Raw genomic sequence first — 72,089 nt, forward strand, 5'->3', positions numbered from 1 at the left:
CACTTCTACTGTTTTAGGCCAACATACACATAATACACATAATATGCCCAGGATTGTCTCATTATTCCAAGTCAAATGTCCAGTGAATTTTCAAGGAGAAAATGCACACAGAAAATATGGCTTTGGTGCTTACCTATCCGCATTGGGACATATTCTTTCACTGATTAACCATGTAGTCTGGGCCAAGTCACTTAACTTCTCTGTGACTCAGTTTTCCCAGATATGAGAAATGAAGATAAGCAAACAATACTTCTTATCTCACAGGATCACGGAGATAAGTGAAAGAAGTGACTATGGATGTATTTTGTAAACAAATGTGCACACTCAAGTATTACAGCACAACGATTCCTTTCCCATTATCCACCCAGCAATCCCCATGACAGAACTTCTCCCGAAGATTCTGAGTTCAGCACTCTTCCCACCACACCCTGCAGGCCCCCGGCAACCTGTACAGTATTATTACACAATTAACTCTCTTCCAAGGAATTAAGAGAGTTCTTTTTTCTTCAAAGACGTAGGCACATCAGCATCACAGCCTCAGAACATCACTGAATCATTAAAACAGGTAACTCAACAATCCATAGCTGTGTGCCTGTCTTGCTCCCAAATGTTTTATGTATTAGGTCTTGCCATCTCTCCTCCCCATAAGCCATGTGACCTTGGATAAATCCTGTAACATATCTGATCCTTAATTTCCTCTTTACAAAGTTGGCTAATAATACTTTCCCTTCCTTATCATATTGGCCAGCAGGGTATGGATCTACAAAGCAGCATGTCAATACATCTCAAAAACACTGAAGACCATAGTCATTGCTGTAGCATATACTGTCTCCCCCTATTAAAGTCTAAGCACAGGGAGGACAGGGGTATTGGCTGCTTTATTCACTGCTGTATCTTCAGAATCTAGAATAGTGCCTGGCACATAATATGCATTCAGTAAGTATTTGTCAGTGAGTAACATAAATGCAAGAACTCTCCATCATCACCCATATTACTCTTTCAAGTGTTTATGTAAAATTTAAGGTCTAAAACTCAAAGCATCCTTTTTCTGTACATATTTATGTGTAACTTAACCCTTCAATGTCAATATTACAGAAGCAATTTTCTTCTTGAACACACAAAAGAAAGAACATATGAAAGTATGCCCCAGGCTGTATAGTACGAGGGCATCTGCAGAGAGAGGACTCCCTGACAATTGAGATCTAGACATTCTTAAAACTAATTAACTAGGGGCGCCTGGGTGGGCTCAGTTAAGCGTCTGCCTTTGGCTCGGGTCATGATCCCAGGGTCCTGGGATCGAGCCCCATGTTGGGTTCCCTGCTCAGTAGGGAGTCTGCTTCTCTCTCTCTCCCCCTCTACCCTTCCACCCCTGCTAGTTCTCTTTCTCTCAAATAAATAAAATCTAAAAAAAAAACTAATTAACTAATAGTAGTATCTAAAACTAATATCGAACATCCCCAATAATAAGGGGAATAGCAAGGCAAAAGAAATTAGAAGCCACTAAGGCCTAGCTAAGCAGAAACTGAGATGTTGGTTCTTTGGAGAATGGTTGTAATGATAGCTCCTGATGCCAATGCTCCTTCATCTGACTGCAGAAGCCACTCTCTCCCCTCCCAGGTATGTAGGGCCTCAGAGCCCTGCACCTTTCTGTTACACAGAGTCAATTTTAAATACTTAGAAATGATCACCATTGACACCCTTCTCAAAGCATAATTTAGCACTACCTATCAAAAACAAGTAAGCTTTAAAATTGTGGATACCTTTTGACCCACTAATCACAATAAAAATATAAACCACTTAAATGTCCAACAAGAAGATGCTAATTTTTATAATTAATCATGTTTAAATGGTGACTAGTAGGAAAAAAAATCACATCCAAAAAACTACTTGGTCTCCACGGATGCAATCTCTCATGTATACACAGCACTTGATAATTCCAAACCACAAATACCTCATCCCTGAGACTCTACCTGATCAGGGATAAACAAGACTGAATATACCCATTTTGTAAATGATTATATAAGATATATCCGTTTTGCAAATTAGGAAATATTTTCCATATGTATAGGAGCCTGCCTGTGGACAAAAGTTGATAGGTAGTTGTGGCAAGCAAAAATTCTAAGATGCACCCCCACACACACACCTGGGGTTCCTACTACCTGGTGTATACATCCTATATAATCCCCTCCCCTTGAGTGTGAGTGAGCTCATGAAGAGGATAGGTTATCATGGCATGATTATTTTTTCTTATGTGGCAGAAGAGATCTTTTTTCAGATGGAATTAAGATACCTAATCAGTTGACTTTGAGCCGATCAGAAAGGTTATTCTGGGTGGGCCTGACCTAACCAGGTGAGATCTATAAAGAAATTCCAAGTCAGAGAGAAATTCTGCTTCTGCTCATGAAGAGGCAAACTGCTGCATGATAAGGGGAGGGCCATGTGGCAAGATATGACTGGTGGCCTCTAGGTGCTAAGATCAGCCCCCACTTGGCAGCCATCAAGAAAGCTGATGGGAACTCATTCCTTAGCACAAGAAAATTAACAGTCAAGAACCTAAGGGAGTCTGGAAGCAGGTCTTTTTCTAGCGGATTCCCCAAGCGAGGACACAGCTGATCAAGACCTAGATTTTCAGCCCTGGGAGACCCTGAGCAGATGGCCAGTTAACCCATGCCTGAACTCCTGACCCAAAGACACTTTGAGGTAATAAATGTGGACTGTTTTAAATCACCAAGTGTGTGGTTACTGTTATACAGCAATAAAAAACCAGTACAGTATGGAAACAGGTTCTCGAATGAAGTCACTCCGTGACTAATGGCTGATTTTCGAGTCCTGTTGTGCTTTATGCCCTCCCCAGTTCCCAGGTCTAAGATCTGAGTGAGTCTCAGCAAGAACAGCAAGTGCTGACTCACATTTTACCCTCTGTCTTCAAGCATAGCAGAAGCAAATAGCCAGCAACAAAGAAGATAAACTGCATGCCAACAGGATCAAGAAAAGCAGCTCCAACCATCTCTAATGAGTCTACAGGACTGCCCCATTTGACAAGGGTATCAGACAGGCTCTGAGGTGGCAAGCTTTGCATCAACATACTCCAACACTGTGCTGTTTGCTATTCTGATTTTCTAGGGGACAAAGAACAAGTTCACAAGTGCACTCAATCGCTGTCAAATCAGCCGCCCTACTTGTATCTCTCTGGAGCAGATGCTGCTGGTTCTGGGTCTCATTAGAGTAAATGGGCACTGTTTCCCCTGCTTGTCACTTCTACAGGCAAATGGGGGGAGGGGGTATCTTGGAAAGTGATGCAACTGCTTCTAGAATTATTTTTTGAGATGCTTCCTGATATCCAGCAAACACTGCCCCAAGTATGTAAGGGCACCTTCCCAGCATCCCCATAGCAGAGGATAGGATCCCCTTCCTTCTCCCCCTGAGAGATCAGAGATGCCTCCCTTTCCCCCAGCAATTGCTGGAAATACTGCCTAGCATGATATAAACCACCGGACCTCCCACCTCATGCAACCAAATATATTATGCACATTAAGGTAAGAATAAGATCCAAGGAAATGGTTTGCCTTCCTTCTTCCCACATTCTGGTAAACTTTTGGGGAAGATAAATTGTCTGCAAGACTACAATAGCCTCCAAGCTGGTCTTCTTGCCTCCAGCCTTACTTCCTCCAATCCCTCTTTTGCAATCTGCTGAGAGCTAACTTTCTAAAATACAAATGTAATAGAGTTAGTCACATACTCTGGCCTCCATATGCAAAGAAAACATCGCTTAAAAGTCTTCTAGGCATTACAGGTAAAACACAGATTCTCTTGCATGATTTACAAGGCTCTTTAGGACACCACCACCCCAACCACCATCCTTCCAAACTCTTCCAAACTCAATGCTCCCCAATTTTAAATTAACTTGCAATTCTCAAGACCCACTATAACTGCCTCACCTCAATGCTATAGAACATATTGTTTCTTCCACTCAAAATATTCTTCCTCTACCCCTCACCTGATTAACTCTGATTCAATCCCTCAAATCTTAGCTTAGAATCATTTCCCCTGAAAAGCCCGCTCTTTTCTCCCAATGGTGGACAAGGTCACCTTGCGAGGGGCTTTCCCTTCCTCCCTGGCTAACGGGCCACTCAGCACTCCCTAATGAAATTGCTTATCCATGGTTCTCTCTCACACTGGACTGGAAACTCATTGGCTTTATCCAGTTCACTGTTTTTTCTCCATAGCAGTATCTGGCAGAGTAGGCAGTAAGTAAATGGTGATGAAGGAAGGAAGGGACAAGGGAATGAAATCATTTTTTAAAGATGTTTCTGCACAAATTTTATTTGCATATTCAAAGCACTCTAGGATATAACCTCAACCCAATTCCTCAACCTCTTCTACCACATCCCTCCACACTCTAGAGCATCCAGTCAGACTGAACCATTTATGTCCCATCCACCCCCTCCCCCTAATTCTACCTCAGAGCTTCTGTTCACACTGCCCCCTCAGTAAAAATACCACATACCACAGTCCACTGTCAAGACATTTCCTCCCTGAACACTTACTTGGTTCCCCTAATGCAGAATTAATCTGTCTCCTCCTTGTCCTGATGTCATGATGCTTATGCCTTCTGATGAGCACTTTGGAGTTTTTGCCTTATTTATGTGTCTATTTTCTCAATTGAAATACAAATTCCTTAAGGACAGCAACAGTGTTTTAGTCATCATCACAGAGCCTAAGATGGTCCTCAATAAATATTTATAATGTTATGTAATATTTAGTCCACTTATGCAAGATAATTTTGTGCTCTAATGTAGTTTTAGGATTAAAAGGAATAGTAATAATTAAAAAAATAATAATAGAAACCTATTAGATACTAACCTGTATACAGCTCTAAATGAATTTTTATTAGAGAGAGAGAGAACACGCAAGCTGGGGGAGGGGCTGAGGGAGAGAGAGAGAGAATCTCAAGCAGGCTCCACACCCAGCACGGAGCCTGACACGGGGCTAGATCTCACAACCCTGAGATCATGACCTGAGCACAAATCAAGAGCCAGCCAGGCGCCCCTGAATGAATGTTTTATATTCATTCCTTATGATCTACCAAAATTGCATGGTGGTTATTAGTATCCCCATTATGTAGACAGTTAATTTATACAAGCTGACAAAGATCACACAGTGAGTACTGGGCAGATCCAAGATTGAACTCAGGCTTGTCTGGCACCCGCAGCTGACTTTTTTCCACCTACACTGTATTTGCTCATTCTGAGTGTGCAATATGACTCCAGAAGTTTGCAGTATTTCAACAGTGTAACCCTCCAAATAAAGCCTGGTTTTACTTTTTCCAGTCTCATCGTACTTAAGATGAACCTATAGCCTACAGTCGTACAAAACTTCTCTTGGAGTCAGGGACATGCCTACTGTGGCTCACAGACCACAGGCCATCAGTGGTCTGCAAGGAAGAAATGTGCTCCCCCAGGGCACCTGTCCATCAGTGATGCCCATTAACTGGACAACACTAATCTCTACCTGGTCAAGAATCCAGTATCTGGCTTATGTAATCCCAATCCACATAACTAGGACAAAATAAATGCCTCTTCACAAGTGGCAACAGAGCCCTGAGTGTTGACTCTTTGCAAGGGAATTTCAAGGAGGGCCACAGAAGGCAACATGATAGCAGCCAAGGGTTGGGGCTTGGTATTTTATCACATCCTTCAAGTTACTTTCTAAGTAGCTTGCACGGTGCTCAACACTTTATAGTCATTATCTTGTTAATCCATAAACCCGGGTGTGTTATTATTACCCCCAATATAGAAATGAAAAAAGCGACACAGAGTAGTGAAATAATATGGCCTAGGTTGCCCAGCTAAAAGTAGAAAAGCAATTGAACACAGGTCTGCCTCATCTCATAGCCCCACTCATGACCATTTTGATACAGTGTTTCTACTATTTATCTCTGTCCGTATCTTACAGTGCATCACCCAAGCTTCCACCTGAAGAGCATGCTCAGAATTGCTCTGTTTCTGCCTAAGTGATCCAAACAAAACAAAGAAAGCTCCTGGGCACACCAACCCAAATAACCTCTCACTCCAGGGGCATTCAAATCCCAAAGCTAGTTTCCCAAGCATCTGGGCATTTGTCCCAACTCCTGACCTATTTCCAACTTGTGTAATTACATTGTCTTTCTAATTGCCCTTGGGTGTTCCGCTGGGTGAAACCAAAGCCCAGCCTGTCCTCGGGCACTGAGCAATGTTGCTAGGCACCAATTAAATGGCTGTTTCTACACACCAGAAGATGGAGATACATATCTGAAGTGAGTAGAAATCTTCTTCCAGAGTTTCACAAGTTAAAGCAACTCAAAATTGCCTGGGTGTTCTTTTAGGGGCAGAGATTTCATACTTTAAAGGTATACACTCTTAAAGGATTAAGCTAGTGATCAAACAGTGGCCTTTGGAGAAGTATTACTAAACTACTACATTTTTAAAAATTCAAGTGATTCCTTTGGAGGTGAGAGGATTGTTCTTTTTCCCTTTCCAGGCTATTTCCGCTATTTTCAAATTTTATCTCCTCATCAAAACTATGCCATTAATGGGAGAAGGAAGCAAACTGCTGAAGGCATGAAGACAATCAAAGAGAGAATAAAACTCCATCTCATTTATAGGGTGTGAATCAAGGCCGCTAAGCCTCAGACAAGAGGCTAGATGCAAGACCCTTCCAAGTACAATTATTGCACATACACTTCTTTGATCTAAAGATCGAAAACTGATCTTTAGAAGATAATCAGTCCTTAAGATATACTAAAATAATGATCATAGTAACTAACTTTTAGGGGGTACCACATAAACAGACATTTTACATGCATTATTTCATATACACATAAGAATCCACTGAGGTGGAAACTACCATTGCCTCCACTTTACAGGTGAGTGAATGGAACCTGAAAAAAGATCAAGGTATTTGTCCAGTGCCACACATCTGGCAAATGGTGGAACCAAGACTCAAACCCAGGTCTCTCAGACTCTAGAACCTAACCTCCTCTTAACCTACAAAATCCTACATTGTGTCTGTATATTTTCAATACTGGGATAGTTGTTTTGTTTTTGTTTTTTTTCCCCTTGGAATAGTCCCAAAGGACTTGCCCAGAATTGGGACTCCTCTCTGCCAAAGAAAGCCATTCTCTGAACTGAATCATACATTTCCCAGTTAGAAGAAAATTTATGGAGATGAAATGAATAATGAAAAACCAACTGGAAGAGAAACCCAGCATAAGAAAGAGATGGAACATAAGAAACTAGAGGATTTGACACTCTTCCTTTTTGAAAAGAGAGTAGAAGGAACCACAGAGGTCATCGGCTCCAACTGCCTTGATCAGATGAGACAAGGAGAAGTGACTTTTTCAGTCTCAGGACCACTGCAATGGCACAAATATGAAAGCACTCCAAATCTACTTCACAACTGTCAGTATTACCATTGCTAGTATTGTTGTGACTAATAATATTGCCACTACTATCATAACAACTATTGTGGTAGAAATCCTGTTCCACACGGTGACCCCCATGAAATGGGCTCCAGGAAGTATGGTGGTACTTGTGATTTATGGATGAGATGATGGGGCACACTACAGGGATCTTCAAACCAGGTCTGTTACCCTAAGACATCACAGTCCTCACCTGAGTGTCACCTAAACACACACACACACACACACACACAGCCTCCAGCCCATTCTTTCATTGACCAGTCTTCCAAGTACTTACAAATATCTAAAAAGATCTTATTTAATTGGATGTTTACTCTCAGTCCCTTCCCCTTGCTATGTAATTTAAGCTCTTGGAGAACATGAATTCTATCTTTCCAGGATGTCACTATCCCCAGAGCCATGAATAAATTATTTATTCAATTAAGGAAGATACCACTGACATGAGTCGCTGCAATGCATAAATGTTCCCTTTTATCCAGATCTGTTTGGAGCAAGATGGATTCTATCAACAACAACAACAAAACAACAACAACAAGATGAGGGGAACCCATAACATTTCCTTAGTTTTGTATCTTATGATGAGGTGATCCCTAGCATCATATGCTTACCAGGTAATCTTGTCAATAGCATACATCCTTGTTAGCACTTAGGAATCAGAGAAAAGTTCTAATCTATTGTCCTCCCTTGTTTGTTTCTGTAATGAAAGTAAGTGTAGCCATTGGTCAATACTTGGCAATTCCTGGCACAGGAGTGCATACCAGGTTGCACTAAAGCCAATTCAAGCCTGGCTAAGATAGTATGTGAGATCTTAGATGATGGTCTCGACCTGGATTAGGTGGTGCTTTAGACTTAAGAGTCTATTCTTCAAGACAATCTGTAATCACATAAACATCAAAATGAGCAAGAAATAGATTGGTCTTTTCAAAAACACATAACTCTGACTTTAAAAGACTAGTTATGAAGGTCCCTATGTAGTTATAAAATTGCACTTCAGATAAAGGTAACTATTATATCCTACATAAAACTCTAAGAAGACAACATGGGGTCATGTTACACTGTTAAGATGTGAGCTCATAAATACAAAGATTGTAGACTCAGTGTGCTGAAGAGTTGGATAAGAATGAGTTAATTCCCATAACAACAGAACACAGCTTGAAAAAACAGAAAGAAGAGGACAAAATGGGAGTGGGGATGTAGAGGCATGAGCATAGGTAGAATGCATTGGAGGCCTTTTGTTAAAATGTTCCATGCCAAACTCCCTGAAAACTGTAGCAGGTATCCGGAGCTAAAAGATCTGACACAGGAATAATTGCTTTGGAGTCATGGGACTATACTCTGGATCCACTGGTAAGGTCATAAACACGGCTGCTCAGTGTCTCATCATGGCTCCAAGATTCCTCACCTCAAATCTTAGTCTTCTATTCTTTTTCCTGCTCAATGTGATATAAAAATTTTCTAAGTATGATGTCAGGAAGTTACCAAGGGTTGGCCCTCAGAGATCTTTTCTTTGGTCCATCCAATGTTTCATAAAAAATTCAATCAACATTCATAAATTGAAAATTCCATATTAAAAACAATCAGCTTTCCAGATTCTCTTGAATTTCATTTTCTCTCTGGCACAGAGTCTATATTCCCAGAAGGCAAAAATCAGCTGAAGCTGAAGATAATCTGCCACCTTTGGATAGAGCATGTGCTCTATGGTTTTGCATGGTATCCACCACCCTCTATTGTCTCCCAGCCTCAAGGTCTGTGTTGGCATTTATCAGTACACTCACATTAGGGTTTTTTGTTTCGTTGATTCGTAGGCTGGTTTTACTAGTACACAATTGTTTTTTGGAATTGGTGTCGCTATCAAAAATCAGAAATCACAAGATAAAGAGAGATACATTTTTCAAAAAGAATCAAAATTCACTTGGAAAGGATAAGGCCAGAGTGCTCAAAACAACTTTCAAGTACAAACTGGAGGATTCACCCTCCAAACAACTTAACTATAGTAATTAAGGCAGTGAGATACTGGCACATGAAAAATAATCAGTAGAATAGAATGGATTCAAGAAACAGATGAAAAAAATAGATATATGGCAACATGACGTATGGCATTACTAATCAAGAAAGATAGACTGTTCAAAAGATGGATATCAATATTACAAAATAAAATAAATTATAATATTTTATGCCAGTTCCTGGTGTGTTAAAGCCCTAAATGTAGAGACTGGAAAAAGATGGCAGAGGAGAACAGGACCCTATTCCAACTGGTCCCTGGAATTGAGCTGGATATCTACCAGACCACTCTGAACACCCATGAAATCAGCCTGAGATGTAAGCAGATAAATCTGGATCTCTACAAACAGAAGATTGCAGGCAGCTGGTTTCTAGATACGAAGCAGGGAACCATGATTCCATGGGCAGATATCGGAGGATAAATGGCAGCAGGACGGAGCCTGGCCATGGGGATCCTACACCGCTGGTGAGCGACAGCCTCGCGTGCTTGGAATGGGGCACAGACTCTCAGACCAGTAGCAACAGGGAAAGGAATTTAGGGCAGCCCCCCAGACAGAAACCCGGAGCTGCAGGGCTGCGTGTGTGAACTGGGGGTGTCTGGCGGTTTTAGAAGCACAAAGAGCAGAGATGTGCCCCAACCTGGAGGCAGGACTGGGAGTGCTGTAGAGGGGCACACAACCCAGGACACTGCAGTTTATAGCAGCACAGACAGAAACGGAGAGTGTGGCCTGGAGAGCTCACTGAAGAACAGACTGTGATCTTTCTGTTCTGAGGCAGAGGGCTGGAACCAGTCTCTTCTGCTCTCTCAGAAGAGACACAGAAAGCTGCCAGGGAAAACCACCAGAGAACAAAAGTCCCAAAAAAACGGTTTTCACTGAGCATATCCCCCGCCATAGGGGGCAGAACAACTCTGCCCAAACAGGGTTGCCTGAGTAACAGCATTGCAGGCCCCTCCCCCAGAAGACAGGCTGGGAAAACAAGAGGCCAGCAACCCTAAGGTCCCTAGAAAACAGGTGCATCTTGCTTGGGTTGTGGTCAACAATTTGGACTCTATACATTCCCTCAAACACCCATCAAAAGAATGATTAGGAGGAGGAACCCCCAAAATAGGAAAGACTCAGATTATGACTTATGCTGCAGATTTACAAATGGATGCAGATATAACCAAGATGTCAGAGATGGAATTCAGGCCAGCAATTGTGAAGACAATGGCTAGAATGGAGGAATTAATTAATGGCAACATAGAGTCTCTAAGGGCAGAAATGAAAGGTGAATTGGCAGAACTTAAAAATGCTATCAATGAGATCCAATCCAATCTAGATAATCTAACAGCTAGGGTAAGTGAGGCAGAAGAACGAATCAGTGACCTGGAAGACAATTTAATAGATAAAAGGGGAAAAGAGGAGGCCAGGGAAAAACAACTCAGAATCCATGAAAATAGAATCAGAGAAATAAGTGACACCATGAAACATTCCAATGTCACAACTAGTGGAATCCCAGAGGGGGTGGACAAAGAAAGAGAACTAGAAGATATATTTGAGCAAATCATAGCTGAGAACTTCCCTAATCTGGGGGATGAAACAAACATTCGTGTCCTAGAGGCAGAAAGGATCCCTCCCAAGATCAAGGAAAACAGGCCAACACCCCAACATGTAATAGTAAAACTCGCAAATCTTAGAACCAAGGAAACCATCCTAAGAGCAGTTAGGGGGAAAACATTCCTTACGTACAGAGGGAGGAACATCAGAATAATGTCAGACATATCCACAGAGACCTGACAAGCCAGAAAGGCATGGCAAGGCAATTTCAGGGTACTAAACAAGAAGAACATGCAGCCAAGAATACTTTATCTGGCAAGGCTGTATTTAGAATGGATGGAGAGATGCAGAGCTTCCAAGACTGGCAGAAACTGAAATATGTGACCCCTAAGCCGGCCCTGAAAGAAATATTAAGGGGGGGGTTCTATAAAAGAAGAAAGACCCCAAAAGTGATATACAACAGAAATTTACAGGGACAATCTATAAAAATAAGGTCTTCACAGGCAACATAATGACAATTAATTCATATCTTTCAATAATCACTCTCAACGTGAACGGCCTAAATGTACCCATAAAATGGCACAGGGTTGCAGAATGGATAAAAAGACAGGACCCATCCATAGGCTGTCTACAGGAGACCCATTTTGAACCTAAAGATACATCCAGACTGAAAATGAAGGAATGGAGATCCATCTTCCATGCCAACGGACCTCAAAAGAAAGCTGGGGTAGCAATTCTTACATCAGAAAAATTAGATTTTAAACTAAAGACTGTAGTTAGAGACAGAGAAGGACACTATATCATTCTTAAAGGGTCTATCCAACAAGAAGATCTAACAATTGTAAATATCTACACCCCCAACATGGGAGCAGCCATCTACATAAGTCAAATGTTAACAAAAATAGCCATATTGATAACAATATGTTAATTGTAGGAGACCTCAATACTCAACTCTCAGCAATAGACAGATCATCTAAGCAGAAAATCAACAAAGAAACAAGAGGTTTGAATGGCACACTGGATCAGATGGACCTCATAGATATATACAGAACATTCAACCCTAAAACAACAGAATACTCATTCTTCTTGAGCGCACATGGAACTTTGTCCAGAATAGACCACATACTGGGTCACAAATCAGGTCTCAACTGATACCAAAAGACTGAGATTATTCCCTGCATATTCTCAGACCACAATGCTTTAAAACTGGAACTCAATCACAAGAAAAAATTTGGCAGAAATCCAAACACTTGGAAGCTAAAGACCGCTCTGCTCAAGAACGTTTGGGTCAACCAGGAAATCATAGAAGAACTTAAACAATTCATGAGAACGAAAACACGTCGGTTCAAAAACGATGGGATACTGCAAAGGCGGTCCTAAGGGGGAAATACATAGCCATCCAAGCCTCATTCAAAAAAATAGAAAAATCCCGAATTCACCAACTAACTCTGCACCTGAAAGAACTAGAGAAAAAGCAACAAATGATGCCTAAGCCATGCATTAGAGCAGAGATCAATGAATTAGAAACCAGAAACACAGTAGATTAGATCAATGAAACTAGAAGCTGGTTCTTTGAAAGAATTAATAAGACTGATAAACCCCTGGTCAGACTTATCAAAAAGAGAAAGGACCCAAATAAATAAAATCATGAATGAAAGAGGAGAGATCACAACCACCACCAAAGAAATACAAACAATTATAAGAACATATTATAAGCAACTATATCCCAGCAAATCAGATAATGTGGAAGAAATGGATGTATTCCTAGAGATGTATCAACTACCAAAACTGAACCAGGAAGAAATACAAAACCTGAACAGACCTATAACCACTAAGGAAATTGAAGAAGTCATCAAAAATCTCCCAACAAACAAAAGCCCAGGGCCAGATGGCTGCCCAGGGGAATTCTACCAAACATTTCAAGAAGAATTAATACCTATTCTTCTGAAACTGTTCCAAAAAATAGAAATGGAAGGAAAACTTCCAAACTCGTTTTATGAGGCCCACCATTACCTTGATCCCCAAACCAGACAAAGACCCCATCAAAAAGGAGAAATACAGACCAATATCCTTGATGAACATGGATGCAAAAATTCTCACCAAAAGACTAGCCAATAGGATCCAACAGTACATTAAAAGGATTATTCACCACGACCAAGTGGGATTTATCCCTGGGCTGCAAGCTTGGTTCAACATCCACAAATCAATCAATGTGATACAATACATTAACAAAAGAAAGAACAAGAACCATACGATCCTCTCAGTACATGCAGAAAAAGCATTTGACAAAGTACAGCATCCTTTCTTGATCAAAACTCTTCAGAGTATAGGAATAGAGGGTACATACCTCAATATCATAAAAGCCGTCTATGAAAAAACCCACAGCGAATATCATTCTCAGTGGGGAAAAACAGAGCTTTCCCCCTAAGGTCAGGAACACGGCAGGGATGTCCACTACCATCACTGCTATTCAACATAGTATTAGAAGTCCTAGCCACAGCAATCAGACAACAAAAAGAAATAAAAGACATCCAAATTGGCAAAGAAGAAGTCAAACTCACTCTTTGCAGATGATAGGATACTTTATGTGAAAACCCAAAAGACTCCACCCCAAAACTGCTAGAAGTCATATAGGAATTCAGTAAAGTGGCAGGATATAAAATCAATGCACAGAAATCAGTGGCATTCCTATACACAAACAACAAGAGAGAAGGAAGAGAAATTAAGGAGTCAACCCCATTTACAATCGCACCCAAAACCATAAGATGCCTAGGAGTAAATCTAACCAAAGAGGCAAAGAATCTGTACTCAGAAAACTATAAAATACTCATGAAAGAAATTGAGGAAGACACAAAGAAATGGAAAAACGTTCCATGCTCATGGATTGGAAGAACAAATATGGTGAAGATGTCAATGCTACCTAGAGCAATCTACACATTCAATGCAATCCCTATCAAAATACCATCCACTTTTTTCAAAGAAATGGAACAAATAATTCTAAAATTTGTACGGAACCAGACCCCGAATAGCCAGAGGAATGTTGAAAAAGAAAAGCAAAGCCGGTGGCATCACAATTCCAGACTTCCAGCTCTATTACAAAGCTGTCATCATCAAGACAGTATGGTTCTGGCACAAAAACAGACACATACATCAATGGAACAGAATAGAGAGCCCAGAAATGGACCCTCAACTCTATGGTCAACTCATCTTCGACAAAGCAGGAAAGAATGTCCAATGGAAAAAAGACAGTCTCTTCAACAAATGGTGTTGGGAAAATTGGACAGCCACATGCAGAAGAATGAAACTGGACCATTTCCTTATACCACACACAAAAATAGACTCCAAATGGTTGAAAGACCTCAATGTGAGACAGGAATCCATCAACATCCTAAAGGAGAACACAGGCAGCAGCCTCTTAGACCTCAGCAACAGCAACTTCTTCCTAGAAACATCGCCAAAGGCAAGGGAAGAAAGGGCAAAAATGAACTCTTGGGACTTCATCAAGATAAAAAGCTTTTGCACAGCAAAGGAAACAGTCAACAAAACCAAAAGACAACCGACAAAATGGGAGAAGATATTTGCAAATGACATATTAGATAAAGGGCTAGTATCAAAATCTATAAAGAACTCACCAAACTCAACACCCAAAGAACAAATGATCCAGTCACGAAATGGGGAGAAGACATGAACAGACATTTTTCCAAAGAAGACATCCAAATGGCCAACAGACACATGAAAATGTGCTCAACATCGCTCGGCATCAGGGAAATCCAAATCAAAACCTCAATGAGATACCACCTCACACCAGTCAGATGGCTAAAATTAACAAGTCAGGAAACAACAGATGTTGGTGGGGATGCGGAGAAAGGGGAACCCTCCTACACTGTTGGTGGGAATGCAAGCTGGTGCAGCCACTCTGGAAAACAGTATGGAGGTTCTTCAAAAAGTTGAAAATAGAGCTACCCTATGACCCAGCAATTGCACTACTGGGTATTTACCCCAAAGATACAAATGTAGTGATCCAAAGGGGTATGTGCACCCTGATGTTTATAGCAGCAATGTCCACAATAGTCAAACTATGGAAAGAGCCAAGATGTCCATTAGACAGATGAATGTGTAAAGAAGATGTGGAGCATATATACATGGAATATTACGCAGCCATCAAAAGGAATGAAATCTTGCCATTTGCAATGACGTGGATGGAACTGGAGGGTATTATGCCGAGTGAAATAAGTCAATCAGAGCAAGACATGTACCATATGATCTCACTGATATGAGGAATTCTTAATCTCAGGAAACAAACTGAGGGTTGCTGGATTGGTGGGGGGTGGGAGGGATGGGGTGGCTGGGTGATAGACATTGGGGAGAGTATGTGCTATGGTGAGTGCTGTGAATTGTGTAAGACTATTGAATCACAGATCTGTACCTCTGAAACAAATAATACATTATACGTTAAAAAAAAAAAGAAGAAGAAGAAGATAGTAGGAAGGGAAAAATGAAGGGAGGGGAATCGGAGGGGGAGACGAACCATGAGACACTATGGACTCTGAGAAACAAACTGAGGGTTCTAGAGGGGAGGGGGTGGGAGGATGGGTTAGCCTGGTGATGGGTACTAAAGAGGGCACATAATGAATGGAGCACTGAGTGTTATACACAAACAATGAATCATGGAACACTACAACAAAAACTAATGATGTAATGTATTATAATTAACATAACATAACAGACAAAAAAAAAGAATAAGATCGATAAACCACTGGCCTGATTTATCCAAAAGAAAAGAGAAAGGACCCAAATTAATAAAATTATGAATGAAAGGGGAGAGATCACAACTAACACCAAAGAAATAGAAACAATTATTAGAAATTATTATCAACAACTATATGCCAATAAACTGAGCAATCTGGATGAAATGGAGGCCTTCCTGGAAACCTATAAGCTGCCAAGACTGAAACAAGAAGAAATTGACAATCTGAATAGCCCAAGAACGAGTAACGAGATTGAAACAGTGATCAAAAATCTCCCAAAAAACAAGAGTCCAGGGCCTGATGGATTCCCTGGGGAATTCTACCAAACATTCAAAGAAGAAATAATACCTATTCTCCTGAAGCTGTTTAAAAAAATAGAAACAGAAGGAAAACTTCCAAACTCATTCTATGAGGCCAGCATTACCTTAATCCCCAAACCAGGCAAAGACCCCATCAAAAAGGAGACTTTCAGACCAATATCCCTGATGAATATGGATTCCAAAATCCTCAACAAAATCCTAGCTAATAGGATCCAACAATACATTAAAAGGATCATCCACCATGACCAAGTGGGACTTGTCCCCAGGATGCAAGGGTGGTTCAACATTTGCAAATCAATCAATGTGATAGAACTCATTAATAAGAGGAAGGAGAAGAACCATATGGTCCTCTCAATTGATGCAGAAAAAACATTTGACAAAATACAACATCCTTTCCTGATTAAAACTCTTCAGAGTATAGGGGTAGAGGGAACATTCCTCAAGTTCATAAAATCCATCTATGAAAAACCCACAGCAAATATCATCCTTTCCCCTAAGGTCAGGAACACAGCAGGGATGTCCTCTACCACCACTGTTACTCAACACAGTACTAGAAGTCCTAGCCACAGCAATCAGACAACAAAAAGAAATAAAAGGTATTCAAATTGGCAAAGAAGAAGTCAAACTCTCTCTTTACACAGACGACATGATACTTTATATGGAAAACCCAAACGACTCCACCCCCAAATTACTAGAACTCATACAGCAATTCAGTAATGTGGCAGGATACAAAATCAATGCACAGAAATCAGTTGCTTTTTTATACACTAACAACACAACTGTAGCAGGAGAAATTAAAGAAACAATTCCATTTACAATAGCACCAAAAACCATAAGATACCTCGGAATAAACCTAATCAAAGAGGTAAAGGATCTATACTCCAGGAACTACAAAACACTCATGAAAGAAATTGAAGAAGACACAACAAGATGGAAAAATATTCCATGCTCATGGATCGGAAGAATAAACATTGTTAAAATGTCTATGCTATCCAGAGCAATCTCTACCTTCAATGCCATCCCGATCAAAATTCCAAAGACATTTTTCAGAGTGCTGGAACAAACAATCCTAAAATTTGTATGGAATCAAAAAAGACCCCAAATCGCCAAGGAAATGTTGAAAAAGGAAAACAAAGTTGGGGGCATCATGTTGCCCGATTTCAAGCTATATTACAAAGCAGTGATCACCAAGACGGCATGGTACTGGCACAAAAACAGACATACAGACCAATGGAACAGAATAGAGAGCCCAGATATAGACCCTCAACTCTATGGTCAAATAATCAACAAAGCAGGAATAAATATGCAATGGAAAAAAGACAGTCTCTTCAATAAATGGTGCTGAGAAAATTGTACAGCCACATGCAGAAGAATGAAACTCGACCATTTTCTAACACCATACACAAAGATAAAGTCCAAGTGGATGAAAGATCTCAATGTGAGACAGGAATCCATCAAAATTCTAGAGGAGAACATAGGCAATAACCTCTTTGACATCGGCCACAGCAACTTCTTTCAAGGTACATCTCCAAAAGCTAGTGAAACAAAAGCAAAAATGAACTTTTGGGACTTCATCAAGATAAAAAGCTTCTGCACAGCAAAGGAAACAGTCAACAAAACAAAGAGGCAACCCACAGAATGGGAGAAGATATTTGCAAATGACACTACAGATAAAGGGCTGGTATCCAAGATCTATAAAGAACTTCTCAAACTCAACACCCAAAAAACAAATAATCAAGTCAAAAAATGGGCAGAAGACATGAACAGACACTTCTCCAAAGAAGACATACAAATGGCTAACAGACACATGAAGAAATGTTCATCATCATTAGCCATCAGGGAAATCCAAATCAAAACCACACTGAGATACCACCTTACACCAGTTAGAATGGCAAAAATGGACAGGGCAAGAAACAACAAATGTTGGAGAGGTTGTGGAGAAAGGGGAACCCTCTTACACTGTTGGTGGGAATGCAAGTTGGTACAGCCACTACAGTGCCTGGCCCATAGTAGGTATTCAATAAATACTAGTTCAATCATTGTTTGTAGAAATAAGAGATTATTTTTTCTCTTGCTCTTCAGAAGTTTACTGCTGGATTTACCCAAATTAAAGAGTTCTAATAGTAATAATAGCTGACTCAAGAGAATCCCTAGCATGCGGGCAAGGATTCAGTGTTAGCTTTGGGATCCTGATGCATAAAAATGCTCTTCTTTCCCTTAAAACGGACCCAATGTAAATTTTGTTAAAATAGGAAAAATCAGTGTGGGAAAGTAAAGTTTTCAGATTAAAGTCAAATGACTGAGGTGCCTGGCTGACTCAGTAGGTAGAGCATGCAACTCTTGATCTTCAAGTCATGAGTTCAAGCATCACACTGGGTCTAGAGATTGCTTAATTAATTAATTGAATTAAATAAAAGGATAAACTCAGACCTGGTACTCAATGACTCTACCCTCTGACCTCATCAAAGATACATTAGCTAAAAGTAAAATGATTTCTTAAGTGCTACCAGATACATCAAGCACAAATTCTTGACCTTGAATGTTAACTCTCAGAGTTGGAACACTGAAGGTAACTTATCCAAAAAAGAGGCAGAGGTCCCTTTTTGTTCATGAAATTTCCATTCTATCATCTATGATATGTTAAATACTCTACATTGTTTTTCTTGCTGCCTCCTCACAACATCCAGTAATAGGGGTGCCATTATTTCCCCTCCCGTATGCCCCAAGTTGATAAACTGATGCTTAAGTCCTATAACATGCCAAAGTCACACAGCCAGTATGTGACAGACAATTCAGTTAACATTTATTAATTACTATGTGCCAGTCGATATGCTAGGCACTAAGGTGACAATCAAGAGTGAACAAGACAACAACCCTGCAAAAACCATGAGCTAAGGAAAGACATCGAAAGCAGACATGCCTGAGCACATGCTCTAAAACCGCTCCTTTTATTGCAAGATACTGATGTGACAATTTCAAGGACTGTGAAGAAAAAATGTTGTAAGGAAAGTGAAAGCAAAACCCAGGGCAGGCAGCAAATGTGGTCAAAAGGCAGCCTCACACCCTGACTAAGACCCAGTCCCTGCACAGGTCCAGCCCCTGATGAAGTAGTAAGGAGGAAATATAACCCGGTACAAGAATAAAGAGTAACCGGAGGGGTTACTTTCACCAGTGTGTTCCAGAAAAGCCTCCATGAAGACATGGTATGTAAGCTGAGATTGTCAAGATGGGAAGTTTGAGGCAGATACATCAGGACTTGAGGCAGAAATATCTCTGCACGTTGAAGCACGCCTGGAGAGGAGGAAGAAAAGTGGAGTCAGGTAAGAGATAGGCTGGAGTTAGGGAAGGGACCACACCACAGAGGAAGGCTCACGGCACAGACTGAGATCACATTGCACTCTCCAACTGGCAGTAACATATTGTTATTACCTGGATCACATGGAGTGCTCACCAACAGTCCAGGGAGAATTAAGGTCAGCACCAATACCTCATTTCCATCTGGAACTCTGCAGCTGGTTCTTTTTAACCTTAGTTCAAAGTTAGAAACCTCAGGCGGTTTTTGGAATACAGACAATAACATCCCACTCTAAGTAGGTATTATGATAAACATCATTACAATAGCAGTCATACTGCAATATATAAATGTATTCAAGTATTACAACATATACCTTACATTTATACAATGCTACGTGTCAAATTTATCCAATAAAAATAGAATAAGCAAAAAAAAAAAAAAGAAAGAAAAAGAAACCTCCTCATTCCCATTTCAACCTTTCATACCCTTTGTATCCATTTTTCTCACCATACTGGAATACAATTTTGTTTTAAAGCAAGGCTCACAGAAACTATCACAGTGCTTTGCCCATGGTAAGTGCTCAACAATTGTTAGTTAAGCTGATGCAAACATGGGCCTAATTGCTGGAAATTTTGAGCATTCATAACTGCAGGCTGGTAGGACACAAGGAGGAGAAGGACCATCCCTGCTCAGAGAGTTGGGGGAGGAAGCGCCATGGCAGGAAGGGGAAGCCTTTCTTGTCCCATTCTTTAAACTGCTTATTCAGCCACTTGCGCTTCCCCTTAATCTTTGGATGGAGAGATGCAGACTTCAGAATGTGACTACTGGGTCTCCAGCCTCATGTAAATCCACTATCAGGTTTTCAAAATAGAGCAATTCAAATAAAAAGAAAAATGCTTTTAAATTATGCTTTTCAGCTAGGAAGAGAAAATAATAGTTGCTATAGTTTTGGAGAATGCCAAGCCGACGTCTCCTGGATTTTGCAAGCACCTCTATCAATTACATGTACTGAGTGAGCAGCAAGGAGACATTTGTTAATTGGAACTCTAATGACCAGCTTTTACTGATATCTAATTTAGTGCTACTGTCAGGAGCTGGGTCATTTCCTAAAATAAGGAGGATAAATAAAAAGACTGACAGTACAGGAAAGAAAATACCCCGTTTTCTTTTGTTTCAAGTCCAACTGTCAAGTGACTAAATCACAATATTTGGGTAATACTTTCTGCTATTCACTGTTTGAATTTACACACACCTACACACACACACACACACACACACCATCTCACCTTTACCCAGTATCTCCAGCATCCAGACCCTCATGGTCTCAGTTGGGCATAGACAGCGCAGCTTCCTGGAACAAGTGTTATTTGATCACAGTTGCAAAGGTAAGTAAGAGTTCCAAAGGTAAAGGAAGGGAGCCGTCGTGAATGACCTAACACAGCTTCATTTAACACTAACTGAATTCTTAGTCGTTTCTATTTTTCAGTAAAGATTGAGCATCAGAGTGGGTCTAGGCAGGAAGGGCCTGGAGAAGCATAGCAGGAAGGCATTTAATGCCTAGAAAAACACCTATAAAATATGAAGCAGTAACTCTAGCAGTAATAATAGTAGCTACTGGATACTGAGTTACTGTGTCATAGATAGTGATGAAGGCTTTACATAGATTATTTCATTTCTGCTCACAAAAATCACCAAGGGGATCATTATTTCATTTTGAAGATAATGAAGCTCAGGTTTATAGAAGCTAAGACTCTCGCCTAATGGTTCATAGTTAATAATGAGCAACACCAGGAGTCACATGTATTTCTCTAGAGGACAGATGGTGCAGTGGTTAAGAGTATGGGCTTTAGAGTCAGAGGAGGAGAAGCATCCTAGGACACAAGCCTCCCCTACACTAATGTGTTTCATTGTTTTAATTATGAAGTGTAGAATTCTATCATCTTCACAACCCCTTCTAGCTCCATGGTCCAGTCTTCACAACCCAGCCCAGGACTGGACCACATGCCATGTCTTTCTTGTTTGGATCCTCCCGCACCAGCTCCCAGGCCCTTCTCCTCACTCCTCTACACAGAATAGATCCCAAAAGTGAATTCAAAAAGAAAGCTTCTTGTGACATTCCATCACTGAGGGGGAAGTGTGAGAAAAAAACTGTACTGACTCGACGGCTTTAATACTAACAAACAGCAGTGCTTGCTAAACACCAAAAGGACTCTTGAAATAAAGAATTAATAGATTCCAGAACCAGCATCAGGGCCACTGGTGCCAATGGGGCTCTGCATAATTTAGTGTTATGCTCTCAACTAAGAAATATCTTTGGGCAATAGCCTAAGTTTCTTTTGAACAACATGAATCATCAGAAGGGATAGGAGAAGGAGAAGAGGGAACAATGTCAAAGATGCTAGTATCAAAAGTATAGCTCAGGAGTTTGAATAAAATTGTCTTGAAATATATGCAAGTGGAAAAAAAACTTATAAAATAATCTATTATCTCCTGAAATATGCACATGTAATGAACTAAACTTAAATATTTGTAGATGTGTAACTATTTCATCCATAGCCCTTGAAATGTGTATGTACAATTGAAGCAAAAAACTTTTCATAAATCGTATTTTTTTTTTTTTAGAGAATATGCAAGATCACTTATCATCAAGCCTGCCTCATATTTTGTCTGTGGGCAAATAGCAGGAGCTCACCTTGATCTTATTCCTTACATTAGAAAGCAGTTCCTTCCGTGTGCCAGGTATTAAACTAGTCTGGAAATATAGGTACAAAATGCTCTCCAACGTGACTTTCAACAGATGTTTAAGTGACAACATTTACTTCCTTAACTCTGCCTTTTTCACATATGCATAGGAAACCTGTTTTTCTTCATGTTTCAGTCAACGCACAGTCTACCAGCCTCCTAGTATACTCTTTGTCTTTTCTCTGCACCAAGCCATACCCAACTTTGTGCAGCATTATATGACCCACTTAACTCAACTTTCTGACAGACACGATATTAACTCTATGAGAAAATGAGTTCATGCATTATTATCAATCATCATTTGACAACCCACTGATGCTAGGGATGCTGGTTGAGATCCACTGCCTACAGTAATCAGAACAATGAATGGCTTCACATGATTCAGTGAAATCCCTGTAACCTTAAGTACTTTCTCCACTGGTCTGTTACAGTGCCTGAAATTCACACCATGGACAAGATTCCATGACCTAAAAAAACAAACAGGCCAACAAAAGACAAAGCATTCATTATCCTGGGAAGTACTCTTTGGAAGAAAAAAATGCATGAGCTATATATGTGAGAATAATTTTTTAAACAGTATATAGTCAACAAGTTAAAAGCAAAGACTCTGAAAGAATGTTACCCAGGATGCTGGATGAGTTTAAAAAGGAAGAATTAATTGGTGGAACAGATTGTATTCTCCCAAAGAAAGAGGGCCCTGCCCTGGGGGTGACAAACATTGCAGAACAGTGAAAAGCATAGTCAAAGGAGAGATGAGCAGAACCTTCAGTTTTGTCAAGTACTGCCTAAACTAGATGCATATACAGGACTCTGTTTGCAGATCATTTTTTCCCAGTTATGATTTGATACCTCTGGGTGTAATGCAGGCACTTGTCTAGATCAATATCCCACTGTGAATGAATCCTGGCAGCTGCTGTGTTTTACCCTACTGTGGTGCTGATGAAATTTCAAGCAAAGACAACCAATGAACCAATCATTCCTACCTGCTGGCCATCTGCTCTTCGGAAATAAGTAATGGAATCATAGAGAAAACCAAGGAGATGTCAGATCAAAGCAAAAAAAGGATTGACTAGGACTAGATTCAATATGGGGGAAAAGTGTCTTCCAGGTGTTCTATGCAAGCTCATTTTGGCCATAAGGCATTGCTTTTCTGATCCATTCCTTTCCTGGTTCCCCCTACCCCCAACCTTAAGTCCCATATTCAGTACTTGCTGGATTATAGTGTAGAGAGAAAGATCAGTTTTTCTTTGGTAAGCAGCTACCTTGCCTTCAAACCATAAGTGCAGTTTCTATACCTATATGCAACCTACAGTGGAATTTAACATAAGCACTTCCAATTCTCCTGGAATTCCAAATTCAGTCTTCAGGAGAAATACAATCAGGTAATCTGTAAACATGCTACATGTTGAGAGAAGTGCAATATATGGAGAAGCCACCATCTAGTTGGAGAATCAAGAATCAGGGATGACCAATGCGTAGCATGCATGTCTCTTCCCTCCTAACCTGCCCCAAGACAGATATTACTAATAGATCACAGTGTCCTTTCCTACTGATCTCACATGCAACCTCAGAATCTTCTCCAGTGCAGCATTCCAATAGCCATCTTTCAGAGTTAGGACATGATCTGAAATGTATTTGCCATCCTTGGTCACAAATGACAGAAACAACAGCCCATTACCAGACAATACCATGAAAAGCCAGGTTTTATGGTACTGACAGCAAGGCGGCAGGGATTCAGAGGGAAGCTCCATGGAGGAACAGGGACATACACGGACTGTGGACATTTGGGTAGAATGCAAAAAGTGAAACAAACTCAACAGGCTCAGCTGCCCACAGGATGTACCATTTGAGAGACCAAGGCAAGGAGCTAATAAGATACGCATTTTCTTTCCAAGCCTCCCAGGAAGCTGGGCTCTTCCTGACTGCCTGCCTGAAGGCACTCCCCACTCCAGGATACCACCTGCAGTACCATGCACAGTGCTTCACTGTGCCTGCCCATTCCTCAGCTTAAAGAGGCGAAGTCACTGCTTAAAAGCAGCATAGCACACCGCAGTGACCGCCACCCCCAAACTTGAGTCTTTCATGAACCACCTTGACCATTTTGGTCATGACTGTGTGTCACATTATTAGTCACTTAATATTTTATTTAAATCAACTCACTTTTCATTTAAAGTCATTTTAAAATAGAAATAACCACCACACTAGAAAGAAGTCTCACTTACCTACACTAATTTAAATAGGAAATAACTACTTTTAAATGGTATTTGTTTAGGGGCACCCGGGTGGCTCAGTCAGTAAAGCATCCCACTCTTGATTTTGGCCAAGGTCATGATCTCAAGGTCATGAGGTCCAGCCCCAAGTTGGGCTCCGTGCATGAAGCCTGCTTGACATTCTCTGTCTCTCTCCCTCCCTCCACCCCTCCCCCTCTAAAAAATAATTCAAAGGTATTTGTTTATATGTCCCCTAAAATAACCTCATACATTTCTGTTAATAGTTTATGTACCATATCTGCTTTAGTGGTTCAGAGGATTTGCTCTGAAGCAAGGCAGACATGGAACCTAACCCCAGATTCATCATTTATTGGCTGGGAGGCCTTAGGTAAGTAAATGGAATCTCTAAATTTCCTCATCTGTAAAATGGGTAAGTAATAGAATCCAAGCATAGGGTTATTCTCAGGATAAATTAAGGAAACGACTGAAATGTGCTGAGCAGAACACTCAGTACCCATTATTTTTAGGGACTTGTAAGTCATTCCATTTTGTCCTGGCTGGGAACATTTGTTCCCACTCAAGCCATTTTCTATACCATAGAGTATCATAGTTGAGTGAAAACAACACAGGCTTAGAAATCAGGTGTGTGATTAAATCCAGGCTTCATCCCTTCTACAAGTGTAGCCTGGGTAAGTTATTTCTTTGAACTCTCGGTTACTTTATTTGCAAAATTAAGGAAATAATGGTATGTATCGCGCATGGCTGAGGAATGTAATTGAGATCATTTAAAGAGAATCCTGGCATACCGCCATTGCTTAATAAATGGTAATTCTTCTTCTATACAGTATTGTCGTAGGTTTGCTTTGAATTTCTGAAAACACAGGTACTGACGGGCTTTGAAATCCCCAGTCATTCCTCTGTTTCAGACCTGCTGTTCTTTATCATAAAATACTGGACTCTCTAAAGTAATTGTCTTCTCCTTACCATATGAGCAAGCAAAACAAGACTACTAAGGCAGCAAAATGAGGGAAACTCAGTAAGTTTCAAACCTCCACATCAAAGACCCAGAATCCTTCCTACATGGACTTTGGTTCTGTCCAAATGAGGAATTTCTCTTCTTTCATTAAAATGTAAATTTGATGTAACTCTAAAATCCTTTAGCTGATGGATCTGGGTGAAAAAGCTCTTCTGATAAGAGAATTGCCATGTCCCCCGGTTAAGTCCAAAGCCAGTCAGGTTCTTACTTTGTGAACCTGTGTCTTCCAGCCAGCAGAAGAATGCACACCCCACTGCCTGGCAGTGCCCTTTCTCCAATGGAAGTGCCCACTGTAGCCTTTAACCCAAAGGGCCTCACAGGTAGCTGTGGGAAAACCTCTTTGACAGGCAGATGGATCAGCTCTGTCGGCACTTACTCCTTTGCTTTTCAGTTTAGCACTCCCTCTTCAGCAGTAACTACAGAGCGGCTTTGCTGAAGTGGACTCATGCTACTAGAAATGGTCTGGAGATCCATAACTCATTTCACAGCAGCTGCCAAGGAGCTGTCAGATGTGGTTCTTATGGCCACAGGTCAGATTTGAAGATGTAACCTCAAAGAAGCACATGTGCTTCACATCCCATTAAAAGTAGCTTGAGCTACACAGTGGCCCCCATGGTGTCCATCAACTTTGTTTTGGTTGCTGAGCCACACTGCATTGAGAGAACAAAAGTTGTAGCCTTTCTTAATAACTGAGATTTCACACCTAATATTTTTCCCACTCAGCAAGCATTCCTCCATTTGCTTCTACAAGTCAAAAAATCAGAGTTCTCACTCTACGATACAACCCAAAAAAATGTAAGCCAAAGTCAACCCAAGAGAATGCAAATTTCATTATAGCATGTGTATTGACTAGATACCAGATGGTCTGGAATAGTACATAGGCTTCTACTAGAGAGGCAGTCAGCAAGGCATCAGGACCAACCAACCAGGTGTGGAACACTACCATGAGAAGACTAAAGTTGAGGAAGGGGCTGGTCAATTGCCAATGTCTGTTCTAGAAGCAGGACTGGGAAAAGACAGCAACTATGCCATCTATTTACTGACTCCAATCTGTGAATATTTTATTTCTTTTCCAAGCTGTTGTCACTGCCTCCACATCAGCTTTCCCACCTACAGGTCTCCACACTCCAGTGCATTTCTCCATTTTGCCACCATAGTCAGTCATCAGCCAGGCACATCGAACCACATCATTCCCACAGTCCTTAGTGTGCTGTTTAATGCCCTACATAATACAGCTCCAGCCTATCTCTCATCTCTCCTCACCACATGGTGCCCCATCACCCCAAATTTCTCCCTTTCCCTGAAATGTCCCTCCTCTTTTCATATGTCATTCTTTTTCTCCAAAATGATTTTACTTACCATACGTTCCTTGTGAAATTTTACCCATACTTCCAAGCTCAATTCAAATGTCCCTCCTCTCCATCAAAGATGCCCCAAGAACTTCTGTTCCTATAACTGTGATGTTACTTTTTACATCGTAGTCTTACTGATGAGGACTCTCATTCCAAGTGATAGAAACCAAGCTGGTGTAAGACTTAAGAAAAATATCAATTATTTTAGAAGACGAATATATTATTGCCTCATGTTAACAGCAAATTTGAAGATAAGGTCTTAAGACATGACTGGACTGAGGTGCTCAAGTTTATCTTCACAGCTGATTCCTCCATTTTTAGGCATTCTTCTTTGTGTTGACCTAACTCCAAGCACTTTACAACCCTTTGGGGGCTGCTCCAGCCCCAAGCCTACATATGGCAAGTTTTCTACAACTTTCAGTAAAAGGCCCAGAATTGAGTCTTATTGTCCTGTCTTGGATTATATGCTTACCCCTAGACCAAACCTTGTGGTCGAAAGGAGACAATTTGTCGACTTTTCAAGTCTGGGCCACATTCCACCCCTGAAGTATGAGGGGTAAATCAATTTGACCTGAACTATATGGATTGATGGTGGCAAAGACTGGGTTCATCAAGATGGCAGTGTTATTTCCAGGAAAATGAGGCATCTACTGTAGTTAGAGAAAATTTAACACTGTACACTCACAAAGATAAATTTGGGGTTTATATGTCCCTCTTCCCCAAAGAGGGGAGTCTATCTCACGCATTCATGGTACCCAGTGGCAGAGCTTCAAGGACAATATAAGGACAAACACTTTTCCGTAACTCTTTGGGACTCTATGGGAGCTCCATTTCACTGTCTCAGGAACATGATTATTAATGGTCTGTGTTTACTGAATATTTCCTCTATGAAGCAATTTAGGAGTCTTGGTACAGCTTGCAGAGACAAGCATTTCTCAAGTCCTTGCTTGACAAGCACAGAAGGGAATTTATGTGAAGCGTTGTGTGGTATGTATTATGTTTACTTGCTAATGAAATTTGTTCCAGTTTTTGTATTTATTTATAGCACACTGATTCAGAAATGATGCATTAAAAATGGCTTATATGTGACCAATTTAAAATATTTAAAACCTCTTATTTTATCAACAAAAGATAAAGGAGTTAAAATGAGTAAGAGAAGCTTTTGTTAATGGCAAAAGACAAAATAGGAATGAGAAATCTCTAGTGAATATAGTTATCTATGCATTGTCCTGGACCTTTATTTGAAATCATATTTGCTTTTTAAGTCTCACTACACAAAGAAAATCCCTGATCACTCAAGGGTAATCCCTGCAAAGTCTAAGAAGCTTGCATGAATATTAGCCTTACAGTTATTATCTTTAGTGGGGTTTTTTTCCTAACTCCCCGAAGTGTCCCATTCTGTGCCTGATATAGGAAACACACTGGCTTTCCAGTTTTAAAGACCTGCATTTAAATTCCAGCCTGCCATACACTGGCTTTATTATCAAGAAAAAACAACTTGCTCAAAAGTATTCCCCCTTCCATTATAAAGTATACAATGACATTTATTCCAAAGTGGCAATACTGCAACTCAGACACATTTATCTGATGGCAAGAAGCACATTATATTTACAAACACATCCAGCACTCACTTTGTGCCAGGCATTGTGATAGGTACTTCAAATATTTGTTTACTCATTTAATCCTCACAACAAACCTTTGACATAGGTACTAATATTATTCCCATTATATAGGTGAGGAAACTGAGACAAAGCACCTAAGTAGCTTGCCTAGGGTCTCAGTCAATAAAGTGGCAGAGCTATCAATTGGACATGGGCACCTGACGCTGCAGTCCATGCTTTTGACCATGTAGTAATTGCTTCTTACTATGCAATCCTATATCCTTTGTCTCCAGTAAAGTTGCTTTGGAGGGAGGCAAGCGTAGGGTCAAACTCCATCTCAGTCACCTACTAACTAATTAGGGACTTCGTCAAGTTATGATCTGACCCTAGATCTTCATCTGTTCTGGGATGATAGTAAAGTCACAGTGTAAATCCCTTAGCACCATGCCTTGCACTCAAATGTTAGCTTTCTTCCTGCAGGCTCAAGGATGCTAACTGCAGACAGGCTTTAGTGCCTAACTATAGCCGCTCAATGGGTATGGTCTTTAGGAACATATTCAAAAGAAGGTACATGGCTAGAAATCACCTAGTGAATGCAGATAGAGACAGAAGGGGTTGGGAGTGGTGGGGGGAGACAGTATTTCCGGCTTGATGCTCAAAATCAAGTTTTGGCATTAAATCATCTGATTCATTTTGGTAGTGTCAAGCCAGCTTGTAAAGAGCTGCCAGTGGTCCACAAGTCTTACTAGGATTTCGGGAAAGAACTAGGCTTTTGATCTTCACATTCAAGAGATATCAAAGTTGATTCAGTGTTCCCTGCAACAGAGTAAGTGAGAAGCCACTACCAAAATGATCCCCACAATAGCGTTATACATGTGAAAACTTCCAACAAAAGACAGAGAGGCCATAACCAAAGGAAAGATTTTGGCTCCAGTAACTACTCAGCTAGTGTTTTCTGACAACCTATTAACCAAAATGAATCATCTGCACAACGAATCTACTTAAATGTATTGAATTGAAGCATCAAGGTGGCAAAACAAACCAAACGAAAACTATCCAGGTGATCTAGGGTTTATTTCTATGTCCTTACAAAATTCCAAGAGTCAAGGTAAATCAGTGCAGAAAAAAAAAAAAAAAGTGTAACTTTTTGTTTCCAGTTGGCTAGTATATGACCTGTAGATGTGGGGTCGTATGTAATCAGAGTTTATCCTAGCTGACCCAAATATAAAGATTATTTATCTCCATAGCAACAACTTATTGAGCAACTACTTGCAAGGCACTGGGCTAAGCACATAAGGTGCACTCAATAATAAAATCTCCCCAACTATACTCCAATGCACCATGTGTAACTATTATCTACATTACAGATTAAGAAAGTGACTCAGACAAAAATTAGCTTTCCCAAGTCCACAAGCTGCTTAATTAGGTATTTTCATCTACAAATAGAAGAAACCTAAGTGTACATTCAAATTAAAGACTATTATCCCACATAACAGGAAGGTCAGAGGCAGTGTGAGCTCGGAGGATGACTGATTTGGTTGACTAATAGCTTAACAGTGCTATTAGATTCTAAACCTCCCTTATTGCTACCAGCTCCACCACCCATTGTCGACAGCAGTTCTGGGTGTCTTATCCAGAGTCACATCCAGTAGATTTCTCTTATAAGACAGAAATTTTCCTCAGAAGCATATCCTCATGCTTCCCAACCTCCCTATACTTTTCACTGGCTGGAAATTTATCACATACAATTCAGGAACAAGTTACTTAGGAAAAGGAATGGAGTTACCTTTAATTGGGCACATGAAGGCAGATTGGCACTGAAAAATAGTGGATTATGAATACTGGATAAGAAACATTGGACAGGAAAACAAAGAGCAGATTGGATGTTGGCTAAAAACGAACAGCAAGGATCAATTCAACTGATGAATGTCAATAAAAGATGACCAGGGGTGCTGTCCAAAACTAGTGCTCTTCATTAGTACTCTTTTTTGTAGGTTTAGAGCCCATTGTTTGGATGCCTTCATCTCCATGCTACCAGACCACAAAGGACTAAACTCCTGTTGACTAGTTGTCTTGGGAGGTAGTATTTTTGGACACAGACCCTGCTGCAATTGCCCAAACTGAACTACTTGTTTCTGGCCTGTGTCTCTCCAGTCTGTTTCTCGTGACAGCGCAGATGATCTCACTGAAATTTAAGCCTGGTCAAGCCACTCTCCCTGTTAAAATCATTCAGTGGCTGTCCATACTTAATAGGATAATGACAAAAACCCTGAATATGACCCAAGACCATGCATAGTTTGACCCCCGCCTCCTCCAGCCAGCTCCCCTTCCTTCTCTGCTCTAGTCACACTGGTTTCTTTCATATCCTCTTCCCATAGGATTTCTACATGTTGGTCTCTTCTCTTTGGAATTCATTTCCCTCTCTTCTTAACCAAATTTACTCATTCTTCCTGTCTAGGTAAACTCTCTCTTCTTCAAAGAAGCCTTCCCTGACCCTTGATGTTGCCAAACCCCACTTAGACTTTCTCACAGCAACACATACCTTGTTTTCAGAACACTCACCCATTTCATTTTGCATTTATCTGAGAGGTTAAGTGATTAACTGCATCTTGCTCATTAGCCTGTGTCATAGTCAACGTGGGATGCTATAATAAGAGAGGATAGTTTAAACATTTAGTTCTCACAGTTCTGGAAGGTAAGAAATCCAAGGTCAAGGAAAAGGCACGTTGATGTCCAGGGAGTCCTGCTGCCTTCTTCAGAGGCAACCATCTTCACTGTGTCTTCACATGGCCTAAGGCACAAAAGAGCTCTCTGGTGTCTCTTTTATAATGGTATGAATCACATTCACGAGAGCTCCACTCTCATGACCTATTCACCTCCCTAAGGTCACACCTCCTAACACCATCACTCTGGGGATTAGACTTCAAATACATGAATTTGGGAACCGACATAAACATTCAGTCTCTAGCAGCTATAAGCTCCATGAAGATAGAGATACTGTACTGGCGGACTTAGAGCCCTGGTGTCTAGCACACTTCATGGCACGTGACGGGTGCTTAGGAAAAAAATGGTTAAACTTAAAAACAAATTAGAGATCCCAAGAGTTCCGCTCTCCTTTCTCTTAACCTCTACACTACTGCAATTCCTAAGCAGATTCACACCTTAACCGATTGCCTCCTGACTGCCAGTCTCTGTCTCCCTTGGCTCCACAAACTCAATGGAGTTGAACTCAGCCCCAGGATCTTTATAATTCATGCATGGTTTCACCTGGGCTAGATCTAGAAAACAACTATAGTTTTCTCAAATCCTTAATTTTGTACTGTAAATAAGGAATAAACAAACAAGTAAATGAATTGGCAGTACAGGATATGATTAAGAGCTCAACAATATACAGATATGATTTTCCTATTATTAAAATGTGTACCTGGGTTGGTTACATAACCTCTCTGAGCATCAGTTTTTTACCACAGAATGGGGATAATGATATTGATCTCCTAAGCTCTTTCTACATTTTCAATAAGCTAATATATGCAAAACATTTAGCCCAGAATTGGGAACGATTAACAAACCAAATTCCTGTAACTACAGAAATGTTCTCTAAGTTGTCTTTATAATAAGCCAAACTCTTCAATAAAATGATGGTATGACTTAAAGTAAAAGGGGTTTAGAACTCTTGCTATAGGGATTCCAGGCAGAGGACATAGTTAATATGAATAATTCATATGACAAAATGCTTGACTTTTTGAACTCAGTCTGTATGGTGCTCAGAGTGCCAACAGAACTTCCATGTCCAAAAAGAGTAGTGAAATTGAGGTCAATTCTTCTGTTCCACAGAGCCCAGTCATAGATTAGATTCCTTCCACTGAAACCTTTCTGTTAGTGCAGTAAGTCAGACAGATAAAGACAAATACTGTATGATCTCCCTTATATGTGAAATCTTGAAAAGCTGAACTCAGAGAAACAAAGTAGAATGGTAGTTGCCAGGGACTGAGGGATGTGAAAATGGGGAAATAAGGACCAAAGAGTACAAACTTCCAGTTATAAGATGAAGTTTTGGGGAGCCAATGGACAGCATAGTGATAATAGTTAATAATACCCTTTTATATACTTCAAAGTTGATAAGACAGTGGATCTTAAATGTTCTCATTACACAAAAGAAATGGTTAATAAGTTATTTGATGCCCATGTTAGCTAATGCTATGGTGGTAAACATTTTGCAATATATAAGTGTATTGAATCAACACATTATATACACCTTAACCTCTGCAATGTAATATGTCAATCATACTTCAATAAAGCGGGGGGGGGGAACTTTGCTATATTAAGAAACTCACTCCCTTTATTAAAACTTGGTATTACACTTAGTTTTGACAACAAACAGCAATGTAAATAGCAGAATTCTGCAGATCTCTCATATTAGCTTTATATCACATCAAAAACAACATTTCCAACATCTATGCAAAAGTCTATGGCCCATGGCATCTCACATTCATGCAGACATTACTAATCAGAGTGTCCCTTCCCACTGAAATCCACATGGGGTTTCTTAATCCTTCTCAACACAGAGCTTCAGAAGTTACCACACCCCTCGATCAGAGTAGATGTGTGAAATATAACCTAAGGAAATGTTCTATAAGAGACCAGAAAACACAGCATCATAACTAGAAACACAAGTGTGAACTTCATGAGGCATCACCCATAAGGACTAATCTTAGAATGTTATTGCAACCAAAGAACTACAGGCCAGAAACAAAAGTATTAATTAAAATAACTCAAGTTCTTTCCACAGTTTGGCTATTGCAGACATTGCTGCTATGAACATTGGGGTGCATATGACCCTTCTTTTCACTATATCTATGTGTTTGGGGCAAATACCCAGGAGTGCAATTGCTGGGTCATAGGGTAGCTCTTTTTTTTATTTTTTGAGGCACCTCCACACTGTTTTCCAAAGTGGCTATACTAACTTGCATTCCCACCAACAGCGTAAGAGGGTTCCCCTTTCTCCACAACCTCTCCAATATTTGTTGTTACTTGCCCTGTCCGTTTTTGCCACTCTAACTGGTCTAAGGTGGTATCTCAATGTGGTTTTGATTTGAATTTCTCTGATGGCTAATGATGATGAACATTTCTTCATGTGTCTGTTAGCCATTTGTATGTCTTATCTGGAGACGTGTCTGTTCATGTCTTCTGTCCATTTTTTGACTTGATTATGTTTTTTGGGTGTTGAGTTTGAGAAGTTCTTTATAGATCTTGGATACCAGCCCTTTATCTGTAGTGTCATTTGCAAATATCTTCTCCCTTTCTGTTGGTTGCCTCTTTGTTTTGTTGACTGTTTCCTTTGCTGTGCAGAAGCTTTTTATCTTGATGAAGAAGCCAAGATGCCCTTCAACAGATGAATGGATAAAGAAGATGTGGTCCATATATACAGTGGAATATTACTCAGCCATCAGAAAGGATGAATACCCAGCTTTTACATCAACATGGATGGGACTGGAGGAGATTATGCTAAGTGAAATAAGTTAAGCAGAGAAAGTCAATTATCATAGGATTTCACTTATTTGTGGAACATAAGGAATAGCATGGAGGACATTAGGAGAAGGAAGGGAAAAATGAAGGGGGGGAAATCAGAGAAAGAGATGAACCATGAGAGGCTATGGACTCTGAGAAATAAACTGAGGGTTTTAGAGGGGAGGGGGTGGGGGATGGGTTAGCCTGGTGACGGGTATTAAGGAGGGCACGTATTGCATGGAGCACTGGGTATTATACAAGAGCAATGAATCGTGGATCACCACATCAAAAACTAATGATGTATTGTATGGTGACTAACATAACATAATAAAATTAAATTAAAAAATAAAAAAATAAAATAATTCAAGTTCTTAACTTGCATTCTAAAATACCCTGAGCGGGATATACTGAGCTCAAGAATAACTTAAATTTTCACTTTCATTTCCCTCCACTTCCTACATATTCAACTTCTTCCATGGCCTATTTGTTCAACTCTTCAAAATATTTGTCACCCAGACCTGAAAAACAGGCCCTTCTGACCCATCTTGTCCATCCAATTTCCTCCCATTTTGCATTACTAAAATGCAAAAAGCCAGTCTGGAATGACATGCAAGGGGAAATACTGAAAAGTGTGAAAATCAGTATCATCTTTAACAGCAGGAGGAGAGAAGAAATGTAAATTCTCCCACGTTATAAATTTTTGGATAGCTCTAGCATAAGATCTTGGATCATTACTTCACCACTCCTCCATTTTGAGGATCAACATTCCCCATTATCAGTGCTGGAGTTTGCAAAAGGGTCCCAACAAGCCAAATCTAAAAGCAACTTTGGCATAAAGAATGGCTTTTTTGAGCTAATGCTCAGAATTCCCCCATAGAGCCTGTGAAAAAAACAGCCACTTCAAATGATGAGAGCTTATTTCTGCCTGTATAGCTACTTCTCTCTCTCATTTCTTCTTCATGTAATAGAAAATGTGGAGGGAAAGAAGGAGAGAGACTACTTGAGAGAGATAGCCTTGATTTGACTCATTAAAGGCACCAAAAGTTCAAAACAAGTAAAAATTCCATTGGCTTTTACCTCATCTCAAAACAGAAAGGCTCTGAGCCATGAAAAATTCAATAAAAACAAGAAAAAGGACTGATAAAAATACAACCCACAGCCATTATTTCCCTAATTTTAATCCTTCCGAGATGATCTTGATCTATCCACTGATATACAGAATTTTTCTTCCAGTTCTGGAAAATAAAAACTTCCATACTGACATCCCATTTTTTTTTTAAATTCTGAAACCTTTCTAGGATATGTAACCTACACAGCTTTGAACCTCAGGCAAACACATCCTCCAGGATAGCTCTTTCTCTAGTTCAGGACACTAAGTACCATCTTCTGATTCTATGGGCAAAGAGTAAGACAAAAGTCTAGGATGGGGGGGGCGGAGCAAGATGGTGGAGGAGAAGGAGACCTGGATTTCGTCTCCTCTCAGGAATTCAACTGGATAGGGATCAAACCATTCTGAACACCTACAAACTCAACAGGAGATCGAAGAAAAGAATAGCAACAACTCTCTTAACAGAAAAGCGACCACTTTCTAGAAGGTAGGACGTGCGGAGAAGTGAATCCGAGGCAATATTCGGGAGGATAGATGGCGGGGGAGGGGCCTTCGTCGGCCGCTTCTGGCAAGTGATAGAGCCACGGAGCACAAAATCGGAACTTTTAGAAGTCCGCTCCACTGAGGGACGTCGCTCCAGTGGCTAAGCGGGGAGGGACAGTGTGGTCTCAGGACCCTCGGGGTCACAGAAAGACTGGGGGTGCCTGAGTGTGGCAGAGCTCCCAGGGATTGGAGCGGGGAAGCTGGCTGCAGAGACAGAGCCGAGGAGCGGGCTCTCAGCTCGGGGTTGCCATAAACTGTGATCCGCGGCACAGTCGGGCCCCTGCTCCTCCAGCAGGGACCCAACAAGCGGCAGATCCGGGGAGACTCCCCTTCCTCCCCCGGGAGGAGCCGCTCGGGATTGCACCGCAGGGATCTGCTGGGTTTGGAGACTCCACCCGGGGTCGGGTGCCAGAGACAGAAACGCGCGGTCACAGGCCGGGTGAGCACGGAGTGCGGCCGGAGACCGGGGAGACGGGAGTGACTGACGGCTTTTCTCTGGGGGGCACACTGAGGAGTCGGGCCCCGAGTTCTCGGCTCCTCTGGGGTGGAGATTGGGAGGCCGCCATTTTCACTCTCCGCCTCCAAAGCTGTACGGAGAGCTCGCAGGGAACAAAAGCCCCGGAGAGCAAACCCAAGCAGATTACTTAGCCCTGCCCAGGCAAGGGTGGGGCAATTCCACCTCCACAAAAGACATTTGGAAACCACGGCAACAGGCCCCTCCCCCAGAAGATCAGCGAGAACAGCCAGCCAAGACCAAGTTTACCGATCAATGAGAAGGGCAGAACTCCAGCGCTACGGGAATACTGCACATAGAATTCATGGCTTTTTTATCATGATTCTTTAGTCTTTCAAAGTTAATTTTTTTTAACTGTCTTCTTTTCTTTTTTTTCTTTTTTTGAATTTTTCTTTTTCCCTTTTTCAACCAACATCTTATCAATCCCTTTTTTAAAAAACATTTTTATTTTTCATTTTTAGAGTCATATTTTATCCCTTCATAGTAGTTACCTGTATTTTTGGCAAATATATATAAGTTGTTCTCTCTTTAAAATTTTGATATAGTTTCTTCTAACAGATCAAAATATACCCTAAATCCCTAGTGTATGGTTTTTTCCTACTCCTCTGCCTGATCACATTCTCTCCCATTTTTAAATCCTCTTTCTTTTTTCAAACAACTTCTTATCAATTCCTTTATAAAATTTTTTATAATTTCCATCTTTACAGTCATATTCCATCTCTTCATCATATCAACCCTTATTTTTGTACATATATAAGCTTTTCATTCTTTAAAATTTTGGGAGGCACTTTCTTCTAACAGACCAAAATACACCCAAAATCTAGTGTGTGGCACTGATCTATATACCAGCCTGATCATATTTGATTACATTTTGTTTTTGTTTTGTTTTGTTCTGTTTTTGTTTTTATCTTTATCTTTTTCTTTTTTTTTTTTTCTTTTTCTTTTTTCTCTCTTTCCCTTTCTTTTCCCACTACGTCAGGTCTTTTCTGATTTGTTTAGAGTATATTTTCTGGGAACGTTGTTACTCTGCTAGCATTTTTTCTCTCATTAATCTATTCTCCTCTTCACAAAATGACAAGATGGAAAAAATCACCTAAACTAAAAGAACAAGAGGTAGTACCAATTGCTAGGGACCTACTCAATACAGACATTAGTACGATGTCGGATCTAGAGTTCAGAATCATCACTTTAAAGATACTAGCTGGGCTTGAAAAAAACATGGAAGTTATTAGAGAAACCCTTTCTGGAGAAGTAAAAGAACTAAAATCTACCCAAGTAGAAATCAAAAAGGCTATTAATGAGGTGCAATCAAATATTAGATTTTAAACCAAAGACTGTAAGAAGAGACGAGGAAGGACACTAGATCCTACTTAAAGGGTCTATCCAACAAGAAGATCTAACAATTGTAAATATCTATGCCCCTAACATGGGAGCAGCCAATTATATAAGCCAATTAATAACAAAAGCAAAGAAACACATCGACAACAATACAATAATAGTGGGGGACTTTAACACCCCTCTGACTGAAATGGACAGATTATCTAAGCAAAAGATCAACAAGGAAATAAAGACTTTAAATGACACACTGGACCAAATGGACTTCACAGACATATTCAGAACATTCTATCCCAAAGCAACGGAATACACATTCTTCTCTAGTCCCCATGGAACATTCACCAGAATCGATCACATCCTAGATCATAAATCACATCTCAACCGGTACCAAAAGATTGGGATCATTCCCTGCCTATTTTCAGACCACAATGCTTTGAAACTAGAACTCAATCACAAGAGGAAAGTCAGAAAGAACTCAAACACATGGAGGCTAAAAAGCATCCTACTGAAGAATGAATGGGTCAACCAGGAAATTAAAGAAGAATTTTAAAAATTCTAAGCCTAAACCCAGCAGGAGAAGAGAAATAATAAAGATCAGAGCAGAAATCAATGAAATAGAAACTAAAAAAAACAGTAGAACAGATCAACGAAACTAGGAGCTGGTTCTTTGAAAGAATTAACAAGATTGATAAACCCCTGGCCAGACTTATCAAAAAGAGAAGAGAAATGACCCAAATCAACAAAATCATGAATGAAAGAGGAGAGATCACAACCAACACCAAAGAAATACAAACAATTCTAAGAACATATTATGAGCAACTACATGCCAGCAAATTGGATAACCTGGAAGAAATGGATGCATTCCTAGAGATGTATCAACTACCAAAACTGAACCAGGAAGAAATAGAAAATCTGAACAGACCTATAACCACTAAGGAAATTGAAGCAGTCATCAAAAATCTCCCAAAAGAGAAGGGAATTCTACCAAACATTTAAAGAAGAATTAATACCTATTCTTCTGAAACTGTTCCAAAAAATAGAAATGGAAGGAAAACTTCCAAACTCATTTTATGAGGCCACCATTACCTTGATCCCCAAACCAGAGAAAGACCCCATCAAAAAGGAGAATTACAGACCAATATCCCTGATGAACATGGATGCAAAAATTCTCACCAAAATACTAGCCAATAGGATCCAACAGTACATCAAAAGAATTATTCACCACGACCAAGTGGGATTTATCCCTGGGCTGCAAGGTTGGTTCAACATCTGCAAATCAATCAACATGATACAATACATTAACAAAAGAAAGAATAAGAATCATATGATCCTCTCAATAGATGCAGAAAAAGCATTTGTCAAAGTACAGCATCCTTTTTTGATCAAAACTCTTCAGAGTATAGGCATAGAGGGTACATACCTCAATATCATAAAAGCCATCTATGAAAAACCTACAGCGAATATCATTCTCAATGGGGAAAAACTGAGAGCTTTCCCCCTAAGGTCAGGAACGCGGCAGGGATGTCCACTATCACCACTGCTATTCAACATAGTATGGGAAGTCCTAGCCACAGCAATCAGACAACAAAAAGAAATCAAAGGCATCCAAAAGACAGCAAAGAAGAAGTCAAACTCTCACTCTTTGCAGATGATATGATACTTTATGTGGAAAACCCCAAACACTCCACGCCAAAACTGCTAGAAGTCATACAGGAATTCAGTAAAGTGGCAGGATATAAAATCAATGCACAGAAGTCAGTGGCATTCCTATACACCAACAACAAGACAGAAGAAAGAGAAATTTAGGAGTTGATCCCATTTACAATTGCAACCAAAACCGTAAGATACCTTGGAATAAATCTAACCAAAGAGGCAAAGGATCTGTATTCAGAAAAATATAAAATACTCATGAAAGAAATTGAGGAAGACACAAAGAAATGGAAAAACGTTCCATGCTCATGGATTGGAAGAACAAATATGGTGAAGATGTCAATGCTACCTAGAGCAATCTACACATTCAATGCAATCCCCATCAAAATACCATCCACTTTTTTCAAAGAAATGTGTTAATAATCCTAAATTTTGTATGGAACCAGAAAAGACCCCAAATAGCCAGAGGAATGTTGAAAAAGGAAAGCAAAGCTGGCAGCATCACAATTCCGGACTTCCAGCTCTATTACAAAGCTGTCATCAAGACAGTATGGTACTGGCACAAAAACAGACACATAGATCAATAGAACAGATTAGAGAGCCCAGAAATGGACCCTCAACTCTATGGTCAACTAATCTTTGACAAAGCAGGAAAGAATGTCCAATGGAAAAGACAGTCTCTTCAACAAATGGTGTTGGGAAAATTGGACAGCCACATGCAGAAGAATGAAACTGGACCATTTCCTTACACCACACACAAAAATAGACTCAAAATGGGTGGAAGACCTCAATGTGAGACAGGAGTCCATCAAAATCCTAAAGGAGAACACAGGCAGCAACCTCTTCGACTTCAGCCACAGCAACTTCTTCCTAGAAACATCGCCAAAGGCAAGGGAAGCAAGGGCAAAAATCAACTATTGGGACTTCATCAAGATAAAAAGCTTTTGCAAAGCAAGGAAACAGTCAACAAAACCAAAAGACAACCGACAGAATGGGAGAAGATATTTGCAAATGACATATCAGATAAAGGGCTAGTATCCAAAGTCTATAAAGAACTTATCAAACAACACCCAAAGAACAAAGAATCCAATCAAGAAATGGGCAGAAGACATGAACAGACATTTTTCCAAAGAAGACATCCAAACGGCCAACAGACACATGAAAAAGTGTTCAACATCACTTGGCATCAGGGAAATCCAAATCAAAACCTCAGTGAGATACCACCTCACACCAGTCAGAATGGCTAAAATTTACAAGTCAGGAAACGACAGATGTTGGCCGGGATGCGAAGAAAGGGGAACCCTCCTACACTGTTGGTGGGAATGCAAGCTGGTGCAGCCACTCTGGAAAACTGTATGGAGGTTCCTCAAAAAGTTGAAAATAGAGCTACCATATGATCCAGCAATTGCACTACTGGGTATTTACCCCAAAGATACAAAAGTAGGGATCCGAAGGGGTACGTGCACCCCGATGTTTATAGCAGCAATGTCCACAATAGCCAAACTATGGAAAGAGCCAAGATGTCCATCGACAGATGAATGTATAAAGAAGAGGTGGTATATATATACAATGGAATATTATGCAGCCATCAAAAAGGAATGAGATCTTGCCATTTGCAACGACGTGGATGGAACTGGAGAGTATTATGTTGAGTGAAATAAGTCAAACAGAGAAAGATATGTATCATATCACCTCACTGATATGAGGAATTCTTAATTGTAGGAAACAAACTGAGGGTTGCTGGAGTGGGGGGTGGGGTGGGAGGGATGGGGTGACTGGGTGATAGACACTGGGGAGGGTATGTGCTCTGGTAAGCACTGTGAATTGTGCAAGACTGTTGAATCTCAGATCTGTACCTCTGAAACAAATAATGCAATATATGTTAAGAAAAAAATAAAGAAGAAGAAGAAGAAGGGAGGGGAAGAATGAAATGGGGGAAATCGGAGGGGTAGATGAACCATGAGAGACGATGGACTCTGAAAAATAAACTGAGGGTTCTAGAGGGGAGGGAGGTGGGAGGATGGGTTAGCCTGGTGGTGGGTATTGAGGAGGGCACGTTCTGCATGGAGCACTGGGTGTTATGCACAAACAATGAATCATGGAACACTTCATCTAAAACTAATGATGTAATGTATGGGGATTAACATAAGAATAACAAAAAAATCATTACAAAGTCTAGAGATAACCAGAATAAGAAGCAATTTATATAACAGTTGAATTGTAATAAAACATGGTAGGTATTTTGCAAAAAAAAAAAAAAAAACTCAATGAGATACGACCTCACACCAGTCAGAATGGCTAAAATTAACAAGTCAGGAAATGACAGATGTTGGCGGGGATGTGGAGAAAGGGGAACCCTCCTACACTGTTGGTGGGAATGCAAGCTGGTGCAGCCACTCTGGAAAACTGTATGGAGGTTCCTCAAAAAGTTGAAAATAGAGCTACCATATGATCCAGCAATCGCACTACTGGGTATTTACCCCAAAGATACAAAAGTGGGGATCCGAAAGGGTACATGCACCCCGATGTTTACAGCAGCAATGTCCACAATAGCCAAACTGTGGAAAGAGCCAAGATGTCCATCGACAGATGAATGGATAAAGAAGAGGTGGTATATATATACAATGGAATATGATGCAGCCATCAAAAGGAATGAGATCTTGCCATTTGCAACGACGTGGATGGAACTAGAGGGTATTATGCTGAGCGAAATAAGTCAAACAGAGAAAGACATGTATCATATGACCTCACTGATATGAGAAATTCTTAATCTCAGGAAACAGAGTTGTTGGAGTGGGGGGTGGGGTGGGGGGGATGGGGTGACTGGGTTATAGACACTGGGGAGGGTATGTGCTCTGGTAAGCGCTGTGAATTGTGCAAGACTGTTGAATCTCAGATCTGTTCCTCTGAAACAAATAATGCAATATATGTTAAGAAAAAAAAAAAGAAAAAGAAGACAGGAGGGGAAGAATGAAGGGGGGGAATCGGAGGAGTAGACGAACCATGAGAGATGATGGACTCTGAAAAACAAACTGAGAGTTCTAGAGGGGAGGGGGGTGGGAGGATGGGTTAGCCTGGTGAGGGGTATTGAGGAGGGCATGTTCTGCATGGAGCACTGGGTGTTATGCACAAACAATGAATCATGGAACACTACATCTAAAACTAATGATGTATGGGGATTAACAATACAAATTTTTTTTAAAAAACTAATGATGTAATGTATGGTGATTAACATAACAATAAAATTTAAAAAATAAAAGTAAAGAGTCCTCATCTTTACAGATTTAAATATTTATGGCAGAAATGAGGTCCTGTCTTTGATTTTTTTCAAAAGAATCTACACGTTGGGTGGTAGTAAGTTAGGGTAGAGATGAAATAAAATCACCATGAACTCATCATTGTTGAGTCTGGATAACGGATATATAGGGATTCATCCTACTCTTTTACTTCCATTTATAATCAAAATACCTCATACGAAAATGAAACCAGAAAAAAAGGAAAAACTGGAACATCACCACCACTCCCCTCAGGCACTGGGAATGAAGTATGAATTGTGAATTTTCAAACTGGTAACCACCTATGGTTTCATTAATTAATGAATAAAAATTTAATTAAAATAATTTAAGTTTTTTTTAAATAATTTTTTAAATTTAATTGATTAATTTGTCACCAAGCATGAGCATTGCTCTGAAAATTCTGTTCTTGGAGCTCAAGTTCTACATCATCCACAAAGATCCCCCTTTCAAAAGTCACTGTGCCTTACATCTCACAGACTTTTATTATAAACCACTGGTTCCCAAATTTGGTTAAGAAGCAATATCACCTCAACAATCTTTTTTTTAAAAATACAGATTTTAGAGCCCCAACCCAACTCTACTGAATCAGAAACTCCGTGGGTGGTGTTCTTCAACCTCTACGTTTAACAAGTTTCCAGTGATTCTCATGGAGTTAGCACAGAACTTCCTGTGGCACTCAAATTTAAATCAATATTGCTCAAGCTTTTAACATCCATTACCCCTTTTGATAAACATGAAAATCTTTTATCTACCTTTAATGTTATTAACACAAGCACGAAAATTTAGAGAACTTATTTAGGTGTTTCTTTGTACGTGTGTGTGTGTGTTATACATGCCACCTCACCTCTGCAAGATTCTCCATCCAACCCTTGAGTTGATCCTCAAATTATTTAATATTAAGACAAGATAGTTTAAGTCATCTTCAAACAAGTACTATGTTGTATCTCTTTCATCAACTTCTTCACCACATTAACTTCACCATCTGGCAGAGTAATTAATTCTTTCATTCAAGAATTATTTCCTAAATACCTGATATATGCCAGGCATTGTGCTAAGGATACCACAGTACCTAAGACATGGTCCTTGCTCTTGGGGAAACTACAATCCTAGCACAACAGCTAATAAGGTAAGTCAAAGTGGTGAGGACTTCTTTGAAGATAACATGATAGAGTGGTGTAATTGGCTGATATTTTAAGTGATATCTACTTTAGAAAGGGTATTCTGGAAAGATTCCTTTGAAGAGATTGACATTTCATCAGAGACTCTAGGAGCATCAGTTGAGAAGGAACCCAATCATGAACTGATGGAGAGGATATTCCAAGTAGAGGAAATTGCAAACACCATGTCCTGAGGCAAGTTCTATATTCAGGAACAGAAGGATGACTGCTCAGACTTCAGCATGATGAGAATTGGGAAGCATGGCACTGGGTGATATTTTGAGGCATTAATTTCTATTTGATTGCTGTAGGAAAATGTGAAGAGTGAATGCCATTTTCTCTCACCAACATCAAGAAGGGAACCAAGTGTTTAGATTTTTTTTTTTTTTTGCCTTAAGGGATGAGCAACAATTTTTGTCTTTCAGAAACTAAACCAAAAGTTGCCAAATTCCTCAAAAACTTTTTCCTGCCTTGCCTCAGGCTTATACTTGGGGGTGGGCAGGGAGGGTGGTCAAACCAACAAACGGGAAGACTTCTCAACCAAGGGAAATAGAGAACATAAGTTGTAGTCCAGGAAACCATGGCCAGGGATCTTCAAACCCAAACTGAACCAAAAAGATGGAGAGGCACCTACCGTCATGGGCCAAGAAGGGCTTGGGCAAGTTCATCAGTGGGGAGCAGAGTAGGTAGAGGTCTAGAGAGCTTTTCCCAAATGCAGAGAACTGCTAAGATCTACAGACTTTCACACCCTTGGAAGGGTTAGAAGCCTCTAGAATACAAATGTAATTGATTCTCCTAGAAAAATGCAGAGATCAGAAAAGACAGTATAAATCAGAGAAATAAATGTGATTTTTTCCCTGCACTTGAGAATTATGCAAGACAATTCATAGCAACCACAGTAAGTAGTAACTACAATTAAACCCACAACAAAACAAAGTAAGATTACCATGTGCTTGGTGCTTTCTGGGCATGATTTCTAGCCTTTACAATCATCCCAAGGTATGATGTCTAGCCTTTACAATCATCAAGGGTCTTTACTCTTCTCCCCTTACCCCCAGTTTGAAGATGGGCCACTGAGACTCATAGTAAGACCTTTCATAAATTCATAGTTAATAAACTATAAAGCTACTTACATACTACCACTAAGCACAGTGCTAAACACATTGTTGGTACTAGTATATTTATTTCATTAATTAATTAATTGCCGGTTCAAGAATCTGACTCAAGGAGTTTTGAACTATTAGTTGTTCTGGTTTACTATGAGTCACTGATGTATTCAGTATATATGATTTAGGAATCTACTATGTATGAGGCACTATAATCTTAGGGACTGTAAAATAAGACAGATACTGTTCTGAGCAAACAACAGTCTATCAGGAGGTAAGAGCATACAGACAAGTACAAGGAATCAAGAAAGACTGAAAGTCTCTGGGAAATGTGAAGGGAGGAAAGATCCCTTTTGCTTTGGGACACCAAAGAGAACTCCCTGCAGAAGAGGCATGAGACAAAGAAGTAATTTTAGATTCCCAGTGACAGAACCACCTAAATCTTGTTCATACTTTGATGAAGATGCCTAAGCAATTATCTTGTGTATTTGAGTATTGTAAACTAACCTAATTAATTCAAAACATTCCAACCTTATCTCTCAGCAGTGGATTTCTTCCTGCATTAGAGGGTTATCTTCATCAATTCTAGTCTTTAAACAGCTCAAGTGAACCCCATTTTTCCCCAAAAAAGAAAATAACCAACATCCATAGACATTGCCTTACTCCAGATAATTTTCATTCTGTATGGACTCCCAAACCAATACAAAATTATGTAAGATTACATATATATATATATGTATATATGTGCAATTACCTTGTGACTGCCTGTCCTTTGACTTATTCTTTTTCTGCCAAATCCACCCCACCATTGGAGCTTGGGACAGGATGGAGATCTGAAATTAAGTCCATATTATGTGACCCTACCACAAGTGATTAGACCCAGACTGGTAGCTTCTTTTGGTATCTCAAACTGAGAAGATGGACATTTGGGAATTATGAAATGCCTTATTCTGTCATGAACATATGAGAACAAAACAACTGGCTGGGAGAGAGAAAAAGTCAACAAATATGAAGAAACAACCAGAAGCATAAAACCATGTAACCCATAAGACAGAATTACCAGGAGGGTAACTGCCTTTGCTCCTGATGATTTTTCTGCTCCTGGGTCTAGTCCCTTAGATTCTTATCATAAATTCTCCTTGGTTAGCTTAAGCTATTTAGACCGTTTCTGCTACCTGCAACTGGAAGAGCATGGATATTCACATGGGGCCAGAAGAAAAAAAAATGTGTAACACAGACTGAACATGGGAGAAATTACTTTGTTCCATTTGGTGAAGCAAACAAAAGCAATTCCATCTCAAGGCAAGAGTTCATGCGATGGCATGTTCTAGTACCCAACAGCAGGGCCCTTGTGCTTTTATGGGGGCCTAGCACGGCCTGTGCCTCAGCTAGGATGGGGAAGGCACTGTGTCTTTCACACCCTCATGATCACAGCAATTTGACAGCAGAGGCTAATGAATCCCACAGTTGGGGTTGGGAAGATTTTGCCTCCTTCAGCACTGGAGAAAGCCCAGCTGGCTTCTTCACCGAGGCATGGAGCGGGGGGGGGGGGGGGGGGGGGGCGCGTACACAGGAGGAAGCTGGATTCCCCAGGTCAAAAACAATTACCGAAAAATTCTATCCAGGAGCCATGTTCCAAAACACAATGTGCACGGTAGGCAGGAAACAGGGAGCTGTGAAAAAAAACTTCTGCATATGCATCCTGCTCAGAGGACAAATTTTATCTCTACTGGGTTAAAATCTTTCTCCCTTTCATTTGCTTCTGCTTCCACGACATGGCCCTCTATCTTGTCTGTCATCTGAATTTTCTTGGCTACAGACCATGCTGTTTTGTCCTCTTTCTACCTGAAGATACATTCTGAGTAGGATCCAGGTCAAGTTCATTTCCTCATTTCCCAAATTGCATGGCATAGTGCCTCACACAGAAAACATGTTTAAGAACACAGGCTCTGCCACTTACTTCCTGTGTGATCTTGGAAAATTTTCTTAACTCCTCCAACCTTGATTTGCTTTACCCATGTAACAGAGCTAATAGCCCATTGCTGTTGGATTATGGCTAAGTGACCACTAAGATGTAGGTAAAGTAGACTACATGAATAAGCACACTACCAATACTAGGCATCATTAGCAAGCCCTGGCCTAAGCAGGGATGAACCAAACTGAGCCCCCTTCTCTCCTGCACATTGTCATCACAGTCCTACCTGATTTCTATTTTAACTCCACAAGAGCCCCAGCAGCAATGATTCATCTACTCTACTAGTAGGGGGAACCAGGCTAGGTAGAAACGAACTAACCATGGTAGTAAGTACAGGGTAAATGACTGTCTTGTGCCCAGCTTTGAAATGTGCAAAAATTATACCTGCTCATGCCAAATTAGAAACAGCTTCTAAGTGTCTGATGATACATTCATCACCATGTCCCAGAAAGATGCTGACTGAAGGTTTTCAAAAACTTCAAAAGACTCTCGAAATAATTGCATATTCATTAGGCAAATTAGTTCTAGATTATTTTTAAAACCATAACTTGGGGGGAAAAAAGACCAACAAAGAATTCGATAGAATTATGCAGGAGCTGTGTTTAGAATACAAAAATGTAGAATACTATTCATTCTTTTTGAAAGCATTAAATGATTTTTTGAAAAAAAAAAGTAGAAGAGGGAGAAGGGAAACTAAAAATAAGAAGCCACATAGAGGAAAATAAAAATCTCTTTATGAAATTCGGATCTTGGGAAGTATATAGAATTTCTCTATCAGTTTGGGCTATGGGAAAATACACGTGTTGCCACCTCTGATGGGAAATATCATTGTGAAAACAACAACGACTCTCATCATAACATTACATTGGCTGAAGTAGGTGATTAACACAGTCTGACCCCTAAAACAAGCGTCTGCTGTGATCTTGTTCATTGAGGAGCCACAATCTGGTATAATAGACTGGGCTACAGTTTTTTAGACTCCATTATTCCTTTAAAAAAAAAAAAAGGCAGCTACCACTTCACCCACATGTGTTAAAAGGTTGGAGAGTCAGGAAAAGCAAAGCTACCAGTGTGCCATCAGGTGGCTCACAGCTTCCTGCCTTAAAGTACAATCAAAATGGAAAAACAAGACCCAGAACGTGGGCGTAGGCAGGGCTCTTCATGACAGGAACAGTAAGGAGTGCAGACCCTGGTGTTCACCATGTGGGAAGGTTAAATGATGCACTCCACTCCTGAAGCCACATGTGGACAGTATTAAGGTATAAATTGAAGAGCCCAGCAGTAGTTCCAGTTACTTGCCAGTGCCCACAGAGGTTGATCATTTCACCATATGCAAAGGGCTGGCTGCCTTTCACCTGGCAGAGAAATCAAGAAGTTCGTTCCAAAACCATCCCCATTTTGCATGATTATAAGCACAGAGCTACACTATGGCACTAGTAAAGGTGGTAGAAATTGAAAAAAATATCATAGAATTAAATTTATAATTACAAACCATAGCTAATGCTCTGGAGTAAAGAAACAGAGAGACACGGAGAAAAATAAAGGGTACTATTTACATTGGGGGAAGGTGAACTGGCAGAGAAGAACAGCATTTTTTTTTGCAGTATCCTACAGTGGTTAAGATCCCAGGCACAGGTGTCTAAAAGATTTCCACTTAAATCCAAACCTGCTCCCTTTCTAGCTGTGACTTTGACTTTAGGTAGGTCATTTCCCTCTCCAAGTTTCAGTTCCCTCATTTGCAAAAATGGGAAGAATACCTAGATAATACCGAAAGATATCATGGTGTTCTCTATCTTACCTCTAGAGTTTATAAGCACTTACTCAGTAAAATTGTTATTTTCAGACATGAGAGTCTAAAGCAGATCCCACTGGTGTATTAGTTTGCTAAGGCTATCATGTAAATACCACAGACTAGGTGACTTCAACAAGAGAAACTTATTTTCTCACAGCTCTGGAGCTTATAAGTCCAAGATGAAGGTGTTGGCAAAGTTGGTTTTCCCTGAGGCTTTGATCCTTGACCTGCCGATGACCACAGAGAAGGTGGTAGTCTCTCTCTTGTGTACACACACATCCCCGGGGTCTATGTATCCAAATTTCCTCTTCTTAGAAGGACGCCAGTGAGATTGGGTTAGAGCCCATTCTAGAAGCCTCGCTTTAATTTAGTCACCTCTTTACAGGTCCTATTTCCAAATAGTCACATTCAGAGGTACTAGGGGTTAGGACTACAATGTATTAATTTGGATGGTAGGTAATTCAACCTGTAACCACAGGTTGACCATAGAAGCTAATGGATCAGAAAAGATGCTGCTTAACCACTTGCCAGTCAGAGCAAATGCTGATTGTGTAGAACCAACACAGAAAATTGACACAAACAAGTTATTGTTCCTGTTATGATTATGACCATTCAGTGAATTTTATTAACACTGCCTTTATGCAGGGACATGGCAGCTTTTCAGGCAGAGAGATCCAATGTTTCTTAGAGGCCAGATTCCCAGAAGCAAAGCATTCCTCAGCCAAAGTCAACTTCTACACCCTGCCTGCCCCTGGAGTTAGGCAAATACCTGGAGCCTTTAGAAGTTACCTAGTGAGAAGAGGCAGGGTGACAACAGTGGCATGGGAAAGGAAAAGGAGACCTAGGGAAGACTGGTATTTGAAGACAAAGACCAAGAAGAAGAACGTTAAGTGGAGGGAGGGAGGCCATCATGAAAAGGGCTAAGACAGCCCAGGTGCAGGACGCTTCAGGAGGCCCATGTCCGGCTTTGGTTGCAGTCCAGGGTTCAGGAATCAGAACTTTCACATGGTCAAGACTACCTGCACACCTCATTCACGTCATCCTGCTAAAAGGCATTCTTCCTTTTCCTCTGACCCAAATGGCCCCCTTTTTTTCCCCCTACTGTGTGGTGTCAGAGTGAAGACTGTAGAACTAAACCGTGTCACCTTCTTCTATAGTATCTTCTTATTTGTCTCCTTCTCCTTGGTCAGCCTTTATTCTCTTCTGTCCTCACGACCTCAACAGCTCTGCTATTTTACAAGTAACATTTAGTGAGTTGCCAAGGGTCACACTACAAAATAAGTGCAGAGCTAGGATGTGAGACCAGATCACAGTTTAAAGTCCATACTCTGAAGCACCATGATATCTGGTGACTGTACATCCAGGAAAGAGCAAGTGTCAGAGGACCAAGCCTGAGGCCAGGTAGTGAGCAGCAACATGTAGAGGACAGATTGTAGCCATGGGGGCTGTCAGCACCACCAGGGAACAAGCAGGTACCATGGGGCCTGAGATCAATGCCAAGATTTGAGGTCATGGTATTAGGAAGAACTGAGGATGCAGGGAAGCTTCCAAGTCTAAGAGCAAGGCTGAGATACAAGGTTGGGGTCTTCATCTTTGATTCCTCCTCCAATTCTCCACATCCAATTCATCCCAAAATATTGGTCCCACCTCCCATATAGTTGTAATTCTTTGGCCTCTCTTCATTCCAACTACCACCTACCCTCCTCCAGATGTCTCAATTGGTCTCTCTGCTCCCAATTTTGCCCCACTAGTACTTTCACCCTCCTGCCACCAGAGTGTTCTGTCACGTAAATCTGATTCTAGCACTTTCCATCCCACAGGCCTTCCATAGCTCCCCATAGTCCTTAAGAGATGGAGGTTTTGGATGGAACACTTCCAAGGCTTTCCATGGTTCAACTCTTTCCAACCCCACTTCTCACTTGTGCCCTGTTTTCACTCTTCCATCAGTATCTCTGAAATTATCCAGAATGTTCTTTCTAGTCTCCAGGTCTTTGGCAGGGTTCTGCCTGCTGTCTAGAGCACATTTTCTGTTACCATGACTCAAGTCTCAGCTTAGACAACACTTCTTGGAAGCCTTCTCTGCAACAGTAAGAATTGGGAAGATAAACTTGATCACAATCAGAAGCTCCCCCACCACCATTTCTTTCTATCCTCAACAGTTACTACCAAGGCAACTATAATCGTTATGATCTCACATCCATTTCATGAGTGCTGTGAAAAACTGTGGGTGTAGAGAGGAAAGTATGCATATTAACCAAAAGAATAAAGAGAGACAGAGACCAGAGAACAGTTACCTATAATAAATATTAATTATCACTGGAAAAAACAAGAGGCTTAACATATGGAGAAGGACAGAAAGCCACTAATTCTTAAGGGGAAACAGACCTGCTCTGCACAGAGCAGTATCACTGAATTGCCTTCAAGAGGAATCAAAAAACTTGAAAATCCTCTACACCCCTGTCCCTGACAACTTCTGCCTCAGAATTCTGAGCAATCTCCTCTGGGCTTTTCTGAGGAAGAACTGAGAAAAGCTGCTTGATTTCTCTGGTCAACCGGGTCCCTAATATTACCATTCTTTGAAAAATCCTTGGTGATTAACTTTCCAAGTTCAATGCGAATGGACGGCATGGAGGCCGTCTTTTTAAACAAGCCAAACTCTTTTCTGCCTTTGTTCTTTTCCACGAGATAAAAGTAGCAGTCAATGAGCAAAATACACATTTGTGGGTATTATGCTAAGCAAAATAAGTCAATCAGAGAAAGACATGTATCCTATGATCTCACTGATATGAGGAATTCTTAAACTGAGGGTTGCTGGAGTGGTGGGGGGTGGGATGGGGTGGTTGGGTGATAGACAGGGAGGGTATGTGCTATGGTGAGCACTGTGAATTGTTTAAGACTGTTGAATCACAGACCTGTACCTCTGAAACAAATAATACATTATATGTTAAAAAAAAAAAAGATGATGATAGTGGAAAGGGAAAAATGAAGGGGGCGGGAATCAGAGTGGGAAATGAACGATGAGAGACTATGGACTCAGAAACAAACTGAGGGTTCTAGAGGGGAGGGGTTAGCCTGGTGATGGGTAATAAAGAGGGCACGTACTGCATGGAGCACTGGGTGTTATATGCAAACAATGAATCATGGAACACTACATCAAAAACTAATGATGTCATGTATGGTGATTAACATAATAAAATTTGAAGAAAAAAAATACACATTTAAGCCTACCCACTCTATCTCCCTCCAAGCCTGATTATGTGCCCCCTAGCATCCTGTGGTTAGCCTAAACAATTGCCTCATGAATGTCCCCACATACTTAGGACTAAGTTCTCTGAAAGTGGGAACCATGTCTGAGTTATTCATTGGTTAAATCCACTACCTAGCATGGCACCTGCATTTAATGGTGTGTTCCACAGGTGGTTTTGAATAAATGTTTAGGTCCTCAACAGCCCACACGTTGCCATCACTCTTCACTGTTCACTCACAGATACCTGAAGTATTTTCCCCTCACGGCTCACCCCCACCACACACTGTGGAAGCAAGAGGTAAATGTGGGGAGGGTCTTCCCCCAGGCACACCTAGAGATATCCTCCTCAACTGCTTTAGGGACAAAAGGAAAAAAAAAAAAGGCTCAACTAGTAGTGAAAAAGCTGTGAAGTGGCAGAGTTCATTTAGGGCTGGTTTGGACTTTTTTTTTTTAATAACATCTAGACAAATTTTTAAATGTACTTTAGGTCCAATTCTTGAAATGGGAAGTAGAACATGGGCTCAGAACACCAATTACTTGCCTCTTTGTCTCCCCTATTTCTTTGAGAAAATTTAGTGAGCTAACTCTTAGCATGCCAATATAATGAAGTACCCAACATCTGGGTAAATTATAGATTAGCTGCAATTGTTCAGCTTTTAAAAAGAATTTTCTAAATTAAAAAAAAAGGTTTTGTTTTTTTTAATTTTGGTGCATTTTGTTCAATGTCCTACAGTTTTGAAAAAATATCATAATAGAACCGAAATTGTCTCATGGCATTTTAACCACATTTGGTCTAATTTTCCTAATGTTTTTTCCTGTCTGCTCTATTAAAGCAGGACAAGTTGTCACCTTGAGATGAGAACAAAATGAAGTAATAAAATAACTACAGATTTTTTCTCAAATAGTCACTCAGACCTGGAGGTACTAAATGACAACCAAGCAAAGAGCCAGGTTTAATTGGGAAGGAGGTGTCCCAGCTGGTTATCACCATTGCAGAGCTGCTGTTATTTCATAAGCTGGCTGTGTCACCAGGATGGCTCTTCTGGGGCTGGGGCTACAGGGTCTTCTGACCTCCGAACCTCCCGGCAGAGTCAAAAGGAAAGTGTACAAGACACGAGGTCAGGTTTACTGTGCCATTTGCTGCCTGCATGGTCCTAAAAAGCCCATTGTCAGAAAGCAATCAGACAAACCCGCACTGAGAGACCTCCTACAAAACAAATGGCCCAGCCTCTTCAAAATGTCAATGTCCTGTAAGTCAAGGAAAGGGCAAGGAACTGTTCTAAAGAAAAGACAACTAAAGAGACATGACAGCTAACTAAAGGCACGATCCTGGACTAGAATCCTCAATCAGGGGGAAAAAAAATGCCATAAAGAACAATGTCAAGGCAACAGACAAAATTGTCATTCTTCTGCTTCCACAGAAGCAAAGAGAAGTTGGCGTTATCAAAATGTGTAAGCTGAGGGGAGGGGCACTGTAGAGTTCCAGCCCAACTCTCTTAGGAGAGGATGCTGCATGGCTGCAAGCTGAGATTCGTTACTTTTTCACATTTTTTCCTCCCAGGAAAACTCCATGAAGAGAACATTAAATGTGTCTGCTTATGTATAACTAGCATTTAAGAGACCTTCAATGGGAACACTACATCAAAAACTAATGATGTAACGTATGGTGACTAACATAACAACAACAACAAAAAACCTTCAATGATGTCTTTGAACAAATGAATGAATGCTTGATTGGGATCAACTCTACCAATCCAACCATTTTCCACAAACTACCAAGACTTAATTCTGTGCATGGTACTTTACAATCAGTTATTTCTTTTAATTCTCTTCAAATCAATAAATCAAGTTAAAGAGAGACTATCGGCTCCATTTTTCGGATTAATCACCACACCATCTCACCCAGGTCCCTAACACCATTGAAAACCAAGATTGGAATGAAGTTCCAGCTCCACAGGCTTTGTTCTTTCATCACATGGTGCAGCTCCAGGAAAGCAGGCACATTCAGTCTTCCCTTCTGATCCAATGCCTCTCAGCAGCATCTGGAAACTGTATGTGTGAAGACTTGACAAGGCTTCATTTTCCTCTGCTGCTTATCTTTGACACAACACCTTCAGCGGCTGAGGGTGATGGGAAGGCTTTTAACCTGGTGAATCAATAGCTGATCCCTGTCCACCTCCATCACTGGAGTGACACATGGCAGCCTCAGAGACATCCCAGGTCTTTAAGGCATCTTGTTTGTTGCCCTTGAGCCCCACTTTGGCAATTTTCACAACATTAGCTTGTCCTTTGGATAGGAGATGAAACCCTCAGTAATCACGTAGGGTGGGACTTATGACAGCAGCAATGGTAGCTGCATTTTTGTCCTTGCTCCAGGAAAGTAAAAGCAAGCACCACGATTTTCTAAGGAAGTCCTGGTCAAGTATTTATTAAGCTATATAAAATTCCAGGTATCACTTACAAGGAGTTTGCAGTCCAGTAGGGAAAATGGGCAATCGAACAGTTAAGTGAATGCCTTCAGAAGAAAAGAACAGGATACGATGGGAAGAGGGGAGAAATCAATAAAGCCTTTCCGAGGAAAAGGACACCTCTGCTGGCATCTTAAGGATATGCAAGAGTTATCCAGAGGAAAGAGGAGGAAGTTCGCAGTGTCCTTAGCAGAAGGAATGGTCCAATCAATAGTCTGAAGGTGACAGAGCAGGGAACACTGGAAGAACCTAAAAGAGTTCCCCACATCAAGAACTTAAGGTTCAAGCTAGGCACAGCAAGAGATGCAGCTATAAAATCAGGCAGGATCTGAGCACTTAGACTTTACCCTAAGGGCAATGGGAAGCCAGTATTAACCCTCCATCAGGATGATTTTTCTTCAGGCTTGTTTTGAACGACCATTAGACAATGCAGGTAGACTGGGGCTGCTTCTGTCAGGGTCTACTCGGGAAACAAACTGCACCAATTATTTTAACAAAGCTATCTTCATGGAAAGAATTATTAGTCAAACGTTGGAAAAACACAAAGACCAAAAGGAGACATGGAGCTATCAATGTAGTAACTACTGGACCCAGTTACCATTTCAAGGGCCACAGAAGCAAAGAGAAGTAGTTGGCATTATCAAAATGTGTAAGCTGAGGGGAGGGGCACTGTAGAGTTCCAGCCCAACTCTCTGAGGAGAGGATGCTGCATGGCTGCAAGCTGAGAAGATCCAGCAAAGCTGAGATTTAGATTTCCAAAGAAAAGTTGGCTGGGAGGTACAGAGGTTTCCAAGCGGCCACCATGACATAGGCCATGCCAGTGTTCGACCAACAGACTAGAAGAAACTATCACTGGCAAGGTGAAGAAGCACTGCTGTGTTACATAAACAGGTGAGAGCAAGGGCCTTCTTCCTCCTCCAGCTTCACACCTTCTTGGCTCCCTCCCCCACCGGTAGAGCCTCCCAAGAATCATGTGACAAATGCGGTCAGCAGAGTCCCAGCCCCAGTATCACCAAGCTGAGCAACATGGGCCCTCCTGATGCTAAGGGACAATAGATTATGGACCTCCACCTCCAAGCTCTGCAGCCTTCTGGTTCTCAGGACAGGGGAGCAAAAGAAGGAAATGAAACCCATCCTGGCAGGCTAAAATACGGGGGAGGAATCTGGGCATTGGGAGAATCCTGGCGGCCCTACTTCCACGGACTGGAAGGGTTCTGGCTCATCAGGCTCAGCTGGAGGCCACATACTGCCACAGGCAGTTTACCACAGAGCCCTTCAATTTCCCCAGTAACCCCCACTGCAGATGCTCTCCTGAAACTCCATCTTTCCCCAAAAATGGCTCTGTCATACAGGTGGAATCCTCTAACTTCCATTCCCCTCTGGGAAGCCACCTCTCCTCCGACGGCACTCAGTGTGAAATACCAATTCAGACTAGCAGAGAAGCACCTGCCACAGGCCTGAGCCCATCAGAACGCCGCATTCTTCTGGCCGCTGTGAGGGCTTCAGGAGCTTCAAGGGATCCAGTTCAGCCCAGTGAGACTGAGAAACAGGCTTTGCTCTGCCACATGAAGCCGGGAACTGCTGCAGCCTCAGGACCACCACAGGTGGAAAGCCTACTTGAATATGGGACTACAACATCAAAATCCAAAGCCCAGCATCCAGAAATGGATCCTGGTGGAGTCTTGAGGCTAAATCTGTCTGGAATTTTCATCTAGGTAAACTATTAAATCTCCTTTTTTTACTTAAGACTTTTGAAGTCTGGTTTCCTTTCACTTGCTACCAAAAATAAAATAAAATACAACATACTAACGTAACACCAGTGTCTTCCATCTGTCTCTCTCCACTTTCTCCATTTGCAAATAATCTTTTCCTATCTTCCTTCTGAATCACAGTACCGGCAGGAAAAGGTCTTCATACAATCCAAAACAACACTATTAAACAAAGTGAAACTTGTTTAACTTCACTAGTAAAGAAATGCAAATTACAAGGAGAATGAGGTCTTCTTAAATTGACCCCTTAAAAAAAAAAAAAGCCTTTAGGGGCACCTGGGTGGCTCAGTTTGTTGAGCATCTGCCTTTGGCTCAGGTCATGATCTCAGGGTCCTGGGATGGGGCCCCTTGTCTGGCTACCCACTCAGCAGGAGTCTGCTTCTCCCTCTCCCTCTGTGCGCTTGCACTCTCTCACTCTCTCTCGTTCTTTCAAAAAAATAATCTTAAAAAAATAAAACTTTAAAAATGACAACAACTATCAAAATTATGATAAAACACATGCATTTATGTATTGCACATGACTGGGTAAACAGGCATAGCTATTTGGAAAGCACATTGTATTATGTATTAATGGTCTAAAAGTGCTTATACATTTATCCCAAGAAAGTAGTTGCAGAGATAATTCTCTATCTGGCTTGAACCTCCTGATAGAACTCTAGTTGATTCATGTCCTATTTGAAGACATTACTTAAACTGTATACCACATTCTACACATAGAATACAGTGTTCCTACCCATTTTAAGGATGCTACATTGGATTTCTGTCTATCCTAATGAAGCATGGGTTAACTTTTCTTTTGGAGTTTATACTAATCTTGTTAAATCTCTTACCTGTATCAATTACTCATATCCTGCATTATGAGTCCTTTGCATGTTTGTAACTCCTTTCTCCAAGAAGACTTGAAGTTCCTTCAAGTCTTAGCTCTTCTCTTTATAACCATCCAATATTCCAGTCAACAAACACGTAGCACATACCTACTACAGAGAGCAAACTGCGTACTAGCTAGCACAGAACCAGGCACAGTTGGTGACGGATCAAGAGACTATGATCAAGGTCTTTCTGGGAGTATTTGCACTCAAGAAAGGGGGAAATAGAGCCAAGACTAATCCCAAATGAATCGATCCTAATAGAATTCCAAGCAGCTTCAGAAATTATCTCAGACTCCTAGGTTTCTCCCATGGTACTAAAACCTTAACACAAAGATGACCAATGACTGCACATATTCAGTTGTCCCTTTCTGGAGCCCAAGAATAAGCAGAATTCAGATTGGGTCTGCAGGAGCTCAGGCTCCTTGGTCTGCAGGAGTTTTGGGGGACTGAAATTTCCTGATATTTCATGCTATTTTATAACTCTGTGTCTTTGAACATTTTCCTGTCTAGAATAACCTCCTCCACCGTGGCTACCTGATGAATGCATTCATCAAGGCCTAACAGCAGTGAGACCTGCTCTGCGCTGTTTGCTCTAAACCTCTCCTTCCCAGGATGCATGATAATGCTGTTCCCTGCATTTATTATTATTCATGACAACATAGCATGGCCTCCAATGACTTCTTTACCTGGCTGATGTTTCCAGAATACCATGAACTCTGACTTTGTCTTTTATCCTTGTATTCCAGCGTTTACTGGAGCATGGACACAAAGTACGGCCAATAAATGCTTGTTTAATTAGCAAATACATTCAGGTGCAATCATTGTAAAATGTTTGTGAAAGTTCTAGTTGTTGGGGGAAAATGTTTCTGGGTACTCTTGTCCAGCCAGTTCTGCAAGTTGGTATGTACAGACACACAGACAGAGAGACAGACGCACATGCCCTGAGGCCCTATGTGTTTCACTAACAGCAAAGGGAGTACTTGACCAGCTGGAGACTTAGCCCTGAATAGCACCCTGTATCATCAGAGGAATTTGGGCTGACACCTCAAGAGGTAAAAATGTTCAGCATTTTCACCCAAAGCATGGCATTTTGTCTAATGATGTTAATTTTGCACCATTAACACTTTATAGTACCAAGAAAAAAAAAAAAAGGAAATGCTTGTCAGGTCAACAGTTACAAATGGCTAAGGAGAGATTAATTCCTGCACCAGTGAGTTTGAATTACCCAGAAGACAAGTATTTAAAAAACAACTTGACATAGATTAATTAGCTCTGTGTCTTCATAAAGCAAACACTTCCTTTTGGCTTGAAATGAACACTCCATGCAGATTAGAGTGTAAGTATACAGATATGGTTTACTTTACTCGCTCAGTCTTTACCTCAATTTTCATTTTGCATTCTCCACTCTCACTCAGTCACATAATGTCTCCATTAACAAACATGTTTTCACTTGTACATGGCTGGTTACCAACCTATTTTCAGAAGAAGCAACCATTTGGTAAGAAGAAATGCAGGTGGACCTCACTTGAAGACACTCATGAGGCAGCTGCCTCATATCCCAGATGTATTTTAAAAAGCTTACTCTTCAAAATTGTTCCCCATAAATTCCTTAAATTACTGTATATACTCCTGTTGAGCTTTATATACCAGTTTGAGGAATTAAACCTAAATACGCCATCATATAGGTGTGCATTTACCTTCAAGTTGTTTTGTAAAATTATTCATAGTAGCCAAAAAAAAAAAAATGAACCGATTTTTTTTTTTTTTTTACATAGAAGATTTGGAGTATTTGAGTACTTTCAAGTAACACTGCAAAAGAATACAGAACCATCAGGAAGATATTCTTGATTCACTGATGGGAAAGAAGGGAAAAAAAAAACCCAGTCACAGCAATATTTGGAGGCAACAAAAATTGTGATTAAGAGCATGGATTCTGGAGCCCAACTGCCTTTGCTCAAAGCCCAGTTCTAGCACTCACTAGATGGAGGGCTTCAGCGGAGTTACTTCACGTCCTGGTGCCTCAGTTTCTCCCTCTGTGAAATGAGGTAATATTAGAACTTCCATCATCAGGTGTTGCACCATATAAATAAGGATAAATAAGGCACTTAGAAAAGAGCTTTTCATACAGTAAGTGCAACATCAAGACTGGCTCTTCTAAACGTTTAAAGTTAAGTTTGTTTTTAAATATAATGAAAATATTACACACAAGAAAAAAACTTGACCAAGTATGCCCCCAAATATTAGCAATGATTAAATCCATGGTGTTAAGGGCAATTTTTAGGTTAACTCTCCTAGAATAAAAATAGCACTTTTTGTTACTTTAAACGTTTCTAATTTTTAATTAAAATCACTTTTCCATCTATGCTTTACTATTAATAAAATACTAGTACATTAGAATATAATGCATCTGCAGATTTTACTTGAAATTAAGCACAAATCCATTGTACAAGTTAAAGAATTTGAAGTCTATGGTATAAAGTAAGGTATGACTGTGGTTTTGTTTAATTTTTTTTTCCCTGGCATCAATTATCCCTATATGGCATTCGGAAAGGTCACTCATTTATTCACTTAATTATTTTAAGTATCTACTCTGAGAATAAAATACACAAAAACCCTTGCCCTCAGGTATTTTACATTCTTGTGGGGGCGGTGGGGGGGAACAAAACAAAGTATCAGTAAAATTTGCAGGATGTTGGTAGATTATAATTGGGTCTGCAAACAACAAAGCAGAGCTGTAAGGCTAGGGCAGAGTGGAAGGAACCAGAGAGCGCGCCACAGTTTTTAAAAGGGGGGAATTATTAAGCCTCACCAAAAGGTCAATATATACCAGAACTGATGAAAACTTTTCTGGTGAGTATAAGTATTCATTTCATCATTGCACCAAGAGTTACTGAGCACTCAGTCGATGTCAGGTCCTGGGCTGGAAGCCAAGGATGCCATAGTCCAAGCTGGCGCAGGCAACCCCCTGCTCTTAACTGTGATATCATCTGAAAAACTCATTTGAGGATTTGGGGGAAAGCATCCTAATGGCAATCCAATAAAATAAGAACATGCACAGTGAGTTGGGAAATGCAGACTGTGCCTTTAAGATTTAATACATTTATGCTTGAGAGGAATTACAAGAAGACATTTTGTGACATTTGAAGCTGTTTCGATTTCAGCTGCCAGTTATCTGACACTCCAAAATAAAAATCACTAAAAATTTGCAGCCTACTTTACTTCTAAGTTCACGCATGAGACCTGTGTTTCTCCCGATGCCCCTCAAACACAAAGATCCTTCTTAGAGATGTTGTGGTTTGCAAGGCAATGAAAAACTATAAATTCAGGACTTTGGGTATTATTAACTAAAAATAGCAGCCATGCCTCTTTGCAAGCTCAAACACAGAAATCTCCATTTTAAATCTAAAGGAAATTTAGGTTTCAATTACGTCCCACGAAATCTCAAGTATTCACTCATTCCAAATTTTTTACTCAAAACCTATTAGGTGCCCAGCATTGCCATTGCATCAGAACAGTTACATTTCAGGCTTATCAGTCTATTTAGTGTCACATACCCCTCACCAATGCTATTTTCACTTTTTAATTTTAAAAGTTATTTTTCAGTGATCTCTACACCCAATGTGGAGCTCAAACTCACCACCTCAATATCAAAAGTCACATGCTCCTCTGACTGAGCCAGCCAGGCACCCCAGTATTTTCACTTTTAAGTAAGATGCAACAAGTATGTCCCTATTATCTGGGAATTTCATGGTATACTCAATAATAGAGAATTTGAACAGATACAAATAATTTTATCATTTAAATTGTACAGAATGTGTGAAGAAGGTTCTAGAGAATAACAGGACATCTCAATCCTATTTAAAGACTCAGAAAGCTTCTTGAAGGAGGTAGCATCTGTGATGGGAACAAGAAAGGCAGGGCCAAGCCAAGTAAATTATATGCAGAACAGTACCCTTGTCCCTTGTCCCAACATTTACACACTGAAATGCTGATTCAGCTAAACTGGGACCAGGATAGAGTATTTAACATACTCAAGTTGGACATTTTATTATTACCCTTCTACATATAGACATAAACTTACCAATAACTCAACTGAGGCTGGAAGAACAGCCAACACATCCACTGGCAAATCCTACATCAAACTCAGCTTGGCTCTACGGCCAAAGCTTTTCATTGCCCCAGTGTGCACCCGTTCCCAGCTCCTCAACCCTAAGGAAACTGGCCAGGCTTGGAAACACTGCCTAGCTCCCATTTCAGTTCATGGGACACAGGACTATTCTAAGGAGAAAACAATTTCAGAGCCATAGGATTTTACTTTAAGATTTCCAAATGCAAAGAGAAGAAAATGTCAAAAGCTGTCATTTAAGCTCAACAACTCTGGCAGCCCACTTACCCTACTCTCATTAATACAGCTGCTTCATGAATTTCTTTTCTGGAAAGAAAATCTAACCATCAATTCCTTGGACCCTCGGACATTCTGAAAATAGACACTGGTGCTTTATAAAATGCCATCTCCCCTTTACCTGCTTTCCTGGTCCCGACACTTTCTCACTTGCTGGGAATGCAATACGGAGCTCAGGAAGCAAAGTCTAGGAGCTGCAAGCTCTGCAACCACCCAAGTAGAAAGCCATTTTCCCTTTACAGCAAACACATACGTGGAAAGACATAGCCACACATCTATTTGTGGTCATTTAATTCCCACTTGACAGGGGAAGAAAAAATGATGAGAGAGGAGCAATGTGACCTCCACAGCTCTAATGGTTATTTAGAGGCTGTTTCCCAAGCATCAGTGGTACCCAGAAGTTTTTATGTGTCATCAACAGGGTCCCCAACTTTCCCTGTCTTCTGAACATTCATCTGTAATGATTCTGGAACCTAAAGAGCGGAATTCAAATCCCTAATCTTGTACACATTGGCTCTGTGACCTTGGGCAACTGAAGTAATATACCTGAGCCTCAGTTTTTATACCACATGCTCAAAAAATACTAATTTACCTTCCTATAGCCCCCTTGATATTCTGCTGGTTTTCATAAGCAGGGTAACAGAGATTTAAAAATATTAAATTTATCCCTCATTTTAGTAAAGAGCAACTGCATTGAGCTTCCAAGGAACACCCCCCTCCCAGTATCCCCAGAATCTCTTCATAATCCAGCAACAAAAGTCTAACTCACACATCTGGGACCTCTAAGACCCCACAGCTGGTATCCTTTCTGATTCACTGATGCCCAACACATTCGAAGTGCCCCCAAAGTATCTGTACTTGCTTCCAGGGATCCCCAAGGGCTAGCCATGCTTCACCTATATACTCCTCCGGGTCCTGAGGATCACTGACCATCCTGACACACACATACGGGGCAGCCAACCCACTATGCTCCCATATGCCATTATTCATTCCACTGCCCGAGTGTGTCCTGACTGGCACACTGGGGTGGGTTTGCCATTGGCGGCACCGTAACCACTGTCACACAGGTGAGCAAGCCCTCCATGCCTGCCTATCTGGCCCCCAGAAGGCTCTGACTCCCCACCTTGGGATGACATTCCCTACAATTATCTGTGTGGCCACTTGTGGAAATTTCAGCCACTGTCAACCAGGTTTTGAGAAAACCAGAAAAAGATGGGTAGAGCAGATAGTCAGGCCAGGAGATAGGAGCCACTTCAGGCTCAGACCAATGGCAGGAAGTTCCAACTTCATGGCTCACACTCCCCAGAGAGTGTAGCAAAGACCAGATATAAAACTTGATCATCTCAAAGACAGAGGGTGTGTGCTTAACCTTCACACTACACCACCTCTCATTTGGCCTTAAGTCTATTTTCAATTTAATTAAACATGACATTCTAGTAAATGATTTTCATGGCTTAGTTAACAGGACAGATTTGGTCATGTAAAAATCTTAAGCAACATTTTAAAATCTAGAAAAAAATTTTTAATGTAATTGCTTAGTTCAGAAGCTCAAAGAGGACCTTAAACAGTATTGCTGATTTTAAAAGAAATTCTCTACTTGACAACTCACTTAATGACTATCAGTTGAACAAAATGGTGGATAAAAGACTTGTATGTAATACCCTGTCAAACCACAAGGTGTCATTTAATGACAGCCATGCCACCAAAAGAGCACACCAGTGTCTAAAAAAAATAAAATAAAAATCTCAAGATCAGTAAACTGTTATTTTAACGAACTATGTGTGTTACAATTTCTTTCTTGGTAAGCAGTTTGAGTTCAGAAGTTTAAAAAGAACACATTTAATTTTTTTATGTATAGCTTCATTTATATATTAACTGTATTACTGTAATGCTTAAGTATTTTTACATACCACCACTGCATTTACTCACCAAAAAAGTGTGTAGGTGAGTCAGCTAGCAAAACTATCATGAGTCATTACTCAAGCACCACCACTTTTCACAATACACACCTGGAAATCTGGAAGTCCCACAGACCACTCCTCATCTAGGGCTGAGGGTAGAGCTGTGCACCATCAGGACATCCAGATAAAGGTCAAGGAAACTGATAGATGGATGCCTTTTTTGTTCTTTAGGGTGTGGGAGGGGATACTCTCAGCATCCCTCCTTAGGGGGATCCAACTCTTCCTTACTTCATGTGGTCCAGCCAGAGTTCATCAGGATGCTTTCTGTGGCCTATGGCCTGAGTTAAACAGCATTAAAAAAAATGAAAAAATTTAAAAGGCAGCCTCATACCATAGTATGACAGTCAGAATTTGGAAACATCAATCTCACAATCTAAGAAGCCAAAAGGGAAAGCAGTTCAATCCCATCAAGGTATCTCAGTCTTGAAAGACCTAAGAAGCCTTTCCACAGCAATCCTACCTCCAGCAGACTTCCATTTTTGTCTCGTTGGCCAGACCTGAGCTACATACACCTTCTAAGCCAACCATTCACATGAGGGAAGAAAGGGTCTCAATGACGCCATTCAGGATATACTCTACATTCCAGAGCACCCCTAAGGCAACTTCAGCCAGAAGACAAAGGAGAGTTCTTAGACTTGAATTCTACATTCACTACACAAATTCGTCAAGGTAGAGCTTAAGAAGTCAAATCATTTAATAGACGGATATATATTTCCGTTTCTATCAAAAGACAGCGGGCACCTGAGTGGCTCAGATGGTTAAACATCTGCCTTTGGCTCAGGTCATGATCCCGGGGTCCTGGGATCAAGTCCCATATCAGGCTCCCCGCTCCTTGGGGAGCCTGCTTCTCTGTCTCTCATGAATAAATAAAATCTTTAAAAAAAAAAAAAAAGACAGCAAATACTGTAAAATAAACCAACCACTCACCTTTGAACCCTGACAAAAATGTACACTAACTATGCAAACGTGAAGCCGGGTCCAAATTGTGGGTAAGATTTACCCTTCCTTTATTTTCCATTCAGTACCTGTTGGCCATCAAGTAACAAGTATATTAACCCTTTGGAAGAAGTCAAATTACCAAGCAAACAATCTATTCAGAGCAGACAATTACAGATACTACTTGCATCTGATGCTTTTTTTTTTTTTTTATGTAAATTGTTACAACATAGGCTAAATGACTTCAACAATCCACCCAGGGTGGGCTTTCAAGGAAACTTGTGGATTCATCTTCCCCAAGACCTCTTGGCATCTCGTTTTCTCTCAGCTTTTCCTCCAGTGGGGACAGCTTCATCATCAGACTCCATATGGTAGACATGCCGTCCACATATGCAACAGCTCAAACTTCACTCTTAGGACAAAATGGCTGCTTCAGATTTAGACCTCACATCCTTATCATAAATGATCTGTGGAAAACAGTAAGTCAGTACATAGAACATACCCAGGTCTTGGGACATTGCATTGTCCAGAATGGACTTATTTGGCTAACCCTAAATTAGTAACTGCAACCAAGGGGAAGAATATGAAGGTTGGTATAGGTTACTCATAGTATGCCTTCTCCTCTGTCAGTGGGATCAGTCCCATCCCCCAGCCACACTTAAGTGGGAATGTTTAAAATATAGTCCAAGGGAGGGAGGAGAAAGCCATGGTTATTGGTCCAGCGAACAACAAATTGCTCCTCCACATCTGAGTTTGTAGCTCCTTAAAGGAACTTTTCCAGCAAGCCTCCAATTTCCAGGACTATTTCAGAGCTACACTGTACTAATGACATGACTCATTTTATTCATTCAACTTAAGACAAAAAAATTAAAATCATGGCATATTTTATTCAACAAGTACCCCAGAATCAAAGTCAACATACTGGAGACATCTTCCTGTTGGTTCATGAGGTTTTGTGGCTACAGCTCTCACAGATGAAACATCATGTCAGGGTGGTTTCTGGATTCATGCTTCCTGTGCTGTAACCATCCCTAATCAAGCTTGGAAATTTAGTTGCTGGCATTAGACACAAAGATGTGAAACAAAAATTGGGCTAAGGGATGACATGTCAGCCCAGATTAGCACATGGATCATTCTCACGCATAACACTCTGAGCACAGTGGTCAACCAGGGGAAAATTCCAAAACCTGCTCTATCCATCCAGCTCCCAGCTGCAGCCTAGACACAAAACAAGAAATACGGAGGCAATTCTCAGCTTCCAAGGATCTATTAAGCAAGGAGATGAAAAATGAGCAAACCATGACCTGTAGCCCAAATAGGATGTTACTACTGCAACATCTCAAGACCCCAACAGTCAATGAGCCGCAGTGGGTTGCACTCTGAACACACCTGGGATTGGATTCTAAAGACTTATTCGGCAGATTATTTTGCTACTTGGGTAATTCATTTGGTATCTGTAAGACTCAATTTCCTCTTCGATAAAATGGGAGCAATATAATGAAATCAGTTACTTTTGAAGCACCTGTGTAATTCACAATTACCCCCCTTATCTATCCCCTATGTATAGAGGAGCCACATTGTAAATAATTGCCCCAACAACTGTTTTCATAATCGTTGCAGATGATTGGGCCAGGAGTAAAATCTGGCCAATACTGGGCCAACTTTATTTCTCTCCCATATAGTATTTCGAATTAGGCCTGAAAAGGAACAATTAGGCTCCTTGAGAGTGGTGGGACCAGGAACATGGAACCTCATGCTATCATCAGGCAGAGTTCACCACTTGTACTAACCAGCAGAGAAAAACAATCTATGCAAAAATATTTTAAAAGACACGCAAAAGAGCTGAAAGGAAGTCAAGAGAGTCCCAGCTGCTTTCTAGGCCCTTGCAATAAGCCCAGCAACAGCCTTGCCAAAGTGTTCCATGGCAAATCCCTTAATCTTACATCAATCCTCCTCAATACCCTGCTCTTGTTTAAGACATTTAAGTTGGTTTCTGCTACTTTCAAGCAGAAAATTTTCAAGAATTCCTCGTGTCTCATTCACCAGGCAGCTCTAAGAATTGAGAATAATGATTTGTTATATGCAATAATATATAATATCCTGGGGCGCCTGGGTGGCTCAGTTGGTTAAGCGACTGCCTTCGGCTCAGGTCATGATCCTGGAGTCCCGGGATCGAGTCCCACATCAGGCTCCCTGCTCAGCAAGGAGTCTGCTTCTCTCTCTGACCCTCCCCCCTCTCATGCTCTCTATCTCATTCTCCCTCTCAAATAAATAAATAAAATCTTTAAAAATAATAATAATAATATATAATATCCTACTATAAAAACTGGTAAGGATGATCCATTTCATGACTGACAAAAACAATAGATCTGACAAAAATGTATAATTTAATGAAAAACAAATTATTTGGCCCAAAGGAATTTGTTAACATGTAAAGATTTGTCATTAAACTGATCATCACATTACCAAAATAGAATTTTGTATCCAGAGTCAAACTTTTTCTGTAAAGAGTCAAATAGCAAATGAATATTTGAAGCTTTTTGGGTCACATGATCTCTGTCCTAACCAGTCTGTTGAATCAAGAAAGCAGCCATAGGTAATATGCCAACAAACAGATGTGGTTATGTTCCAGAAATACTATTTATGGACAACAAACTGTGAATTTCATAAAAGTTTTACAGGTCACAAAATTGTATTCTTCTGATTTTTCGGTCATTAAAAGATATGAAAATAAATTCTTAGCTGTGAGCTCTATACACATGTTAACGCACATAGCTTTGAAAATATTACTTTCCCAGAGCACCTGGGTGGCTCAGTCAGTAAGTGTCCGACTCTTGATTTCAGCTCAGGACATGGTCTCAGGGTTGTGAAATCAAGCCCCACATCAGGCTCTGCACTGGGTGTGGAGCCTGCTTGAGATACTCATTCTCATTCTCTCTCTCTCTCTCTCCCTCCCCCCCCTTTGCCCCTCACCCGTGCACATACTCGCTCACTCGTTCTTTAAAAAAAAAAAAAAAATTACTTCACAATGTTAGTCTGCATTAAAGTGCTGGGTTTCAGGGGTGCCTGGTGTCTCAGTCATTAAGCATCTGCCTTCTGCTCGGGTCATGATCCCAGGGTCCTGGGATCGAGCCCCGCATCGGGCTCCCTGCTCAGCGAGAAGCCTGCTTCTCCCTTTCCCATTCTCCTTGTGTTCCTGCTCTTGCTAGGTCTCTGTCAAATAAAAATCTTTAAAAAAAATAAAATAAAGTGCTGGGTTTCAGGGATACTTATTTTCTTTTTGATCACATATATTTTCTATTTTCCTAGCATGGGCGTGTATTAAATTAGCTTTAGTTACATTAAAAAAAAAAAAAGAGGAAAGTGAGGTCATGAAAGGTCATTCAAAGACAATGAGAAGGAAGAAAAATATCAGCGTTGGAATGTGCAAGCCCTCCTGTGCCCCTGAATGCTAGCATCTTCCTGGCGGCTAGGCCAGACTTAAGTCTCACTGAAAACCAGGATTACACCACATGGGAACGCAGGAAATCCTGTCTGAAATGAGCTTCCCACATCAACACAGAGACACCTTACCAAGCAGACAGCCTCAATTATTCTAGCCTCCAGTTCCAGAAGTTATATTAAAAACCCACAGCCTAGAATCATACGGTTTCCAATTGTGGTGGATCCAGATGATCAGCGAGTAGTTGCTTTTCCTTTTAGAAGGTCGCTCAAGGGAGCATCCACCCAAACTAACCAAGACCCACATAGCACCCTTCCCAACTCTCCCCCAGCCAGGGCTGGAAGGAACTTATGTGCGCTGCGAGTCAACATCCAGGGATTACCTCCTGCATGCCAGGCACGATGCTAGGGACTAGGGGCTAGGGGCTACCCAAAAGATGCACTCCCTCCACCACCAGCAGCACAGCATGTTCTCCACATCTTCTTGTTAGGGCTCAGTTTAATATAAGGGGGTTAAAAATCGCACTAACAATAATGGTGCAATATTCCTGGAACCCAGGGTCTCATTTTAAACCTTCACTTGACCTCTGATGTATAATGACCCCAGTTGGAACGAAGAGACTCAGAAAGGCAAAGTGATTCACCCCAGCCAGCAAGTGGTCAAGTCAGGATTCAAACACAATCTTGAAGTCACTAGGCATCCATGGTCAAGGGCTGAGCACAAATGCAGAATTTCAGGCCCCATCTTCAGACCTGATGGTCAACCTGCATTTTTTTTTTTTATTATTTTTTTATTTTTTTTTAAGATTTTATTTATTTGAGACAGAGAGAATTCATGTTAATACATAGGTGAGGAACCAGAGGCTCAAGGAAGTACCTTGCCTCCAATCACAGCCTGTGAGAAACAGGGCCAGGATTTGACCCCCAGGACCCAACACCTCTCCATCTGCCCTTCCTGCTTTCATGTCAGGGGCTCAAGGGAGGTGGAGGACCACACAGCCATCTTGGAAGATGGTTCAGGTGACCTTTGGGAATGGAGTTTACAACTCATGTTGGAAATAGAATCATTTCTATTTTATACATTCAAATTTTTAATAGGCTACATTAGGGCAAAAGAGGTATAGGATACTTAATTTTGTCCATCAGAAATTTTTTTAACCACTTCTAATTAAGGATGTATAGTATCCTTAGGAGGTTTGTCCAAAAGATGCTGAAATGGCAGCCTTTGGAATGGTCAAGTTCCTCATCTGTAATAAAAGTGGAAACAGAAATTAGTCTCAGGGCAACTATTAAACACTGAGTCAGCTAAAGAGAAATGGCTCTGAATGAACACCGAGAAATGTTGGAGCTTTTCAAAACAAGGAAAGACTGAACTATTTTCTAATCAAGTCGTGGGGAGTGGGGAAGGAAAAGGATTTGCAGGATGGTTTATATTGGGTGTTGTCCTAACTCAAAGCTTAACGGGTATTGCAAACTACATGGAAGGAATGGAGAAAGCTATCACAGGCAAGCAGAAGAGAGACTTCATGTACCCTGCACATCTTTGTTCTGTTCAAGGTTATACTCCTTTCACCTCAAAATATGCCTGGCACATCATAAACATTCAGTCAATTGTTGACAATTAAATGAGTAAGTGGTATCAGGCAATGATCACTAAATACATCCAACATTGCCCCCAGGAAATCCTTGACTCATAGGGGGGTCTCTAGAGAATGGTGGGGGACTCTGGGTGGATACAACAGGCATGCAGGAGCTCCTCCCCACATCTAACTACAACATCACCTCTTTTTAGGTACCTGGCTTTTAATTAAGATTTACCTTGAAGAGTTTCCTCACTACAAAGTCACTAAAATGCTGGAAATCCCAGTACAAGAAAACAAGATGAATGAAGAAAAGGATTCTAACTCTAGACTATTAGCTGTGGAACCCTGAGCAAGTGGCTTTACTTCCCTGGGCCCCAGGTTCATCCTTCATAAAATAGTTGGAGTCTGGTTACATTATTTTTAAGGTCCTTCTAGTTCTAATGTAGTTTTATTTCATCATTTTAATTACCATCCAATTTCATTTTTTCTTTTTTTCTCTTGCTTTATTTTCTTTACAACAAGGCTTTATTTTTTTGTAGGAAGACTTATTTTCAAAGACATATAAATTAAATTAAACTAAAAAATCCCTCCCAAGTATTCCCTGAATTTGCATTGCTTTTAACAAAAGCTAGCAAAGATGTTTTCCACGTTCTCGCCTGGGGAGAAGAGAATTTAAAGTCAAGCTGTAGGGAGAACTGGAGCCTTCAAAAGCAAGTAATGCTTAATCTGTTCTATTTCTGAAGCACAAAATAAAACCAAACAAAAAAGAGAAATAAGCTACCGCTTCGCCAGTGCCAAGTTTCCTCATGCATAAATAGAGATCCATCCAGAAAAACAGCCTTCTCAGTCGGGTGGGACAAATCCTTGCATACTTTTGTGGAAAATTCCCCAAACTGGCATCAAGGACACGGTCTACAGCTGCCGGCATGTATGGCCAGAAAACCACAGAGGTTGTGAGATGCCAGGAGTTCTGCTGGGGCAAGTGAAAGAAAAAGCTGCTCCATCTCTTGACCCCATGGAATAAACATGGGTAACAGTTCTTGAGCTGACCCCAAGACTGTACTGAGCCAACCTTGTGTAAAACAGGTCTGATATTAGACCTCCAGTCACCATTCTTGTGTGTGTCTTTTCTTGGCCCACCAATGCCCTTCCCACCCCTATCCCATCTACCATGAATTTGAGTGGTTAGTGCTGCTTCCCCATGGACCTACCCCTAGTCCTGACCACCAATCTCAAGTAGATACCAAGTCAGGTACCAGCACCAAGTCCGGCCATACATTTTTGTACTTCAATTATCTCTATAGCACTTGTCCTTGATTTTTTTGTCTTTGTTGTTCCTTTAAGTTGCACAATGATGTTAAAATGCAAAACCCAAGAACTTCCCCATTGTCCACTATAGTTTACATCAAACACTGCCTCACACGCAGTGAGCTATCAATAAATATGCACTGAATGAATGGATGGTCTTGACTCACCCCTCGCAGAGCCACATTGACTTGGGTGGGGGCCCCATCTCAGAGTGCTTGGGAACCTCCTTCTCATCTTCAAGGGCAAGTCAAGACTTCACCTCTCTCTACATTTCTTTTTAATGTTACACTGCTATAACATTAAAGATATTTTGAAAACGTGAAAAGGCAACCCATAATACCATCATCATAGCAAAGCACTTCTGTTCACACATATATTTCCTTTCAGTTTTTATTCATAAACAGAAACAGTTTTTACAAGATTACGGCCAAAGAATATACACTATTTTACTGGGTTGCTTTTTATACTATTATAAACATTTTCTAGGCTACTGAGTATTTTTATAATATTAATGATAGCCAACATTTCAGAGTTTATTTGCCAGGCATTGTTCAAAGCCCTGGTATTATCTTGTTTTATCTGCACAATAACTTAAAGATGGGTAGTATTATTTCCATTTTGTAGATTCCCTTTCTAGACAAAGCCCTTACACATGCACACTGTGGTTATCAACCAATTTTAGTAGGAGATTCTTTTTAAGAATGACTGGCTAGGACTTCTATCCATCAATGGAATGTGTCGATCAACGATGATGCATCTCATCTGTAGAGATTATACCTCTTTTAAAAATAATTACTCAGAAATACATAAGATAGGTTTAAAGTATCTAAGCCAAGTAGAAAAAATGCAGATATATATATAAAGCATGTAAGAGGAAAAAAGGATCCCATTAAGACTTATTTTATCATGTACAGCTAAGGAAGACCACATTGTTTAATTCCGTTCACATAAAACCACAATGGCAGAAACTTTATTAGTGGTTGCCAGAGGTGGGGAGAAAAGGAGAAGTGAAGAGTGATGACTAACAGATATGGGGTTTCTTTTGAGAGTGATAAAAATGTTCTGGAAGTGGACACTTGTGAGGATTGTATACTTTGTGAACATACCTAAAAAGCACCAAATTGTACATTTGAAAATGGTAGGGATTTCTTGCTATAGAAGAAATATTACAATGAAGAACCTATTTAAGAAGTAACTGAATAAAGAAATGATATAATATATAAATACATAATTAAAAATCAAGAAAAGGGATAAAAGGATGCACAGAACATGGTTCATGGTGGAGGAAGGAACCTCAGGCAATGACAAAGTAGAAATTTCTTCCCCTCTAGTTCTACATCATTTGAATCATCAGATGGGAAAAATTCACTTAAAATATTTTAATTACTTATTTAAAATAACCCATTGTGTAATGAAAAGTAACAAGATTTTCAAAATTCAAATCAAGTATCTAAAACATTGTTTGATTGTTGTTAGTTAGCTCACCAAGGTATTAAGATCAACAGAAATTAAACAAGTAGGAGGATTTCACGTTCATGTTTCTCCTCCTTACATCATTTGGCTTCAGAGGCTGAGTATTTCCTCCATAGTTTTAACATAATACTACATTAAAATATGACCATAGGTGGTGCCAATAATCACACTGAAGAGTAAGGGTAAGAAATATTGAAGTTCACGGACAGTCAAGAACAAATCTAACACTGGTATAATTTCCTACTTTCATCTCACCCAAAAAAACAAAATAAAATGCACAAAATCCATGAGCGAGAAAGTGGACAAAGTGGAGGCTTTCTGTGTCAATTATCTATGATCATCTACT

Source organism: Mirounga angustirostris, unplaced genomic scaffold (genome assembly GCF_029215605.1).
Source record: "Mirounga angustirostris isolate CCGP_5_RB_7025 unplaced genomic scaffold, mMirAng1.0.hap1 SCAF_7, whole genome shotgun sequence".
Lineage (NCBI taxonomy): Eukaryota > Metazoa > Chordata > Mammalia > Carnivora > Phocidae > Mirounga > Mirounga angustirostris.